This window comes from Lygodium microphyllum, chromosome 8 (assembly GCF_053477565.2).
Source record: "Lygodium microphyllum isolate KBCC chromosome 8, Lygodium_microphyllum_v1.1.10, whole genome shotgun sequence".
NCBI classification, from domain to species: Eukaryota; Viridiplantae; Streptophyta; class Polypodiopsida; order Schizaeales; family Lygodiaceae; genus Lygodium; species Lygodium microphyllum.
The window spans coordinates 128319347-128391435 of record NC_141142.1 but is presented as its reverse complement, the minus strand read 5'-3'; positions in this window follow the sequence as shown (position 1 = coordinate 128391435).

Here is a 72089-nt window from a genome sequence, read left to right as displayed (position 1 = left end):
ATGTTGGATTGGTAAGTCAGTTTATGCAGGCTCCAAGGAAACCGCATTTGGATGCGGCTAGATGCATACTCAGGTATGTGAAGTCCACATTGCAGTATGGACTATTTTATGAGACTGGGGTTGAGATACAATTGCATGGATATACTGATGCTGATTGGGCTGGTAATATTTCTGATAGACGATCTACCAGTGGATATGTGTTCTCTTTTGGGAGTGCTGCAGTCACTTGGAGTAGCAAGAAACAACCTACAATTGCCTTATCGATCACAAAGGCTGAGTACAGGGGTGCAGCAATGGCTGCATGTGAGGTAGCTTGGTTGCATAAGCTACTTTATGATATACATCAGCCTACAGATGGGCCAGTTGTCATTTATTGTGACAGCATGAGTAGTATACACTTGGAAAATAACCCAGTATATCATGCTAGAACAAAGCACATTGAGGTGCATTATCACTATGTCCGGGAGAGGGTTTTACTAGGTCTTATTGACCTAGTTTATGTCAGCACAGAGGATCAGGTAGCTGACATATTCACGAAGGCATTGGGCGCAAAGAAGCTGCGCAAGTTCAGATACCTGCTTGGTGTGCAGGAATTGGGATTGAGCTCGAGGGGGAGTATTGAGATATCGAGCTCCACTCGTGATATGCCAGGGTGACCGTTGTGCATTTATGTCACCGACTTGTTAGTTGCAAATGCAGTTGGTACACCGCCCATGAATAATAGCTAGATGACAGCTATCCTTATCTACTCTAGTTCGTGGTTCAGTTTTAGTATGCCACCTTAGTTAATTAAGTTTGGTTTGAGACCCATATATAGGGTTCTTCTATTTCTTTGTAAGAGAATTCTTTTGGCTTACACAACTAAGAAGAGGAAAACTGTTTTCAGCCTCCACCTTTGTGTGTATTCCCCCATTGTGCAAGTGAGAGAGCTACAAGTGAGACTCCTTCCTTCTCTCCCACAATCTTGACAAAAGAAAACCAATGTAACATCTTGCATGCTCTCTCAGTCCATAGCTTATGAGCCCTTTTCTGATCATTTGTTGGATTCCTTTCATGCATTTCAGGTTCATCCTCATCACCTATACATAAGTCCCAATAACTTCTGCCAACCAAAAAATTATTCATACGAAACTTCCATAAAGCAAAAATTTTGTTGTCCAACCTTTCTCCCACAATTTGAGTGATATTTTCAGTGCCTTGAGCATTTACCATAGTTGCAACTTAGGTATTTAGTGATATATACATCATGTTAGTATTTAACTCCTTTTCCTATAGCTTAAGACTGGTTTCCTGCTGTTCATGACAGTTTCCTGCAATTTAGGACAATTTTCTTGACAACCTGATTGCTAGAAACTGTATTCTAACAATGAAAAAACACAGTCAACTGAGCATAAACCAAGATCAAATCAGTTTAAAACATTCTATGGTAGTGGCCAAACATCCCAACAACAAACTATATCCATATAAGTATCAATGTTTGTATTGTACGCAAGTAGTAGTACCAAATACAACCAACCCACTGGTATAACCAGCAATATTTTCTCTGTTAAAACAAGAGTATTTGGACCTCAAAACAGTCCCAAAACATCTCATTTAGTTGCTACTCTATGAAAGAGTTGATGCATGTCCAACCGGTTAGAATACAGTGCACGCATATCAAGTGAAGATGATAGGTATCCTTCCTACAGACACTAACCAGTCAATACCCTGGTATATCCACCAGCAAATCATTCCAAACTCTGGACTTTTAGCACTCACAATATCCCAAAAATCATCTACCACTCAAGTAGTATGATCCAAGCATTTGTCAATAGCAAATAAGCATCACAGATACTTCAACCCTGTAGGTATATTGTTTCCAAATTCAGGACAACAACCAGTTCACTATTTCCAGCTTGCAAATAAGCTCCAAAACTGAGCATTTAACACTCCAATATCATGCTCAAATTCATGATAATAAGGGCATATACATTGATAGGATGAAAGCCACCAATGCCCTGGAATCACCTGTTGTTTACTGCAGTAAACAGCCAGTCTGCACAGGTCTGTGCTGAATATCTCAAAATATATGAGGAATTTGAAAAAACTTTCTTCTGCAAAGTTGTAGACCGCATCAAAACGGTCAAGAAGAATAGGCTGTTTCTCCAAAATCCATTTTTGTATAGCACGATATAGCTTTTGCAAAAAAAAAACGGGCTGCAAGCACTGTCTCTTTTGTTGACGTTTTCTTCAAATCTGATGTCTTGATGTCAAATGGCCACTGCCAAGCAGGCTTCAGGAATTCATGCTCTGATACCATGTTGGAAGAGAGGGAGAGAGACAGAGTGGAGCGGAAGATAAGCCTCAACTCATTGTTGTCTTCTTCCATTATTCTTCCATCATACTAACTGAAAGAGACTTACACACATATGTATGACTAACCATGACTAACTGTGGTTAAGTCACTGACTACACTGACTTATTGAATGTCACACATGTGTACATCTATATCCACGGTCACACACATAAAGATAGACTGACCGAAGAGTAACGAGAGCTTAATATTCTAACATAAAAGAGGTCCTGTTGCAACATGTGTTTATGCATAGAGAGCTATATTTGGAACCTAGAAGTTCAAATCTTCCAATGCATAAACAAAATTGTAAGGATTTAATTCTTAAAGTCTTTCTTTTCTTAAACTTGGTTTAAGGTTTTCCATTATAACATTTTCTCATTTGCCTTGTAGATGTCTATCCCTCTAATCTTGAGGAATGGCAACCAGTCGAGTCTATTGTTGATGTGATTGATGTGATGCATGCCTTGATTGGAGAAGAGATGTATAAAGGTAGAAAGAAGACCGTGCTTACAGAGAATGGAATATTCTTCTATGACCATTCTTATATTGTCCCCATGCAACGTAGCCAACGGGGATCAATATCCCCCCTTCCTTTGCCAGATTTTTCAAGCTTTGAGTGGCCTTTGCCAAGTCCAGCTAATACTAGTGAGGGCTATAGATGTAAAATATATTTCTGAAATACATAGAGCATTAAAACCTAGTATCTCAAGTAGGCTAAGCAAAGTTACTTTGTTCATGCCTATTAATATATTTGTTGACTTATTTTCTAATGCTAAGATAAGAAAATCAAAGGCTATGCTTTTAGTGAAGAGACTAACATATGATCATATTATACAATTTGTTGATGAGGGATGGGACACTAGAATAGAAGGGAAAATTATATGTAAGATAGATCAAGACTCTATAGCTTGTAAATATATGACTGCTACTCAAATTTTTATCCTTAGCTTTGATTATAGTAGATGGCATTATGTTGGCGGTAGTCTAGTCGCTTTAGACCAAAATCTTGATAATTTTAGCAAAGATCCTATAGTAGATCTTGATGTTTGGTACAATGAGGACATTACAATCCTAAAGGTTAGATCATCATGTACACTACATCAAGTGAGGATGGATTTATAGAATGAAGATATTGAACTACCACACTCATTTGTGTTCCAACTTAATGACAAACAATAAGTTTTTATTTCATATTATATTCATTTAGGTGTATATCTGATTTCACTTCCTGATTAATAAACATTTGTAACATATATTTTTTTATAGATATCAACGAGAAGAGAGAAGAATATACAATGTAAGGATATTGAAGAAAATATCTCTTTACTATCAATATAAAATACATGTACAATTTTTTTTCAACCATCTCCATGACTTATACACAAGGGCTTACAATCTAAGGTAAAGCTACTTTTTTTAAGAAGAAATATCATTTCTAGGAGTCCTTTTGCCTATCTTTGATGCTTTGATTGTTGAAGGCATAGCTTCACCTATTGTAGCTACATGCATCTCCTCTCCTTCAATGTCCAAGCCCCCACTTCTTGTCGGTTGTATATAATTGGTCATTATGCACTTCAAGAGCTTTGCTCTTACATACCAAATGTGCTCATTTGTATAGCAATCCCTTGTAAACTGCCATACATTTGTAAGAAAATATTTTTAGTTCATTGTTATTTTTTACAATGGACTATTTTGCAATAAAACTCTATCTTAAAGTTTAGTATGTTTCACATTACCTTTATAATTTTATCATCATTGAGATAAATAAACTGAACCAATCTTCTGGCATTTACAATTATTCTCTAGCCACAAGAGTAACTATCATCCTGATGAGGACACTGCAATCAACAAGAGTAACTTGTTTATGGTAGTTTTTAGAATAAATTTTCTTAGTATGTTCCAACCATATCAATCAAGAACTTACAACAACTTGTCTATATTTCATCGTTGCAAGTAAGTCAAAAGGCATGGGAGGCCTTTTCTCTAGCACTTAAATCAATCTTTTGCAAACTCTGTACCAAAAAGACAATAAAATTTAGAGTTATTACAAAAGAAAGATCAAAATATTTAGATTACCTGCAACAAAAAGATCAAAATATCAAGAAGACCGTAGATTATATAACTTACAACTTGGCATTTCCATGGCTTTCTTTTATAGAATTGATGAGGAAACATTGCCTCTCCACACATTCTATTCCAATTAGGCTCCAATGAGAACTAAAAACAAAAATATTTCAATAATATAGCAAAACAAGATCTCATAAAATCTTTAAAAATATCAAATTACTTACTTTTCATTGTATGGAATTAGAAGAAGATCCAAAGGTTCAAAGTCAATTGAATTGAACCAATGAGCACTTGCATCAAGCTCACTTCTCATATAGTATGAGATGGATGGATCAAGAACCACAATCTTTTGTTGTATATCAAAGGGGTGCTCATGCATTACACACCTAGCAAAGGAATGGAGATAGTAAGCAGCATCAACATGAAAGTCTATTGCTAGAAAAATATGGTGAGTTTAAACAAATTTTGGTAAATTATACCTCATCCAAACAAGAAGAATCGAGTCATTTACTTCTCTCACTTTATTCTAAAGAATTTGAACACAACCACAGTCCAAAAATACCATATCAGATCTCTTGTTAATATCAGCATGTAAAAAGCAAGAAACATTGAAGCCCTTAGGATCAGCCCTTTCAAGAAGGGTAGATAACTCCTCTTCAAAAGATGGGAGTTTTTTTGCTTCATTTTCTTCTTCCTTCTTTCTTTTAAACTCCCTCCATTTATCTCCCTGCTCTATTGTGGCCTTTTCCTCTTTCTCATGTTGTCTTGTGTCCTTTTCATGCGTAACATCTTCAACCTTCAGGTCAATATCATTTTTCCTCTTTCTATATGGAGGCACATTTAAACTATTGAAAGCCTTAACAGCAGAAAGAGGGACTGGTTCAAGGACCTTGAAAACCTATATCTCAATCTCTTGAGAATAATCATGTCTTTATCCATAAGAGTAAGCCTATGTGCATGAGCCACAGAGATATAAGAATCTTGGAAAAACTCAATCAAAAAATCCTCTATAGCCTCTTGAATACATTTGAGACCTACCCTAGTCCATCTAAAACTCTATAGACTATGCTTGTCACAAATTTCTCTAATAAGCCTCTGAAAAGACAGCTTTGGAATTGCATTATTCAGAGCCTTCATTGCACTTCTAATCTCCTTAAGGCACCTCACATGCTATGAGAACCTTCTTCTTGGCTTTGAATTCCTTGAAAGTTTGGAAGGCTTGGAGGACTTATGTATCTTTGAAGCAAGACCTCTAGGATCAACTTTCTACTTCCTTGCAGTGGACTTAGTTCTAGCTATCTGAAACATCCAAAAAAATAAATAATACTAACAAATTAGAAAAGATCTCCTAATCTCTCATATCAATATATCTACAATCACGAAGTAGCAAGTAAACACTAATCACAAAGTCCAAATCCAATTTCAATAAAACAGTACCCAAGACGTATGAAACGTGAGTAGGCCTTGAAGACTAGGGAACTCAACACCGTATCATGTTTCATGCGGCATAAGGGGAACAATGCAGGCTCAAGTCAAATGAAAAGCAATATGGCCTTAATCGGAAAAAAGAACATAACACCATTCATGTTTTATACGTCACATAACAAACATGGTAGGCCTAGTCGTATTCAACTCATCTATTCTACGAGGTATCTTCACCTTTAACCTTCTACGAGAATCAACTCAGCTTTTAGACTACTTTTTAGAAAAAATTATTTACCCTAAACATCTTTATCCTTCTTGATTGATAATTTTTTTAAATTTGTAGTATATGTTTTTCCAACAGACACACATTTAAATGACACAAGAAGAGAGATGGAGACCAAAAAGTTTTCTTGATGATTTCTTTTTCTTCTTTCTCACACTATACAATGTACACAAAGTATAGATAAGATAAAGGAAAATGGCCTTCTAAGTCAAACAGTGCATAACCGACTACACTAATCGAGTGGCGTTATACCTTTGCCAGCTATACATAGGTGTAACAAACTAAATATAATAAGTGATAAGTCAGTGGCCATGTGAGTATCATAATGACCACCAACGTACTAAGTGTAGACGTGCGGACGCATCTAGCCAGGCGGTCCATCATCAATGTCTGCACGTGTTGAACTTGCCATCTCAACACTCCCCCTCAAGCTCAACTCTATCTCTGCAACTCCAAGTAAGCTTTGGAACTTTCGAAGCTTCTTTGCATCCAATGTGTTTGTGAAAATGTCAGCTATCTAATCCTGTGTGCTAACATATACCAAGTCAATCTCTCCTACAATTACCTTCTCTCTCACAAAGTGGTAGTGCACCTCAATGTGTTTTGTCCTAGCATGGAACACTGGATTCCTAGCTAGCTGTATGCTGCTCATGTTATCACAATGAATGACAACTGGACTATCTCCCTACATATCCAAATCACCTAATAACTTTTGCAGCCATACCACCTCACATGCTACCATAGCAGCACCTCTATACTCAGTCTCTGTATTTGATAAAGCAATTGTAGGTTGCTTTTTGCTGCTCCATGTAACTGTTGCACTACCAAGGGAAAACATGAATCCACTAGTAGATGTTCTATCTGACATGCTACCAGCCCAATCTGCATTTGTGTATCCAAAGACCTGTACGTCCTTACCTACCTCATAAAAAAGTCCATAATGTAAAGTGGACTTCACATACCTCAATATACATCTAACTGCATCCAAATGAAGCTTTCTAGGCATCTGCATAAACTGACTAATAAAACCAACAGCATAGCTCAAGTCTGGCCTTGTGATAGTCATGTAAATCAAACTCCCTACTATCCTCCTAAACATAGTAGGGTCTTCTATCTCATCCCCAACATCGGCACTCAACTTCACATTTTGCTCCAATGGTACTGAAAGAGGCTTACATGCTATCATATCATACTTGGATAACATATCCAAGCCATACTCCCTTTGGGATAGCCATATACCATCATCACATCTGATCACCTCAATACCAAGAAAGTATCTCAGCTCACCCAAATCTTTCATCTCAAACTTCTTCTTCAAGAATTCCTTAACTTCAGCAATCCCATTTTCACTGTCACCTGTAATAATCAAGTCATCCACATAGATGACTATGATGACCAAACCTACATCTCCCTTTCTCACATAAAGTGAGTCATCAGCATCAGAAATACAAAATCCAATATTGATAAGATACTCTCCAATATTATCGGGCCATGCTCTAGGTGCTTGCTTCAGCCTATAGAGCGCCTTCTTTAACATGCACACATATGTGGGATGCTCTAAATCCTCATAACCTGCTGCCTGCTCCATATACACTTATTCTTGCAATTCACCATGTAAGAATGCATTCTTAACATCCATTTGCTGCAAACTCCAACCTTTGGTTGCTACCAAGGCAATCACACATCTAACAATTGCCATCCTAGCAACTGGACTAAATGTCTCTTCATAATCTATGCCATATGTTTGAGCATAGCCTTTTGCAACCAGCCTAGCTTTATACCTACTAACTGAACCATCTACATTATGCTTGACTTTGTAATCCCACTTACAGCCAATAGCTTTCTTACCCTTAGATAAGGGTACCAAATTCCAAGTCTTATTGGCTTCTAATGCAGCAATCTCCTCATCCATTGCTGCATCCCAATGAGCATGAACAACAGCATCCTCAAAACAAGTGGGCTCAACATCCTCAACTAGTTTCACCATATAAGCATAATGGTGAGTTTCATAACCTTCAAAACCAAATCTTTTAACAAGGTATCTGACCTTGCTAGATTTGTGTACCACGGGATCACTCAATGGAGCCTTTACATTACTATGAGCTCTTTGTACACCTGGTGTCCTAACTAAAGGAATACCAAGCTCATCATCGAAACTCTCTGAACCACTAGAATCTCCATTAAATTCCAAATGACTAGTAGATGCATCATTACCATCCAACACTTTCTTCTTTCTTTTGTCCTTCCCTGCAACACTTATAGATCCACCTGAAGATGTGGGGCTACTCCTTAGTCTCCCAGACCAAGGGCTCACTGTAGGTATAGTACCATATGATGTTTCTAGTCCACTAAGTCTCCATGATTCTTGTTTTTCTTTTTACACATAGCTATCCTGATCATTATCATCATCTAATACATCACCATCAAGTGCATACTAGCAGCTGCCCATCTCATCAAAGATAATATCCATGCTCACTCTGAACTCACCTGTGACAGGGTTGTAACAGCGATACCCTTTCTGGTCTAAAGAGTATCCAATAAAAATACATTTTTCTGCCTTTGGATCAAGCATCTTCCGTAGCTCATCTGGCACATGAACATATGCAACACATCCAAATACCTTCAAGTGCGATACATCGGGCTTCTTGCCAGTAAAGCATTCTTTAGGAGTCATCCCATGAATTGCAGCTATGGGGGTTCTATTCATATTATAGACAGCAGTATGGATAGCATATTCTTTTCAGTCATTAATGCCCGTGTAACTTCTACAATATGCCTATTTTTTCTTTCTACAACCCCATTTTGTTGTGGCGTATACCTGCAAGTGAATTGCCTCTTTATCCCATGAATCCTCAAGAAGCCGTAAACTCATTCGAGAGGTACTCTTCCCCTCCATCTGATCTCAAGCACTTCACTTTTAAGCAAGTTTCTGTTTCAACAGTTGTCTTAAAAGATTTGAAGTGCTCAAACACATCATTCTTTTCCTTCATGAAGTATACCCATAACTTCCTTGAATAGTCATCAATAAATGTGACAAAGTATTTGCTGCCACCAAGAGATACATTCTGTGTAGGCCCCCAAACATCTATATGCACTACATCAAGTATTTTTCTACTCACTTATCTGTCATGCAAGAAGGGTTGTCTTGCCTGCTTACCAAATTGGCATGCTTCACAGACTTTATGCAATTCTGCAACTCTAAAAGAAGGCAACCCTGTAACTAATCCTCTAGATTGCATTAATTTCAACCTTTGCTCATTTGCATGTCCAATACGTTTATGTCAAATTTCAATATCTACAACTACTCCTTTTCCTTTAGCATACATAGCAGCATCCATTGTAGGAATTCCAGCATCTAAAGTGAACATTCGGCCAACTCTACTTCCTTTTGCGACCAACCTGCACTTATCATTAAAGTCTTCTACAAAACAACCTTTTGCATTGAATCGGACCTACAACCCCTACTCTACCATTTGGCCAACAGACACTAGATTCTTTGTGATTGATGGCACATGTAATACATCTGTCAGACTCTTTGTCTGGCCATCATACAAGGACAAGGAAACCTTTCCTATGTGTGAAATTGGGTGGCATGAATCATCACCCATCTGCAATAACCTGGATTTTGTAAGTCTTGCATCTCTCCAAACCATTCAACATGACTAGTCATATGATTAGATGCACCTAAATTGACATACCATACATCATCGTGTGTGCCCTTTCCTATAACTGCATTCATCATATGTTGCATAACAAACAGATGCTCATTTTTGTCTTCATTATGTCATGAAGACGATGCATAGTTTCTTTGCTGCAATTTACCACTGTGAATATCATCCTTCTTAGCATAACAATTGGCTGCAATATAACATGTTTTTCCGCAATAATGGCAAACAATAGCAAAATTTCTAGAACTTATATTCTGCCATCCACCTCTTCCTCTAGAGCTCCCCCTACTTCTAAAGTTTCCTCGGCCTCCTGAAACCTACATTTCACCAAATTGCTAATTGAACCTGTTTTGCTGGTTATCGCCAACATGTCCTATACCACGGCCTCTCAAAGAGGACCTACCACGTCCCCTTCCTGAACTTGAGTAAAATGCTTGAACATGTTCACCATTTTTTTCGGATGAGTCACCTTGCATATTGATCTCTTCCATAATCATGAGAGAGATCAACTCATCAAATTCTTAAAATGGCTTCCATACATATACCGAAGTAACAAATGATTTCCATGCCTTCTTATTGTTAAGGCCACTCAAAGTGGATGAAACCAAATTATCATCATCAAGCATTGCATCAATCACTGCTGAAGCATCTGCAATGCTCCTCACCTTCAACACATACTCATTGACAAAAAATTTTCCTTTCTTCAAGGCATTCAACTCTTGCTTAAGTTCAATCTTTCGTGCCTTTGTATTTACTAAAAACATATTCTCAAAAATTGTCCAAGCTGCATGTGAAGTTTCTACATTCTTAATATATCCCAACATCATACTATCAATGACTACAGATAACCAGTACATCACCTTTTTGTCTTTCGCATTCCATTCTTTCCATGCTTTTAATTCATCTTCAGTCGAAGGGATACCTAGCTCTCCTGAAACAAACTCATAAAGGCCCTTTCCAATTAGGAAGTTCGTCACACGAAACTTCCATGAGAAGGGTAGTTGTTCTTGTCGAGCTTCTCAATAATGGGATTTACACTGTTCTCTGCCATTATCACAAACAAGGATACCCTTAGTCATATGAAACACGACGAGGCCTCATGAGGACAAGAGAAACCTAGCACCCATCGTGTTTCATATGTTTGGCATTTTTGGGGATAATTTAGTAGGAGTGTTCAAGTGATTCAGAACTTACTCATATTTTAGAAAAAAACTTACATTCTTGAGAGTTGAGTGTGTATGTTGTCGATGAAACCTTCTTTAGTACCCTTGCGTGGAAGAATAATTTTGTACTAGAAATTACCGTTGTGTTAGTGTGGTTAAGCATAGAGAGGGTTTTGTCTTCAAAAAACTCTTTTGTGGTTCAAAAATTGGGTTTATAATGATGTTGGTTTACATGTGTAGCAGGTGTAATACGTAGTTAATTTCACATGTGCGATTGAAGACTATTTTGCTTGGAAAGTTGTGCCATGTGTCACTTACTTTTTTGGCATGATAGCATTTTTATGGCTCTAATTTTTTTAAAAAAATTCTTTCTCTTTTTCATTTTAAGTACATGTCCTCCAAATTAGTGTAGCTTGCTTTTTTATCAAGCGTGCGGTGACCGTTGGCATATATATATGAACACTCAGGTTCAAGTTTTGGTTACTGTTTCTTTCACATATCTTGTCTTATCTTCGACCAGCTTTTTATCTTACAAGCATCACAAGTCAAACCAAGCATATGCTTACAAGAAACCATTTATTCTCAGGAGCAAGGCCTGCAAATATCAAGTATCACACTTTTCTTAATATTTTTCTCTACAATCCAGAATTTCGAGGCATTGAAGATGTTAGTTGGTTTAAAAGGAGAAAGATACATCAGGGACTTAGAAATTCTGTAATGGTTTCACTTTTTTTTTCTAGCAATATTGGTCTTGTAAACATGTATAATGATGGGGCTTTGATGTTCTTAAGGTATTGTTTTATTCAAATTTTTCGGATGTATAAAATACAAATTCATCAAGTTTTTTTATAAGTGACGTGTGAAACATGATTTTGTGAACTGTGAGGCAGTCCGAATCATTGTTTTCATGTTTCATGAGTCGTTAATGTTAAACAAAGTTTGATCAATGAGACTTGGAATATCATCATTTCTCTGCTACAGTAAGTTTTAATTCATTTCTTTCATCTTGTATTTCCTAAATTTTCTTAGCAATCTTTCTTTAATCTACTGCATATGAGCAAATGTGGATTTTTATATTATGACCCTTATTTTTATTTTCTAGATTTTCTTTTGTGAGTAATCAGGATGACTAAAAGGAAGTTTTCTTTAGAGGGAATGGAGGAGGAGGGTTTGGAGGTCACCTATGATGATAATCTGTTTGATTTTCTTCATGCAACTGGAAATTCATCTAGATTTATTTACATCAAAGATATGCTCAATGATCTCTTTGATTTGCAAGAGCTTTTGAAGGAACTTGAAGATAAACTAAAGGATTTTAAGGTGTTTTATGATAGACATGTGGAAGGCCTAGAGATTGAGGGATTTGTCCATTATAGCGATGTAATGAAAGCTTCTAATGCTACTAGAATAACTTTGCAAACAAGGTTTAGCCTTATTGATGAAGAATTCAAGAAGTGGAAAGCGGATTGCCCTTTTCACCAGAATCAGCAACAATGTCTTCTTGTACAAAAGGATGTTGTTGAATTCACTAGGTCCTCTAAGGGAATCTTTTGTTTCATCCCACTCATTGAGCCCTCTACATTTTAGGAACTCTTGTTTCCTATAGCATGGAAGGAGCTTCAAATTCTTGGCATCTCCTACATGGGAGAGAAAATAAGAGGCAAAAACTCCAAAGTATCATGCCCTAGATCTGTTGTATCTAGGCATGAAGCCAAAACTCTTTCAGCTTCTTCCTTCTCTACCAAAATTATATTGTCTGAACCTCTATTAAAATCTTGGGATCCAATCACCTTGGAGATAGCTTTCAAAGCCATTATTGGTAAGCTTAGAGAGCTTGACAACATGCTATGATAAATTACAACTGTTTGATTATTTAAGCTTCCAATATAATGACCAAGGCCTTGGACTTCAATGGCCTTGAGCCCTTGGCTCTTCCAAGAAAGTTGTATGCATATTCAATTTCTATCTACACAATAAACCACAATAGTATAAGATGTTAGTAGATAAATATCCAAAAATATTTGTGTATAATGCATAACATACTCTAATATAAATCACAATGGATATCTTAAAATTATATTTCATACCTTAGGGTTTTCATCTTCTTCAAGAAGACTATCATCATATAGATTTATTGTACTTTTTGGTTTCTCCTCTAATGGAGACTTCAGTTTCTCTTCATACCCCATGTTATCAATACCAAGTCTTTGTTGAATTTGTAAGTACTCTTCCTCTGAAGGTATCCCCCCTCTTCATATTCCATGATTTGATTAATACAAGAATGCAAGGCTACAAAACTGTCTTGAAAATTCTATCCCTCAACATCAAGAGTTGCTAGCAATTCCTCTTCATAACCCATAAAATTCTTATCATTTTGACCCCATTCAGCAAGGATTGCCAAGCAATAAGATGTTGAATATCATTTAGCAATACATATCTCTTTTTGTTGATGAGATAACTGGGAAATGTTGGGACACATTCAAGAGGACCCATTTCAATCTCTGCACTCAACTCTATCTCCTTTTCTTTCACTTTCATAATGTTGTCACTTTTAAACAAAGCAACATCAAATCCGTGCACTAATTGATTCCCAATATCCTCCTGAAACATTTCACCCTTCTCTTTAACTTCTTTGTCTTTGCATGCAATATCTTCCATCTTCTTCTCTTGAATTGTATATGAAGAAAAACTATCCATATATTGAAGATATACAAGAAATCCTCTCTTTTATTTTTTGGGTAATAGTGGATATAGTCCTTGCCAACGATGATGTATTACATGATGTGATTGTGTCTTTGAGCTTGAATTGGTTCCAAATTTGTCTATAGAACCATTGAAAGACCTCTAATTTAAAAAAAAAATTGTATCTTTCACCTCCATGTCTTGTGTGTCTAAAGTATTTTTTTATTGCTTGATAAATGTGATTTTTCCATACCTTAGGTTGACTAAATAGATAGAGATCCATATTTCTTGATAAAATATGGAGCATGGTTGTATAAAATATGTTGCATAGTTAACAAATAAAAAATTTCAATTAGAAAATCATATATGAGTTAGACAATATAGAGACATACATATGCAAACCTCTTACCATATAGTGAGTAAAGTGTTGATTACACCAAGCTTCTGTCATTGCCTTTTTAAAAAGGTCCAATTAGTTTTTGAAGTCTTTGAGACCATCATCATTCAACTCTATTTTATCACAATAAAGGAATACTTTGTCTAGTGTTTCCCAAACATTGGCTTTTCTATTCTGAGCTTGTCCATTATCAACATGATCCTTAACTGCATTATGTAGGCACTTCCATTGTTTGTATCTAATAGTTGAGCCACCATTCCTAGATTTTATCTTACCAAGTCTCCCATGAAAGTCTAGGAACCTTCTAGCTTTCACTCCACCAATGGATGGCTTTTTTGGGACACAATTTCCATCCTTAGACTTTTGAAGATCCAGTGGTTCAATAACAACATTACCACCGTGCAAACCAACCGCATATAAGAATTTTTCCATCTTTGTTATAGCATCTATTCTAGTTGATAATGACTTCATCTTCCATGCAAATCCTATATAAAGATGAACAATCTTTTCAATTATCCTACAAAGTGCATGAAGTGTGCAAATATGGGTATTCACTAAAGGAATATCTAGGACTGGCTTAAACTATGGATCCTTGTTGTGCCTAGAGGGAGCTCTATTCCACTTGCTTGATTTCAACTCTATGGCTGGGGACATGCAATATAGGCAAGGAGATCTAGAGTTGGCTCCCTTTGATACATTGTACACACATTTAAGTGTCTTTAAGTCACCAACTATGTGCCACTCAATCTTATAGTTCCCAAATCCTTCAACAAATAGCTCTTCTCCTGCTTGTTATCTCTTAATAACATCAGGTATTGGTGTTCGATAAAAACCCCAATACAATATATCAAAATCCTCTGTATCTACTTTGAATGCTCCTAGCCATCAGATGTTGTGTTTCGATTGAACACTGAATGACATTGAGTGATTGTAATGATCTGATGAAAGTTCTCTATTCATCAAGGTAATAGAGACCCTATCTAGTCTTGTACATTTTAGAATCTCACTTTCATCAAGTTTAACCACAAATCTAGCCACTCCTTGTGCCTCTTCTAGTGACAAGTCGTAGAATCTAATCATTAAGCATTGTAGGGTGGACAAGTCAAGGAAAATATTGTTAAATTCATTGAATACAACTTCCTTTTTCTTGCCCTTGAAGCTAGCCTTGATATGGAAAGGCTCACCTAGAATCTCCATTACCTTGTTATTCACTCTCTGTCTAATAGTTCTAATCATAGATGGCCTTGGAAGTATGCAATTACGTACTTGTCCTTGCTTCATATTTGACTATAAAAGTTGAAAAATGTGTATATAAGCATCTCGACTGATACCAATATTATCTAGTGCCTTCTGCACTAACTCAGTATCCAAAGAGAAATCCTTTATAAATGACTCTAAGCATTGTTTCTTTGCCTTTTTAAATTTCTTCTCTCCAAAATATATTTTGAAACTACTGAAGCAAGAAGATGATAATAAAACTGAGATGCTTTGAAAGAACCTCTTTTACTTGCATTCGGTTGAAGAATAGACCTTAAAAAAATCAACATCACAAATCAATATAATTAATTATAAACAAAGTCATATTTCATATTTTTTAAGTGGAACAAAAATGTACCTTGCTGCTTGGATTCTTTTACTACTAAGAGCCTTTTGTCGATTTCAAAGTCCTAAAATAGTTTGCTTTCATTGATAAGATTTGATGTGTTTCTCCAACAAATGAATCCTCTATTGATAGCCTTCTAGCTTCTGTAGTAACTTGTTGTTATGTTTTGATAAAAGATAGTTCTCCAATTTAAGGACATCCTTTTCTACAACCAAGTTAAGTGTATAGCCTAGAAACCCATTATAACCATCACCAATGAACCTCAACAATGAAGAGCTATTATAGAAAGGCAGAGTGCTATTTTTGCTAGGATCTTTGGGATATAGCATGCCATCTAACCAAAGATCAAGATTCTTCTTTCCTTCAAACCTGAGTATATGTTTCATAGACTCTATAACGGTAATGGATTTTGTTATCTTCCTTATTGGTTCATACTCACTATCCAACTCAATATGAAGATGATAGAGAGGCCTTTTACTAGAGCTACAAAGATCATTGGATGACTGATCCATAGCTAAGGATGTGATTAGAAGATTGGATTGAAAAAGTATGCGAATCAGAAACAAGAAGGAAAACGAATAAGAAACTAGTAAGGATGGGAAAGAAAGAAGAGAGTGAGAATGGAGGGAAGTAATCAAACGTCGAACAAAATTCAAATTGAATATTAGTTTTCACTTTAATTTGGATGAGTAAGATCTTGATTATGACAATCTTTGTCACATTTACGGCGGCCTAGATTTCTAAGTTTGATGTGACCACGAGAATATCACGATAATGGCTTATTAACAATTTTTTATATATTTACTTACTAAAATATAAAAAAAATTAAAAACAAAAAAAGATTTTATTTCCTAAAATATTTCGTCTCTCTAGGATCGCTTACAAGGCATTTTTGAGAACCTCAAAACTCCCCTAATGCCTATTGTGCAAGATCAACCTATATATGTAGATGAGCCTCTCTCTTGTGAAAATGAGGCCATTCACAGAGATGATAGTCACTCATGGGACCACGGTTATATAGTTGAAGTTTGACTTCTTACATACTAACCATATGTGAGATTTAATTCCTTTGTCTAGTGGTAAGAAGGCACTGCCATGCAAGTGGATATACAAGCTGAAAAGTATCCCTAGGCTCCCGAAGCCCACTTATAAGGCTAGATTGTTAGCTAAGGTTTCAAGCGCAAATATAGGGTTGACTTTGATAAAGTCATTTCTCTTGTGATTAAAATGATGACCCTACACTTGGTACTAGCATTGGTTGCTCAAGATGTTTATCAAATGGATGTAATGATGTCTTTTTTACATGTGGACTTCCATGATGAGACCTATGTGTAGTAGCCTAAGGACATTGAAGAAAAAGGCAAAGAATACCTAGTGTGTAAGTTGAGAAATAGCCTTTATGGGCTTAAGTAGACACCTATGGAATGGTGCCATGAGTTTTATGCTTTTGTGCATTCACATGGATATAGGCGTAGTACTATGGATCTGTGTTTATACACAAAGAAGGCTCGTGATGGTAACCTTATGATTTTGGTACTCTATGTGGATTATATGCTAATTGTTGGGAGAGCTCACGATAAGTTGGATGCCTTGAAAACTCAGCTCAAGAAGATCTTTGCGATGAATGACATGGGATGGGCCTCACACATTCTTGGGATGTGCATCACACGTGATCATTCTAAGGGGCTTCTTTATATATCATAGAAGAAGTATATCCAAAAAGTCTTTGAGCAATTTCATATGCACGATGGTAAGCCTATTGGCTGCCCTCTATCTTCTCACATGAAGGTTAGTCACAGGCTAAGTGTCTACAATTTGATGAACAAAAGGCTGAGACGGCCGATATCCCTTATGCATATGTCGTGCACAGTTTGATGTATACTATGATAGCCACTCATCCTAACATAGCATTTGTAGTGGGAGTTGTGGCATGCTATATGGCTACATCTGGCAGATAGCATTCGGATGCCATCAAGGGTGGTATCATGAGGTAACTCAAGGACACAACAACTATGTACATATATTATGGTGGTTGTGATACACTGACTCAGATTATGCAAGACATGTAGGCAATAGGAAGTCCACCTCTAGCTACGTCTTCACCTTTGTTGGAGGTATCATTACTTGGATGTCTAGGGCAGCAATGCATGGCCCTCTTTACTACCGAGATTGAGTATATTATAGCCATTAAGACTTGCAAGGAGTCTCTCTAGCCAGACTGTCTAGTATTACTGATGTGGTCTCTACACTGCATTCAAATTATCTATGAATGCTATCTAGTCAGCCAAGAAACCAATCTTCCATGGACAAAATGCATTGAGGTGTGTTACAACTTCATCAAAGAGTTCATTAAGGATAGGTCTATAAACCTTGTTAAGATCTCAACTAACCAAAATCCTATAGATTTGCTCACGAAAAGTCTCTCAACGAAGCATGTTGCCTTCCTTAGAAAGTTCATGAGCATTTGAAGAGATGACATATTTTCTCATTCTGTCCGAAACTGTGCATAATCCTTTCCTAGACCATTCAAGGTCACAGAAACTAAATCATCATCTTCCACTGGCGACCCAATGGAAGCAAGTGCATCTGCAATCTTCTTCACCTTCATGTGGTAGTCATTGATGCTCATACTTTCTCTTTGCACATTATGCAACTCTTGCTTGACCTGCATTTTCCTGGCTTGCGTATTTGTGCTATATATTTTTGACAAAGTATCCCATGCCTCCTTTGGCGTACTTGCATCCTGAATATGCACAATCATAGAGTCTGAAATACTGATAGACAGCCAGTACATAACTTTCCTGGCTCTCTCATGCCATACTTTGAATGCGCAGTTTTGCTGTTGACTGGGAACATCAGGAAGAACTGGTTCTTCTTCATTTCCTGCAACAAATTCCCAATATCCTTTTCCCATAAGGAAATTCGTCATTCTAAACTTCCATGCTTGGAAGTTGTTCTTGTCAAGCTTTTCAGTTACAATCTGTGAAAGAGAGTCAGACGCCATTACAGAACATTGCAAAAAATTATGTCATTGCAAAAAACACCGCTTCACCCTCACAAGGGCAAATCTGCAAAACTGGTGAAAGTGGTATTTGACCACACAGTCACTTCCTAGTGACGATTTTGCATAAACAGGAACCAAGGATGATTCTGTAACTCCCAATGTCTCTGCACACAAGCATACGATGCAATTTCTGTGGTAACTTTTCACCGACCTGTAGAACAGTGGTCGCACAGCATAAAACTGGGCGTTTTCCTGAGTGCGTGAAGAAAACTTTCGCCTCCAAAACAGGCCCCGAAATGGCCTCAAATCAAAAAAACAGGGTCGCCAAGGGCTAAACCCCTCTCCCGCAGCATATACTGCCCTCTTGCTTCACTGTGAAAGGCGTCTCAACCTGAGACAATGCACTCTTGCAATTTCCGGCTGTGCTGCCTGCAGAGATCTGCTCCCAAAACAGAAAATGAAAGCAACACTTCTCCTCTTACCAGAACACCGCGAGCTTGGCTTGCTTTCTTGAGCTCCTTACTACGAACAAGGCTCTGATACCATGTCAAGATTGTGGGAGAGAAGGAAGGAGTCTCACTTATAGCTTTCTTACTTGCACAATGGGGGAATACACACAAGGGTGGAGGCTGAAAACAGTTTTCCTCTTCTTAGTTGTGTAAGCCAAAAGAACTCTCATATAAAGAAATAGAAGAACCCTATATATGGGTCTCAAACCAAACTCAAATAACTAAGGTGGCATACTAACTGAGCCACGAACTAGAGTAGATAAGGATAGCTGTCATGTAGCTATTATTCATGGGCGGTGTACCAACCGCATCTGCAACTGACACGTCGGTGACATAAATGCACAACGGTCACCCTGGCATATCACGAGTGGAGCTCGATATCTCAACATGGACGGCACGCCACAAGTCCTTGACTCTTCTTTCATTATGGTTAGCCCAATCTTTTGCTCTCTTTTTCATTTCTTCAAGGCTCTCAGACCCTTGCCTTTGCACCAAGATTATGAGTTGTTGCTCTTGCTCTTCAATCTCTATCTCCAATCTCTTTTGCTCCTCCAAGGTTGCCTCCTTTTTCCAATTTTCTATCTCCTCTTAATACATAGCTCAGCCACTGCTACCTTCTTATCCTCCTTTACTTTCTCTAACTACGAGAGAGGCTCTTGGACATACTCATCATAGTTTGCAAGTGGCATCATCATTGTGGGAATGGAGGTCGTGGAGGTTTCTACCCTTTCTCTTAGGGTCCTATCCTCAACTCGGCATCTAGTGCTGCTATTGCCAGTGGCTTGGTTCCTGCTAGAGGGGTACCTTCACTTGTCCCTTAGGCCATTTCTTTATTAACTAAGAATTGCACCCAGGCCAACACATTGCTAGCACCAACTTTAGGCGTGGAGCCTTGGGTGGTTGTGGTTGTTGGGATAGTGGGCACTACGAGAGTAGGGATGGGTTCAATTAGGTCCTTGCACTTTCCTTCTTTCATCGGAGGTGGCGTGATCTCTGGAACATGGGCACTTGAGCTTGGGCCTTCATCTCGTGGTGGGCTCATAGCACCCAGCTCGTCCTGTTTGCACTAGTGTTCTATTGACATGTGCATTGCTAGCACAATGTCCTCTGCTTCCTTTCTCTTCCATTCTTCCTCTTTTTCAATTTCTTTCCTCCTTCTTTCTTCTTCGTATCTTCTTGACTCTTCTTTCAATTTGTCAAACTCTTTGTAATGGGAGCTCATGCTCAACCGTCGAGACCCATGGACTGCTTTTTCTTTCAATCATTTCAAGCGAGCACAAATGGCTATCTCTCACCTAGCTGGCGTGCCTTCGATCCTACTGGGGTGTAGTGAGCTTACCTTGATGCTCGAACAAGTAGCATCCTCCCTTAAGCAACTTGGTAGCTCCACAATTTGTGATGTGAGCTCAAGCATCCTCAAGCCTCCACCTTCAAGCTCCATCCTCCATAGTCGTGCATCCGAGACAAGAAAAGAGAAGAAGAGAGGACATGATGGAGAGCTTCTTCTCCTCGATCCCTCACCCTCACACACTCACTCCCTCAAACTCTCACACTCCCTCTCTCAAGCACACACAAGCAAGCAAGAAGGAAAGAAGAAGAGAAGAAGAAGAGATCACTTTTGCCAAACACCAAAGAATGAGCTTCTCATTCACTTTTTGAGTTTATATACAAAACCCTAATTCCTTTTGGGTGGTCATTCCCTTTTTTACATGGCCAAGGCCCTCTTTCCTATTGTCCTCCTATCTTCCTAGCTTCCTTCCTACCACCCATCTACCCTTACAATTTGCACAAGAGGGAGCATGGCACATTTTTACAAGGATTTGGGCTATGCCTTTACATTCAAAGGTGCGCCTTCTCTAATTTAGCACTTTTTGGGCTCCAATGGGGCTATGCCTTGGACTTCTTGTGGACATACCTGTGCTTTTGGGCACTTCCAAGTCTGATTTTCTTCTAGGCCGTCTCTTTTAGCTCCCGAACCTGCACTTTTCTAGTTTTTTTTGCTTTTTCTTGCGATGAGGTTAACATTACCCCCCTCCTAGCCAAGTGCCAGTCCCATGGCATGGCACTAATGGGTAGTAGTTGGAAAGTGGGGTGGGTGTAGCCAAACGGCTTTTTGAGTTTGTATACAAGCCCTTTCTAAGGATGGTGTTGGATGGATCTTCCCTTTGAAATGGAAGATGGTGTTAGGGCAGGTCCCTCCATGACGCTAATGATGGATGGATCTGTCCTTTGAAATTGAAGATGGTGTTGGACAGATCCCTCAATGGCGTATGAGCAAATTTATCCTTGAAATTGAAGATGGTATTGGACAAATCCCTCTTGGAGAATGGTCAATGGGAAAATTTGTCCTTGAACTTGAATATGGTGTTGAATGGATCCCTCCTCGTGCCCTCCAAGGTCTATGTGATGCAATCTTAACTTGCAAGACAAAGCTATGCACTTCCTAAGGGGTGTATCTACCTCTCCATGTAGTGCATGGTGTAGGTGCCAGTGGAATTGGGGGTTGGTGGGTTGAAGCCTATGGTGTTGTCCCACACTTAAGGACCCAATTTGTGCATTGTTGTGTTGAGATATTGAGCTCCACTCGTAATATGCCAGGGTAACCTTTGTGCATTTATGTCACCGACTTATCAGTTGATGCAGTTGGTACACCGCCCATGAATAATAGCTAGATTATAGCTATCCTTATCTACTCTAGTTCGTGGCTCAGTTAGTATGCCACCTTAGTTAGTTGAGTTTGGTTTGAGACCCATATATAGGGTTCTTCTATTTCTTTGTATGAGAGTTCTTTTGGCTTATACAACTAAGAAGAGGAAAACTGTTTTCAGCCTCCACCTTTGTGTGTATTCCCCCATTATGCAAGCAGAAAAGCTACAAGTGAGACTCCTTCCTTCTCTCCCACAATCTTGACATGGTATCAGAGCCTTGTTCGTGGTAAGGAGCTCAAGAAAGCAAACCAAGTTCGCGGTGTTTTGATAAGAGGACCAGTGTTGCTTTCATTTTTCTGTTTTGGGAGCAAGTCTCTGTAGTAGGTAGCACAGCTAGAAAGTGCAAGAGTGCATTGTCTCAAATTGAGATGCCCTTCGCGGTGTAGCAAGAGGGAAGTATATGCTACGGGTAAGGGCTTTAGCCCTTGGTTGCTCTATTTTTTTTATTTGAGGCCATTTCGGGGCCTGTTTTGGAGAATGAAGTTTTCCGCACGCACTCAGGAAAACGCCCTGTTTTATGCTGTGCGACCACTGTTCTACAGATCGGTGAAAAGTTACTGTAGAAATTGCATCGTATGCCTGTGCACAGAGACGTTGGGAGTTACAAAATCATCCTTGTTGCCTATTGATGCAAAATCGTCACTAGGAAGTGACTATGTGGTCAAATACCACTTTCGTCAGTTTTGCAGATTTGCCCTTGTGAGGCTGAAGCTGTGTTTTTTGCAGTGACAGATTTTTTTGCAATGTTTTGTAATGGCGTCTGATTCTCTTTCATAGATTGTCACTGAAAAGCTTGACAAGAACAACTTCCAAGCATGGAAGCTTAGAATGATGAATTTCCTTATGGGAAAAGAATATTGGAAATTTGTTGCAGGAAATGAAAAAGAAGCAGTTCTTCCTGATGTTCCCAATCAACAGCAAATGCAGGCATTTAAAGCATGGCATGAGAGAGCCAGGAAAGTTATGTATTGGCTGTCTATCAGCATTTCAGACTCTATGATTGTGCATATTCAGGATGCAAGTACACCAAAGGAGGCATGGGATACTTTGTCAAAAATGTATAGCACAAATACGCAAGCCAGGAAAATGCAGCTCAAGCAAGAGTTGCACAATGTGCAAATAGAAAGTATGAGCATCAATGACTACCACATGAAGGTGAAGAAGATTTCAGATGCACTTGCTTCCATTGGGTCGCCAGTGGAAGATGATGCTTTATTTTTTGTGGCCTTGAATGGTGTAGGAAAGGATTATGCACAATTCTGAACATCCATTTCCGTCCGTGAAAAATTTACTGATTTTGAAGAGTTGATTGCTCTTCTAATTTCTGAGGAGTAGAGAAATGGTGGTGCATCTTCTTCAGGAGGAACTTCAAAAGAAGTTGTCTTCTACTCAAATGCTGGAAGAGGTAGAGGAGGCCGATCTGGAGGCCGTGGTAGAAATCAAAATATGCAGCAAACTCAAGAAAACCAATCCTATGGAGGAGAACATGGTAACTCTAGAGGCAGGGGAGCCAAAGAGGTCGTGGTGGATGGCAAAGAGGCCAAAATGCAAATAGCAATGTTGAATGCTACTACTGTGGTAAAATGGGTCATATGGCTAAAGACTGCTATAAAAAGCAAAATGACATCATGAATGGAAAATTGCAACAAGGGAATTATGCATCTTCTAGTAGACAGGGTGATGACAGAAATGAGCATTTGTTTATGGTGCAACACATGACCAATTCTGTGACAAGTGCAGAAGAAAGCAACAATGTGTGGTATGTTGACTCAGGTGCATCAAACCACATGACAGGTCATGCAGAATGGATGCAGGATGCAAGGAAAAGGAAAAAACTAGGATTTGTGGAGACCGGTGATGATACTACACATTCTATTGTGCAGATTGGAAAAATTCATTTGTCTATGCAGGATGGGAAAAAGAAATACCTGTCGGATGTATTTCATGTCCCGAATATCACCAAGAACCTAGTTTCTGTTGGTCAAATGGTTGAGCAGGGCTTGCAGGTCAGATTTAATTCCCATGGATGCTTTGTTGAGGATATGAAAAATAAAGGTCGCTTGATAGCAAAAGGAAAGAAGAAGGGCAGAATGTTTACATTGGATGCAGACATGCCTGAATTGAGTGCAGCAATGTTTGCACATGGGACCGGTGTAGTTGCAGATATTGATATCTAGCATAAACGCATTGGTCATGTTAATGTACAGTGACTTAAATCAATGCAAGCCCAAAATATTGTTGCAGGATTGCCTAAATTCAAGGTTGCAGAAATGCATAAGGTATGTGAAGCCTGTCAGCTTGGAAAACAGGCAAGGAAACCATTTCCTAGACATGTTCAAGAGAGTAAAAAGCCATTGGAATTAATCCACTCTGATGTGTGGACTACTAAAGCTGCATCTCTTGGAGGCTATCATTATTTTGCCACTTTTATTGATGACTATAGCAGAAAAGTTTGGGTGTATTTTATGAAAAAGAAAAGTGAAGTTTTTGGGCATTTCAAAACTCTTAAAGTATGGTTGAAAAAGAAACAGGCCTGCAAATAAAATGCCTAAGGTCAGATGGAGGGGGAGAGTACCTCTCAAATGAGTTTGCAAGGTTCTTGCAGGAGCATGGAATAAAGTAGCAATATTCATGCAGTCATACCCCACAACAAAATGGAATTGCAGAAAGGAAAAACAGGCATATTGGAGAGGTATCTCGTGCCATGCTCAATGAAAAAGACATGCCAGATTTTTACTGGCCTGAAGCAGTTGCTACAGCAGTCTACATAATGAATAGGACTCTCACTGCAGCAATACATGGGATGACTCCAGAGGAGAGGTATAGTGGTAGGAAACCAGATATTTCTCCTTTGAAGATTTTTGGTTGCATTGCCTATGTTCATGTACCAGATGAGTTGAGATCCAAGTTGGATCCAAAAGCTGAGAAGTGCATCTTTATTGGTTACTCTTTGCAGAGCAGAAAGGGTATAGATGCTATAACCCTTCTACTCCTAAGTTTACAGTGAGTAGAGATGTTGTTTTTGATGAGATTAGTAGCTGGTATAAACCAGTAAATATGATTGATGATGTAGATGCACAAAATGGTAATGCTGCACAGAATTCACAGCAGTAGTCACAAAATATTAGTGGACCTGGAGCGTCCTCTAGCAGTGGTTCACATTCTTTGTCATGGACAGGAAGATTGAGATCAGGAGAATCTTCTCAAAGCAATGCAGATAGTGGTATGCAGGTATCACGAAAAGGAAAAGAGAAGGTAGATCAGGCCATGTTTGATGTGAATGCAGGTTACTCTTATGTGGATGGTGAATCCAGTGGCTCAAAACAGAACATTGATGATGAGTTGGGTATTCCTTCTATTGTTACACCTGGAGTAAGGAAGACCAGGGTTGTTTTGAGAGCACCTAGGAGTGAACCTACTTTGCGTAGGTCTACCAAAGCTAGGTATCCTGTGGATAGGCTGAAATATGATGGATTTACAGCCATTCACTATGCCTATATGGTCAAAGTGATACAAGAACCAGAACCCACTTCTTTTGAGCAAGCCATGGGAAAAGAAGAATGGGAGAAAGCCATGGATGAAGAAATGGATGCCTTGGAAGCAAATGCTACATGGGAGTTGGTACCTTTGCCTAAAGATAAGAATGCAATTGGCTGTAAGTGGGTTTATAAGGTGAAGCACAATGCAGATGGTTCAAGCATGTGCTCGGTGTACGGCAATGGGTAATTGTCTCTCTTAGTGGTGGCATTCACCTTCTTGTAATTGACACACACTCTAATCTTTTCGTTCTTCTTCATTACTATGACTATGGGTGACACCCAGTCCGTGTGCTTGATTTTGTAGATGAATCCTGCTTTCATCAACTTGTCAATCTCTTCTTTGACTGCACAAGCGTGTTTTGGACTCATCGGGTATGGTCACTGGTTGACCGGTGTTGCGTCTGGTGTCATGGGTATGTTATGGTCACTACATTCGGATCCACCCCCTTAAGCTCCTCTAGGGACCAAGCAAACATGTCTACATACTCTCGCAAGAGAGCAACAAGACTTGTCTCCTCTTTCTCAGTCAAGTCATCGGCAATTAAGACTAGTTGAGGTGCCTCCCCTTCCTGTGCTAGGTTCACCTCCTTGACCTTGGCTGGTGCCTTGATGGGTTCACTCGTATTGCCCTTGGCGTTTGGCACCCAACATGATCACTACCTTGTCACCCTTCTTGAACTTCATAAATCTCCTCGGGAGATCTTGCGGCTTCCTTTGCTCCTCCGTTTGTGTGTCCCTAGGCTGTTTTTCCCTATCTTCCTTCAACCATCTGTGCCTCAGGTGGACAAGTAGGTCCCCCTTGGTGTGTCTGGTCTTGGATGGTCGAGGTATCTCTGGGCCGCTATCTGAGCTCACTTTCGACTCGCAATCAAACTCACCATTTTCACTAGAAGAGGTGGTTTCTCCTGGCGGTCGCAGTTCATAGGGTGACTCTACTCTAAGCACTGATGTCATACATGGTCGAGTTAGGCCTGCTCATTCAAAATCTATGGCTCCTGTGTATTCCAACCACGCATGGTCACACTCCATGCGCATGACTCCTCCTTCCATCCTAAAGGCACCCTTTTTCTATGGCATGGAGTGCGCTCGTATTTGTTCTATTTCTTGTCCCTTAGTGTCATATTCCACCGTGTCTATTTCGCCCTTACTTTCATTATTGAAGGAATGACAGTCTTTGTACTCGTCCATGGAATCATCTTTGTCCGATTGCTCATCGTGTGCTAGGTTTTGGCACAACTTTTGTCTTTGGTTAGAGACAAGAGCCCAATTGTACATGAGGTTTAAGTCATGCACCTTGGTCCATTGCCACCTAGGTCCATCTAGTAGATCCTAGAGTGGCTTGAAGTTTGCTGCTAGATTGTCAGCTAGAGTGCCAGTCAAATACTCCAGAATCTCTTGGAGTTCCTTCTTGTTAATGGGAACTTGGAACGTGACAGGCTTAGGTCACCCACACAGGGTTCCTACCATCACACAGATTGGTGTGGAGGGTGTGTCTATTGTCCTACCAACTGTCTGGATGGCTTGTTCATATGCCTCATGATCTAAGAATGGCACATCAATCATAGCAAGGACATGTATCCAATCTCGCTCTTTCTCTGGGCATGGGATATACTTGGTCAAGGGCCCATAGGGCTTCTTGACATGGGCGTTACCCTTAAGCATCGCAGAGATAGCATTCAAGTCGATTGGTGAGGTTTTCCACGTGTCCATCTCTACCCTCACAGCTTCCGTCCTATTGCCCAGGAAGATTAAGCCGTTACCCCAATCCTCGATGACTTTGGCATTGCACATCCAGGGCTAGCCTAATAGGATGTTATAGTCCACTCCCTTCATGACTATAAAGTCAACTGAGAACTGGACACCTGCGATCTTCACTAGCAAGTTTTTAAGTACCCTGAATGGTTTCACTTTCATACTGTTTGCTAGTGTGACATTGAACTTGGCGGTCTCCACTGGCGGGTTTTCCCATGTCTGAAGCATTGTGTGGCTTAGTACACTAACCCCTGATCCTACGTCTACAATCCCCTTTCGAGTTGTGTCGCCCATGGCTAAGATAGGTAGGATTGCATGTGTCTCGGTGCCTTCCCAAAAAGCATTACCATGCAAGGACTTAGGCATAGAGTGCAGCGTTAGGCTTGGTATTTGTGTCTTTGCGTCATGATCGTGCAGGTCTACAACAACTTGCTCTCATGATCCTTCAACCCGCTGCTTCAGATCTTGCCATAGGGTGGAATGCGACCTAAGCAGGTCTCCCAGGCTCAGTGCACAGGGGTGGTCACTAGCATGGTAAGGAGGTAGTTGACTGCTCACCTTTCTCCTATTCTGAATTGTCCTGGCCAATGGCCGTGACTGATTTGTTGGCTTGTAGCATCGAGGCTTTGCCTAAGTGGTACCGCTTGCAGTGCAATTGCATTCTTGCTTTCGATCGAGGGGGTGAGACTGGTGTGCTTATGTTACGATCTCGTCCTCTAGGATGGTCTTCGCATCTTTTAGGTGCTCTTGGGCCTCTCTTACCCATTCCTTCACTTTCTCGATAGCCTCTAGTTAGTGCTTAGGTTGTGGGTACTCCCCTACCCTAGTACTTCCCTTTTTGGTCATCTTAGGGGATGATTTTTCTACCTCCGTGTCAGTAACCTTCTTTCCTGTGGGTAGAGTGGTTCCAGTCTCGGTTTTCAGCGTAATCTTAGCTTCGGGTTTTTTCTTTCTCCATCTCTATGGCTCTTCTTCCCGATCGAGGCTGCATTGAGGTTGCTCAGACCTGGCAATGACATGCTGGCCTACTTTGTCTGTGCTTGGGTCATGACACGCAATGGGATAGGTGTGGCCTCCCCATCAAGATTCTCGATGCCAAACAGTCCCAATGGGATAGATGGCACGTTGACTGAACTTGAGGATGGTTTTTGCTTGGGACAGTCAATGAAGAGGTGAGTGATTCCACACTCTGGGCATCTTAGGTTTGCCTTATCTCTATTTGGTTGCTCCCGTTCAGGGAAACGTGATGAGATGTGCCCTGGATGACCGCAAGTCCAACATATGATTGGATCCCGCGTCTGCCCTCCTAGGCCCCTACCTCGACCTCTTCCTAACACCATCGTCGGCACTGGCTGATAGTCCATAAGGACTGCATTGCCCTCATTGTCGTGCGAGACGTATGGGTATGCATAAGTCTCTTCCTCATTTGGCTCCTCCACATATACTGGACTAGTGCATCAGTTGGTGAATGAGTCACGTAGGGACCAGTCGGACTTGGTATACCTGTAGGATTTATTGCCATTCTAGGAACAACCGGTTTAATGTCGTTAGGCGCAAGAAGGGCCAATGGGGCCACCCTTCTGAAGAATTTTTGGGGTTTGCTCGCTAGGTATGAGTGACCGTAGGGTTGTGAGTAAGGGAGTCTTATTGGTAATCTACAGTGCGCAACGTTGTGACCAAATCTACCGCAATTAGCACAAGATCGTGACCTAGGGTCTTGACACTTGGTTGGCAAGTGGCTTCTACCACAATACAAGCATTGTACGTGTGGGTGCGTTGGTCATCTCAACATATCCTGCAGTTTGGCTATCTCCATTTTCACCTCAGTCAAGTCTTGGTTTGTCTCAGAGGCCTTTCCCATGTCCTAGGCTGTTGGTCCTAATCGTTCACTAGAGGCTGATGCTCTCTCTAAACTTTGCAAGTTGGTTTCTTTTGAATTTGAGCTCTTGGAGCTCCGCTCTTTCAGTTGGTCATCCACTCGAATGGCCTCTTCAAAAACCCTAGCATCGAGTCTCGCTGCAAGCTCGAAATACCTGCCAAGGCCTTATACAGCTCCTCACTCCATATTCCACTGATAAATATAGTGGACACCACTCTCTTGGTAGGCCATTTGCCCATGGAAATTCTCTTGAAGAGGCTCGGGTCGCAAATGTCCTCTTTCTCCTTCTGCTTGACATTCATCAGTCTCACTAGCAGATTGTCAGAGTATCCGGGCTCAGAAAACCTCTTGATGAAGAGGTCTTTGAGGTCATTAAAATCCGCTCATTCTTTGGCATCTAGACTCATGTACCAAGTCCTACCCTTGTCGCCTAAGCAAAGCCCGAATGCTTGAGAGCGTTGAGTCAAGTCGTTGGCCTCGCAGATTTGCTCGAATTGCTCTACAAAGCTATATGTGTCATCATGGGGTTGGTACTTGTCGAGTTGCTTTGCAACGATTGGGATTTTAGACTAGCCCTTAGAGCCCTGGTTTGTTCCTAATCCTGTTAGTAATGATGTCTCTAGTGCTGCAGCACTCTACTCTACCCACTGTACCTCATGCAATTCTGTGTTCTGCCTTAAGCTCCTAGCATGTTGGTCCTAGTTGTATTTCACTATGCCTTGTAGTGCCTTGTGGGCTAGCTTCCGTTCCTCCTCCAAGTCTATTATGATGGCTTCTGTTGTTCTACCACGGTGCTCATATTGAGCGTGCACATCGTAGCTGTTTACCAACTGTTGGATCGCCTCTAGAAAAACTCCTAAGTCGAGTTCCTTGTTCGGCCTACGGTCTGAGCTTTCCTCTGACATGATCACATTCTCGTGCTCCACCAAGTTGTCTATCAGGTTGCACCGGCTGGTGAGATCCACTTCTCTAGTGATGCTTGCTTGATCCTACTCTGTACCTTGGTTGCCCATCTATGTCTTGGGATCTTCTCCTAATGGTGGGTTCCTTGAGGTGTTTATTTGAGTGAGTTCCTTGACTTATTGCATCCAATCCTCAATTTACCCCTCCTCAATGTGTGTGTTCTTTCCTGTGCACTTGTGCTGAATCAGGCTTTCTGCTATCCTTAAGTGTACTTTAGGTGTGGAAATTCAGGGTGAGTGCAGAAAACAATCGTCTAAACGGCTTACGTATCCTCTCGCTTCATTTTAGGCCTAGTAGGCTTGTTGACTTGCGTATGGCCATCTTGTCCGTCTTTGGGTTATTAGTCCAAGTTGCAGGGGTCGAGTATGTCACTCGGACGGGCCGAGGGCTGAATGGGATTGTAGGCCGAGTGAATTCACTCGGATGGGCCAAGGGCCGAATGGGCCAAGGGCCGAGTCAAGAGGGCCGAGGGCCGAGGGCCGAGGGTCGAGGCTAATGGGTCGAGGGTCGAATGGTGTTGTAGGTTGAGTGGCCGAGTCAAGTGGGCCAATCGGTCGGACTGAATGTCAACTTGTCAGAGTGGGGCTGGGTTTAGTCAGCAGGGCCGAGGGCCGAATTTCAAAGTTGGTTCGAATGCTTTCACTTGGATGGGCCAACTGAAAGGCGTTCGAGTGTAGTGGGCCGATTGGCCGTGTCAAGATTGTGGGAGAGAAGGAAGGAGTCTCGCTTGAAGCTTTCTTGCTTGCACAATGGGGGAAGACACACAAGGGTGGAGGCTGAAAACAGTTTTCCTCTTCTTAGTTGTGTAAGCCAAAAGAACTCAAGTACAAAGAAATAGAAGAACCCTATATATGGGTCTCAAACCAAACTCAACTAACTAAGGTGGCATACTAACTGAGCCACGAACTAGAGTAGATAAGGATAGCTATCATGTAGCTATTATTCATGGGCGGTGTACCAACCGCGTCTGCAACTGACAAGTCGGTGACATAAATACACAACGGTCACCCTGGCGTATCACGAGTGGAGCTCGATATCTCAACACTCCCCCTCGAGCTCAATCCCAATTCCTGCACACCAAGCAGGTCTCTGAACTTGCGCAGCTTCTCTGCGCCCAATGCCTTCGTGAATATGTCAGCTACCTGATCCTCTGTGCTGACATAAACTAGATCAATAAGACCTAGTAAAACCCTCTCTCGCACATAGTGATAATGCACCTCAATGTGCTTTGTTCTAGCATGATAGACTGGGTTATTTGCCAAGTGTATACTACTCATGTTGTCACAATAAATGACAACTGGCCCATCTGTAGACTGATGCATATCATAAAGTAGCTTATGCAACCAAGCTACCTCACATGCAGCCAAGGCTGCACCCCTGTACTCAGCCTCTGTGCTCGACAAGGCAACTGTAGGCTCTTTCTTGTTGCTCCAAGTGACTGCAGCACTCCCAAAAGAGAACACATATCCACTGGTAGATCGTCTATCAAAAATACTACCAGCCCAATCAGCATCAGTGTATCCATGCAGTTGTATCTGAATCCCAGTCTCATAAAATAGTCCATACTGCAATGTGGACTTCACATACCTGAGTATGCGTCTAGCCGCATCCAAATGTGGTTTCCTTGGAGCCTGCATAAACTAACTTACCAATCCAACAGCATAGCTCAAATCTGGCCTGGTAATAGTCATATAAATCAAACTTCCTACTATGCGTCTGTACATAGTATGGTCTTCTAGAAGCTCACCTGTATCTGTGCTCAGCTTCACATTCTGCTCCAAAGGAACTGAAATAGGCTTACAGCCTGTCATCCCATATTTGGACAGCATGTCCAATCCATACTGCCTCTGCAAGAGCTGTATCCCACTTGGTGATCTAATCACCTCAATGCCCAAGAAATAACGCAGCTCTCCCAAATCCTTCATCTCAAACTTCTGCTTCAATAGCATTTTCACATGAAGGATATCTTCATCACTGTCACCTGTCATAATCAAATCATCAACATAAATGACAAGTAGAATAATACCTTTCTCTGTTTTTCTCACATAAAGTGAGAAATCTGCCTTGGAAATCTGAAAGCCAATAGTGACAAGATACTGTCCTATCTTGTCAGACCATGCTCTAGGTGCTTGCTTCAAGCCATACAAGGCTTTCTTCAACCTGCAAACAAACTCAGGATGAACAGCATGCACATAACCTGGTGGCTGTTCCATATAGACCTCTTCTTGCAAATTACCATGCAAGAAGGCATTCTTTACATCCATCTGATGTAAAGACCATCCCTTTGATGCAGCCATAGCAATGACTGCTCTTACGGTTGCCATCCTTGCAACCGGACTGAATGTTTCTTCATAGTCAATGCCATATGTTTGTGCGTACCCCTTGACCACTAATCTTGCCTTGTATCTGTTCACAGAACCATCTGCATTGTGCTTCACCTTATAAACCCACTTACAGCCAATTGCATTCTTACCTTTAGGCAAAGGTACCAATTCCCATGTAGCATTTGCTTCCAAGGCATCCATTTCTTCATCCATGGCTTTCTCCCATTTTTCTTTTCCCATGGATTGCTCAAAAGAAGTGGGTTCTGGTTCTTGTATCACCTTGACCATATATGCATAGTGAATGGCTGTAAATCCATCATATTTCAGCCTATCCACAGGATACCTAACTCTGGTAGACCTGGGCAAAGTGGGTTCACTCCCAGGTGCTCTCAAAACATCCCTGGTCTTCCTTACTCCAAGTGTAACAATAGAAGGAATACCCAACTCATCATCAATGCTCTGTTCTGAGCCACTGGATTCACCATCCACATAAGAGTGACCTGCATTCACATCAAACATGGGTTGATCTACCTTCTCTTTTCCTTTTCGTGATACCTGCATACCACTATTTGCACTGCCTTCAGAACATTCTCCTGATCTCAATCTGCCTGTCCATGGCGAAGAATGTGAACCACTGCTAGAGGACGCTCCAGGTCCACTAATATTTTGTGACTGCTGCTGTGAATTCTGTGCAGCATTACCATTTTGTGCATCTACATCATCAATCACATTTACTGGTTTATACCAGCTACTCATCTCATCAAAAACAACATCTCTGCTCACTGTAAACTTACGAGTAGAAGGGTTATAGCATCTATACCCTTTTTGCTGCAGAGAGTAACCAATAAAGATGCACTTCTCAGCTTTTGGATCCAACTTGGATCTCAACTCATCTAGCACATGTACATAGGCAATGCAACCAAAAATTTTCAAATGAGAAATATCTGGTTTCCTACCAGTATACCTCTCCTCTGGAGTCATTCCATGTATTGCTGCAGTGGGAGTCCTGTTCATTATGTAGACTGCTGTAGCAACTGTTTCAGCCCAATAAAAATCTGGCAGGTCTTTTTCATTAAGCATGGCACGAGATACCTCTCCAATATGCCTGTTTTTTCTTTCTGCAATTCCATTTTGCTGTGGGGTATGACTGCATGAATATTGCTGCTTTATGCCATGTTCCTGCAAGAACTTTGCAAACTCATTTGAGAGGTACTCTCCCCCTCCATCTGACCTTAGGCACTTTATTTGCAGACCTGTTTCTTTTTCAGCCATAGCTTTAAGGGTTTTGAAATGCCCAAAAACTTCACTTTTCTTTTTCATAAAATACACCCAAACTTTTCTGCTATAGTCATCAATAAAAGTGACAAAATAATGACAGCCTCCAAGAGATGCAGCTTTAGTAGTCCACACATCAGAGTGGATTAATTCCAATGGCTTCTCACTCTCTTGAACATGTCTAGGAAATGGTTTCCTTGGCTGTTTTCCAAATTGACAGGCTTCACATACCTTATGCATTTTTGCAACCTTGAATTTCGGCAAACCTGCAACAATATTTTGGGCCTGCATTGATTTAAGTCGCTGTACATTAACATGACCAATGCGTTTATGCCAGATATCAATATCTGCAACTACACCGGTCCCATGTGCAAACATTGCTGCACTCAATTCAGACATGTCTGCATCCAATGTAAACATTCTGCCCTTCTTCTTCCCTTTTGCTATCAAGAGACCTTTATTTTTCATATCCTCAACAAAGCATCCATGAGGATTAAATCTGACCTGCAAGCCCTGCTCAACCATTTGACCAACAGAAACCAGATTTCTTTTTCCCATCCTGCATAGACAAGGGAATTTTTCCAATCTGCACAATAGGATGTGCAGTATCATCACCAGTCTCCACAAATCCTGGTTTTTCCATTTTCCTTGCATCCTCCATCCATTCTGCATGACCTGTCATGTGGTTTGATGCACCTGAGTCAACATACCATACATCATTGCTTTCTTCTACACTTGTCACAGAATTGTTCATGTGTTGCACCATGAACAAATGCTCATTTCTGTCATCACCCTATCTGCTAGAAGATGCATAATTCCCTTGTTGCAGTTTTCCATTCATGATGTCATTCTGCTTTTTATAGCAGTCTTTAGCCATATGACCCATTTTACCACAGTAGTAGCATTCAACATTACTGTTTGCATTTTGGTCTCTTTGCCATCCACCACGACCTCTTTGGCTCCCCCTGCCTCTAGAGTTACCACGTCCTCCTCCATAGGACTGGTTTTCTTGAGTTTGCTGCATATTCTGATTTCTACCATGGCCTCCAAATCGGCCTCCTCTACCTCTGCCTCTACCTCTTCCAGCATTTGAGTAGAAGACAGCTTCTTTTGAAGTTCCTCCTGAAGAAGATGCACCACCATTTCTCTGCTCCTCAGAAATTAGAAGAGCAATCAACTCCTCAAAATCAGGAAATCTTTCACGAACTGAAATGGATGTCCGAAACTGTGCATAATCCTTTCCTAGACCATTCAAGGTCACGGAAACTAAATCATCATCTTCCACTGGCGACCCAATGGAAGCAAGTGCATCTGTAATCTTCTTCACCTTCATGTGGTAGTCATTGATGCTCATATTTTCTCTTTGCACATTATGCAACTCTTGCTTGAGCTGCATTTTCCTGGCTTGCGTATTTGTGCTATACATCTTTGACAGAGTATCCCATGCCTCCTTTGGCATACTTGCATCCTGAATATGCACAATCATAGAGTCTGAAATGCTGATAGACAGCCAGTACATAACTTTCCTAGCTCTCTCATGCCACGCTTTGAATGCCTGCATTTGCTGTTGATTGGGAACATCAGGAAGAACTGGTTCTTCTTCATTTCCTGCAACAAATTCCCAATATCCTTTTCCCATAAGGAAATTCGTCATTCTAAACTTCCATGCCTGGAAGTTGTTCTTGTCAAGCTTTTCAGTGACAATCTGTGAAAGAGAATCAGATGCCATTACAGAACACTGCGAAAAATTCTGTCACTACAAAAACTCAGCTTCACTCTCACAAGGGCAAATCTGCAAAACTGGCGAAAGTGGTATTTGACCACACAGTCACTTCCTAGTGACGATTTTGCATAAACCGGAACCAAGGATGATTCTGAAACTCCCAATGTCTCTGCGCACAAGCATACGATGCAATTTCTACAGTAACTTTTCACCGACCTGTAGAACAGTGGCTGCACAGCATAAAACTGAGCCTTTTCCTGAGTGCGTGCAGAAAACTTCCGCCTCCAAAACAGGCCCCGAAATGGCCTCAAATCAAAAAAACAGGGTCGCCACCAGCTAAAGCTCTCTCCCGTAGCATATATTGCCCTCTTGCTTCACCGCGAAGGGCGTCTCAACCTGAGACAATGCACTCCTGCACTTTCCGGCCGTGCTACCTGCAGAGATCTGCTCCCAAAATGGAAAATGAAAGCAACACTTCTCCTCTTACCAGAACACCTCGAGCTTGGCTTGCTTTCTTGAGCTCCTTACCACGAACAAGGCTCTGATACCATGTCAAGATTGTGGGAGAGAAGGAAGGAGTCTCGCTTGAAGCTTTCTTGCTTGCACAATGGGGGAAGACACACAAGGGTGAAGGCTGAAAACAGTTTTCCTCTTCTTAGTTGTGTAAGCCAAAAGAACTCAAGTACAAAGAAATAGAAGAACCCTATATATGGGTCTCAAACCAAACTCAACTAACTAAGGTGGCATACTAACTGAGCCACGAACTAGAGTAGATAAGGATAGCTATCATGTAGCTATTATTCATGGGCGGTGTACCAACCGCGTCTGCAACTGACAAGTCGGTGACATAAATACACAACGGTCACCCTGGCGTATCACGAGTGGAGCTCGATATCTCAACAGGCCGAGTGGTCCGAGGGCCAATTCTGGGACTCAGCCCAGAATCGTCATAGGATGGGCCGAGCCGTGTGCGATGTTACCTCTCACATAGCCGACACGCTACCTATCCATGGGTGTAGTGAGCTTACCTCCATGCTGATCGAGTTACCTCCTCTCCCGCACACTCCGGTAGCTCCACGATCCAAGTGCAAGCTTCAAGCAAGCTCCATCCTCAAGCTTTACACTCCAAGCTCCATTGCCATGAGCAAGAGAAGAGAAGAGAAGAGAAGAGAAGAGAAGAGAAGAAGAGAGGAGAAGATGGAGAGCTTCTCCTCCCTGGTCCCTCACCCTCACACACACACTCCCTCCCACTCTCACACTCCCTCTCTCAAGCACAAGCTCAAGTAAGCAAGAAGAAGAAGAAGAAGAAGAAGAAGAAGAAGAAGAAGAAGAAGAAGAAGAATAAGAATAAGAAGAGACCCACTTTTGGCCACACACAAGAATGAGCTTTCATTCACTTTTTGAACTTTATATATACAAACCCTAAAACACCCATGGGCACCCATCCCTTGTTACATGACCGGCCATTGTGGCAAGGTCCCTTTTCCTAATTCCCTCTTCTCGCTTCATGCCTATACCCGTCTATTCCTTTACAAGTGGCAAAGGAGGGAGCCTCACGCTCTTTTACAAGAGTTTTTAGAGTTTTTGAGGTGCCTTTCCTTTACAATTGCTCTTTTTGCCTCAGTTTAGTTTTCGAGGCCGCCTCTATGCCTTTGTTCTCTTTCTGTTCTTTTTGTACTTTTTCCTTTATTTTTCCGCCATTTTGATTTGAGGTTAACATCTAAGGAGGAGTTACACATTGCTAGTCGAATAGACTTCGGTGACTTCCTCATGGATGTTCTCACCTACATCACTCAAGTAGGCATCTGTCCTTTCGATGACATGGACCGCTATGCTAATCTAGAATACAATATGAACTTTTATGCTTCGTTCATACAAAAGTAAAACATCAAGACTATCAAGATTGTGGGAGAGAAGGAAGGAGTCTCACTTATAGCTTTCTTGCTTGTACAATGGGAAAATACACACAAGTGTGGAGGCTGAAAATAGTTTTCCTCTTCTTAGTTGTGTAAGCCAAAAGAACTCTAGTACATAGAAATAGAAGAACCCTATATATGGGTCTCAAACCAAACTCAACTAACTAAGGTGGCATACTAACTGAGCCACAAACTAGAGTAGATAAGGATAGCTGTCATCTAGCTATTATTCATGGACGGTGTACCAACCGCATCTACAACTGACAAGTCGGTGACATAAATGCACAACGGTCACCCTGGCATATCACGAGTGGAGCTCGATATCTCAACACTCCCCCTCGAGCTCAATCCCAATTCCTGCACACCAAGCAGGTCTCTGAACTTGCGCAACTTCTCTGCGCCCAATGCCTTCGTGAATATGTCAGCTACCTGATCCTCTGTGCTGACATAAACTAGATCAATAAGACCTAGTAAAACCCTCTCCCGCACATAGTGATAATGCACCTCAATGTGCTTTGTTCTAGCATGATATACTGGGTTATTTGCCAAGTGCATACTACTCATGTTGTCACAATAAATGACAACCGGCCCATCTGTAGGCTGATGCATATCATAAAGTAGCTTATGCAACCAAGCTACCTCACATGCAGCCATTATTGCACCCTTGTACTCAGCCTCTGTGCTCGACAAGGCAACTATAGGCTGTTTCTTGCTGCTCCAAGTGACTGCAGCACTCCCAAAAGAGAACACATATCCACTGGCAGATCGTCTATCAAAAATACTACCAGCCCAATCAACATCAGTGTATCCATGCAATTGTATCTAAACCCGAGTCTCATAAAATAGTCCATACTATAATGTGGACTTCACATATTTGAGTATGCGTCTAGCCGCATCCAAATGTGATTTCCTTGGAGCCTGCATAAACTAACTTACCAATCCAACAGCATAGCTCAAATCTGGCCTGGTAATAGTCATATAAATCAAACTTCCCACTATGCGTCTGTACATAGTAGGGTCTTCCAGAAGCTCACCTGCATCTACCCTCAGCTTCACATTTTGCTCCAAAAGGAACTGAAATAGGCTTACCAGCTTGTCATCCCATATTTGGACAGCATGTCCAGTCCATACTACCTCTGCAAGAGCTGTATCCCACTTGGTGATCTAATCACCTCAATGCCCAAGAAATAACGCAGCTCTCCCAAATTCTTCATCTCAAACTTCTGCTTCAATAGCATTTTCACATGAATGATATCTTCATCATTGTCACCTGTCATAATCAAATCATCAACATAAATGACAAGTAGCATAATACTTTTCTCTGTTTTTCTCACATAAATTGAGAAATCTGCCTTGGAAATCTGAAAGCCAATAGTGACAAGATACTGTTCTATCTTGTCAGACCATGCTCTAGGTGCTTGCTTCAAGCCATACAATGCTTTCTTTAACCTGCAAATAAACTCAGGATGAACAACATGCACATAACTTGGTGGCTGCTCCATATAGACCTCTTCTTGCAAATCACCATGCAAGAAGGCATTCTTTACATCCATCTGCTATAAAGACCATTCCTTTGATGCAGACATAGCAATGACTGCTCTTACGGTTGCCATCCTTGCAACCGGATTAAATGTTTCTTCATAATCAATGCCATATGTTTGTGCATACCCCTTGACTACTAATCTTGCCTTGTATCTGTTCACAAAGAGTGGCAAGTAAATAGGCCTACAGCTTCCTAGACGGCTTCTCCGGATATAATCAGGTGCAAGTGCATCCTGCCAACAGGCATAAGACTGCCTTCGCCACCGAATGGGGTGTCTTTGCTTAAATAGTCATACCCTTCGGGTTGACTAATGCCCCAGCCACCTTTCAACGCCTCATGTGCACCATATTTAAAGACATGCTTCACAAGGAATTGGAGGTCTTCGTGGACAACTTGTGTGTTCACTCAACCTGGCGATAACACTTAGGCAAACTTTGTGCAGTCTTTGAGCGGTGTCACCTATATCGTCTCTCTTTGAACCCCTTAAAGTTTCAATTTTGGGTGAAACACGGGTGCATCCTAGGGCACGTGGTGTCGAAGAACGGCATTGCCACTGACTTCTTGAAAGTCAAGGTTATTATTGATCTTCTGCTCCCAATTAACTATAAGGGAGTTCAATGCTTCCTAGGCCATACAGGGTACTATCGACGGTTTGTGCTGAACTATGCATTGATTGCCAGACCTTTGTACAAGCTATTGATCATTTTTGAATGGACTGAAGCATGTCAACAAGCGTACGAGCTAGGTGACTCATCCTCAAAATCCAACCCTATCAATTGATAGCAGGCTAACTATATAGGTTGAGGCAAGATGGGTTACTGCGTAGATGCATATGCAAGCATGATATGCACGATATGCTCATAGAAGCGCATAGCAAAATTGCTGGAGAACACTTTAGCAGAGACATGACAGCCCGCAAGGTTCTACAGTCTCAATTGTGGCAGCCCACACTTTTTCTCGACGTAGTGTGATTCATTAAGCATTGTGACGAGTGTCAACGGACAAAGTTTGGTTCACAAGGATTAAATGAAATTAACCCCAATCATTACACGACAACCCTTCAAAAAGTGGGGAATCGAATTCGTAGGACCCATTAGTCCTATGGCACAATATTCACATGCCAAATATATCATTGTGGCCACGGACTACCTAACGAAATGGATAGAAGTGAGAGCGATATGCAAAAATGATGCTAGAACGACTGCCAAGTTCTTATGGGAACAGGTGATCTCACGGTTCGACTGCCCCATCGAACTAGTCAGTGACCAGGGCACGCACTTCATCAATGAAGTGATAGCACATCTTCTATCCACCTTTCTTATCATCCATCAAAAATCCTCTCCATGCTACCCTCAGGTAAACTGACAGGCAGAATCCACAAATAAGATCCTTGTAAATATCCTGACCAAAGTAGTCTCTGCTAACTCCAAAAGCAAAAGGAGCCACCGAGCTATGCATCCTATAGTGCAAGGTTTATTCACTAGATATAGCAAGGCTTGATGGTCCACAAAAAAGGTAAAGGGTGTAGCCAATAGATAATGCCGGAACTTCTTTACAGCAAACACCATGGCCAAGCCCTCTCTTTTTGTCATTGAGTAGTTTATTTCTGTCTTAGTGAGTTGATTGCTAGCAAAGCTCACTGGATAGTCTAGGTTGTGCTCGCCAGGTTGGCACAACACTGCCCCCATAGCAAATTTAGAAGCATCGATATGCATGTGGAAGGTAATGGTCCAATCTGGGGCTCGTAGAATTGGTGTTGTGGTTGTTTGGAGTCTTCTTCAACTCTTCATATGCTCATTGGCATGCTTCAGTCTATTCAAAGACAATCAACAGCTTGTATAAAGGTCTAGCTATCAATGTGTAATTCAACACAAACCGCCGATAGTATCCCGTACGGCCTAAGAAGCATTGGACTCCCTTGTAGTTTGTTGGGGATGGAAGGTCAACAATAACCCTGACTTTCGAGAAGTCAGTGGCAATGCCATTCTTCGGCACCACGTGGCCGAGGATGCATCCATGCTTCACCCAAAACTGGCATTTCAAGGGGTTCAAGAGAGACGATATAGGCGACACCACTCAAAGACTGCTTGGAGTTTGTTTAAGTGTTCCATCCAGGTCGAGTGAACGCAGAGATCATCGACAAAGACTTCCAACTCCTTGAGAAGCATGTCTTTAAATATGGTGCACATGAGACGTTGGAAGGTGGTAGGGGCATTAGTCAACCCGAAAGGCATGACTATGTAAGCAAAGATGCCCCACTCAGTGGCGAAGGCAATCTTATGCCTGTCGGTAGGATGCACTTGCACCTGATTGTATCCTGAGAAGCCATCCAGAAAACTGTAGGCCTCCTTGTCTGCCACTCTTTCAAGCATGTACTCGATGTATGGCAATGGATAATTGTCCCTTTTAGTAGCAGCATTCACCTTCTTGTAATTGACGCCCATCATGCAAATTGGTACGGAGGGCGTGCCATCAGACGTGCCCATCATCTTGATGGCTTGCTCACCCGCCCATGCACCCACTACATGAGCCTCCAATGCTAGAGTCCCTTTTCAATGTATGAGTGGCCACTATCACAAAAATTGAAGATAAAGATGAGGAAGCTGTAGCTCTGGCTTACCTACACATGACTATCATCACTGATGTCCAGCAAACACATACATTTGATGCATTGATCAATAAGGGAGCTAACTTTAATATCTTGACTCACAATCATTGGATTCAAATTGGCAAACCACAATTGCAACCCACTAGCGCCAAACTCAACCCATTTAGGGGTCAATCATATGCACTTTTGGGAAAGTGCAAGGCTGCAATCTCTATCGAGTTTGAAAGCATACCGATGATCTTTTATGTGTTGCTAAATGCGAAGGATATGGGTGGGGAATCATTTTTAGGACATATGTTTAAAAACTAGACCCTTTGTAATGTCAATTATCAGTCATAGTGCATTCATCTAGCCATTGGCAACGTACGTATAGTCACAGCTTTAAGCAAGGTAGCATAGGTCCATCAAAGCTTGCAAAGCCACTAGTAGAGCAACACCCACCACCAAACCTAAGGAGGGGGGTCGTAACTTGTCACAACACGCCAAACCTCAAAGCTAGCAAACCGTTGAAATCAAAGCTAAGGCCCATGCACCATAGTTCAAATGGATGCCTAAACATGAAGGGCCATCACCTAAAAGCACACAATCATAACCTTGCAAGGCTAGGAACTCGTATTCGAAATCTAGGAGGCAGAGAAGGAACTATAGGCATCAATGAACGGTCAAGCAGTGATGGGTCCCCAAGATCTTATTGCAAGCGCAAGGCTATTACGAGGGTAATGCTTGGATATGGGTACCTAAAGCCAAGATGGCCAAGGTTACTCCTCAAATGTTGCTCGCAATCTTGACCACACCAAGCCATGTGACAAAAAATGCCCTGATGCCACAAACAACTCATGTTGCGAAGCCCATAGAGCCTCAAACACATAAGCCGATAGAGACTAAACAAGTCTATTGACCAAATGTAATATGCTCGTGTATTGGCTGTCTAGGCACGTTTTTAGCCATCCATCAAGAGACAAGTATAAGCGATGCCGCTCAACACTCCCATGGAATGTCAGGGGGTTTGTCACCTAGGGTTTCCCAAGTTCACCTTGTAATGGAACATTCGCGGCGAACCCACTAGGATCGACCTGAAACTTGGGTCCCTAGTGGTCAAGGTCTCCTGATAGCATTCTAGTGTCGAGTCCTGGACATGCTCCTGGACATCCTACGTTATGCAGAGATGCCCAAGCTAAAGCAGATCCATGCCACACTTGGTTCAAAGAGAATGGAAAACGAGAGGAATGCATTACCCAACCTCTCTTCCCGTAGGGCATAGTTCCATTCTGGTCCCCTAAAACAGCATGAATTGGGTTTTAACTTAATCATACCTAAAGGTCAAACGATGGTAAAACCCTATGAGAAGTCTCCTAGTTCTCAGGGACCACCCTACCATAGGACAGACCCATCGGGGGTTCTGCCCACCTCCTTCCTCTAGTAGGAGTTCTTTAGTTATCTAATTAGGTTCTATCACATTTATGTGCCACATTTAAAATAAGCTTCATTAATTAAACCTTTTAGGGAGCAAGGTTCGTTTGCGTAATTTATGGCACAGACACAAATATAGAGTAAGTAATCCTTTGACAAACAAGTTCAAACAAATTCCTTAACTTATCTTCATGTTAATCTTTGTCTCCTGCCCATATAGGAGAAATCATGTATCCCTTTTGTCCAATAGAAGTACCCGGTCCAAATCACATGGCACCATAATTTTCATCCTTTATCTAGAATAGGATCTTCCAATTCCATAGACGTTGGGCTCACGCCTGTCTTTAACTCTATTTTGACTAGGCAAGGGATGTCCAGAGCTCCACTTGACCCCAAGCGACCTAGGAGTAAACACAACTTCCATGGTTGGCCTTTTCACCACTCGACCTTCAGCATGTGAGTCGAGTAGTACCCTTCTCAGCTTGAAACGGAGCGTGACCTTGGACATGATCCATCTGTGCAAAAATATCATTTCCTTAATTAATCCATTTAGGAATCAAGCACAAACAAGGCATTCGGTCCTAATATCAACTTTCAGAAAACATTCATTTATCCCCATGGCAACTTGTCGTCACAAGCCTCTACCATGCATTTGCCATCAATCACAAGCACTTGGAATAATCATCCAAACCACAATCCAACAATTAGTTTAGTGCAAAAGAATTTAGGATGTTATTTGATCAATCAACAAAATGATGGTATCCTTTTCCAAACATTGCAGGAATAGTCGCAATAACCTTTCCATCGTATATTTGCTCTCCCCCTTGGGATTAGGAGCGGTTCTATGTAAAATTTACCTAACACACCCTTCTTTTGGCTAAGGCACGTGTTAAGGTTTCAAACACTATCCAAGACATAAGTTTTATTAATCACTTTCATTGATAGATAACCCAGTCTTCTTCCCAACAAGTACAAAAGCATCGGTCTTTCCCTTGACTTGGGCTTTCCTAAACCCTTGAGCTCTCTACTTGCCTTTGAGGCCCGGAGTTGTTGTTTGTATCTAGCCCGATCCCCGAATTTGGATTGATAAACATAGTGGTTATCGAATGGATCCCAAGGCATCTTAGTTTTTAATCCTTATGATGATTGTCTGTACTAGCTAGGTACAACATCAAGATTCCCAGTCTATCAAACGTGAGCTATTAGCGAAATCTTGGGCAAAGATCTAGAGCTTCTTCAAATGATTCTCTTCTAGGCTAAGTTGCTTGCCAAGTAATCCTTCAAGCTTGCAAGTTGCAACATATACCTTCAATATGACGAAAATGCACCTACTATTGCGAGGACGGGAAGTTGACAACATATAATGCTTGAAGCCTTATATGTTGTTTATGAAATCATCGCATAGCATCTAAATACAATTAACTTCTCTTGATACACGCATTTAGGGAATTCAATCCTTCAAATACTTGCGATACAGTTTATCCTTTTCAATGTCCTATTCTCATGCAGCATAATATGGGTCTAATGCATCTCATGCGGGAATCAAAGCAAGCATTCATCAATTTGGAAATACGTTACTTACGATCAATACCATAGTTGGATGGGTAGTGAAGTCCTCGGCTTTCATTGCGGGATTGACATCCACATGTGACCTTTTCTACATGGGGGCCATTCTCAATCTTTGTCTCCTCTGGACACAAATTGCACAAGACTTTTGCGCCTTTTCCTTGATTAGTGGGGGCCCATTGGGGAGAGAATCGAGCTTGCGAGTGGAGGATAATCTTGCGAGACAAGGTATAAGTTCATAGCCAACGGGGGAAGAAAGGATACATGTGGACACCCTCTAAGGAGGGGAAAAGAATGAGATCCTTGAGAGTCTCTCTCTCTCTCTCTCTCTCTCTCTCTCTCTCTCTCTCTCTCTCTCTCTCTCTCTCTCTCTCTCTCTCTATCTCCATCTTCTTCTCTCTCTCCCTCTCCCTCTCTCTCTCCCTCCCTCTCTCTCTCTCTCTCCCTCTCTCTCCCTCTCCTCCTCCTCTTCTTCTTCTCTCTTCTCACTTCTCTTTCTTCTTCCTCTTCTCTCTCTCTCTCTCTCTCTCTCTCTCTCTCTCTCTCTCTCTCTCTCTCTCTCTCTCTCTCTCTCTCTCTCTCTCTCTCTCTCTCTCTCTCTCTCTCTCTCTCTCTCTCTCTCTCTCTCTCTCTCTCTCTCTCTCTCTCTCTCTCTCTCTCTCTCTCTCTCTCTCTCTCTCTCTCTCTCTCTCTCTCTCTCTCTCCCTTGGCATGCCATTCCAGTCCTTCCACTATACCTTACAATATGGGGGGGTTATATAGGAAGGAGGGTGGTGTATTATTGGGGGGGGTGAAGTGGAGTGGTGGTGGTAGTGCAGGGTGGCGTTGTAGTGGACTGGTTGAGGTGGCTTGGAGGGGTGGTAGGCATGTGGCCTCCCTCCTCCATCATCGTCATCATCGCCTACCCTTAGCTCCACCATCGTCGACTGATCTTTCCTTCCTGTCATCTTCCCCTCGTCCACGTCATCTTCATCTTGCCCCCCTCCCCCCGCCACACCTGTCAACGATGACAGGGGGGTCTGGATTAAAAATTTTCAACTGACCTTTATTATTAAAAATGGGGTGTTTTTCCACAGAGGAGCACAGGGGTACCGTGGTTGACCTTTTCACCACTTGACCTTCGGCCCATGAATCGAGTCGTGCCCAGGTGCGATCTTGGAGATGATCCACCTGTGCAAAACATCCTTTCCTTAATTAATCCATTTAGGAATCAAGCACAAATAAGGCATTCAGCCTAATATCATCTTTCAAAAAACATTCATTTATCCCCATGGCAACTTGTCATCACAGATCTCTGCCATGCATTTGCCATCAATCTGTGAAAATTCATGGATCTAGAGCACAGCAATAGTTATGGAGGACAAAAGGTAAAGAGAGGACTCATGAAGACATGACTCAGACACTGACTGTCACACAAGTGAATTAGGTTTCAAGATTGAGACTTGAACTCATAAACACAATCTTGTGTGTGAACAATGACACTGACACTTTACTGGAAGGAAAAGAGTACTATCATTGCATTTAGAAAAGGAAGCAAGTACAATGCTTTATAGGAAAGTAGTAAACTACAGTAGGCACCACTGTGTATATGAGATAGGTAAGCCTTCGTATCCTTGGCCCTGAAGCTACATACAAAGAGGCTGTCAGTGGGGTGTGATTGTCTGAATCTCAACACCCCTCCTCAATCACAACTAGAAAGACACTAAGTGTGTAGAGGCTATAATGAGAACCACCTGCAAAGTGTGGGCATACCACAAACATGGTAGACACCAGAGGCTGTCGCAGAAAAGGCTAAGTGTGGGTACCAAAACATGATGGACATCCAAAGGATGTAACAGGGGCCTCACAAAGTGTACAAGGACTGTAATGCCAAGTTACATGAGGAGTTTTTCACAGCTTATGGCAAGAAGCATTAGGGCTAGGAAATACAAGGCTTTTAGAACAATTTATCAGAGTAATGAGAGTAGAAGGACTGGTGAGGCTTGTCCTTCCGATCCTGGTGGTCTTCATCTTCTTCTTTTGGTCCATGGTCTTCTTCTTCTTTCACAGCTGCAAGATAGGCCTTTTGAGACCTCTTCCTGGCATGACAAAATTTCTCCGTGTGTCCGGTTCTTTTGCAGAATTCACAGAAGAGCGGTTCCTTCTTGCCCTTGTACCTATTGCCAACATACAACATTTGTTCATCTTTAGAGGTGCTTGGTTCTCCCTTTGACTTTATCTTCTTTTCTTCTTCAAGCAGGGAAGCCTTAATGTCAACCAGTTTAGGATTAGGCATATTGATTAGAGTAGTTGATACATTATCATAATCAGGATGTAAACTTTTTAGTAGGACACCAATACAAATATCTTCATCCATCTTGAGATCAATCCCTGCAAGCTGAGTAAGGAGACTTTCCATGTAGTTTAAATGATTTGCAAGGGATATTTTAGATTTCATGTCTAGCCTAAAAAATTCAATCAGTAATCCATACTTAGATGACTTTGATTGTGCACCAAACAAAGTATCTAATCTCTTCCAAGTATCATTAGAAGTTTCACAATCATCCACATGATGGATGTAGCTGTCATCCAATTCCAGTTTGATGATGGCCTGTTTCTTTGTCATCATTCTTCTGCCAAGTAGCTGCAAGATCCGCATCTTGAGGCTTCTTCTCTTTGCCATTTTGTGATGGCCCCCCAGAGACCCTTCTTCATTAGGATGAGCTTGATGCGGGTTTGCCAGGTGTGAAACCTGACTCCTTTGAATCGAGCTATCGGTGAGTCTTTTCCCATGCTGGAGAGCTAGAGTAGTAGCAAATCAGCTCCAAAATTCTCAGATTTCAGCAGCAGAAGAGTTGACTTTGAGTGTGCTAATAAGCACAAGTGCCAAAAAGCACTAAGTGATTAGTATCAAGAGATACTTGTGGAGCCAAATGCTTGCAAATTCTTCTCAATAGGTCTTCTATTCCCCTCCTTGATTTGCTTGCTGAATTGCTTGCTGGAAATTGAAGGTGGCAGAACCTTGAGTAGGGTAAGAAGAATGAGAAGGATGAGATGCAAGAGGTTTGATTTCTTCAAGACTTCAAAGGATCTTCAAGCACTTCCCCTCCTCAATGATTTGATAGCCCAAAGTTTGCTGAGACCTCTCTTTTGAAGCAGATCAAAGTGGCAGTGGGTTGCTCTAGGTGGCAGGAGAGAGAAAATGATGAAAAATTGAGCTTAGGTGAAATTTCGCTATGACTGAAAGTTAGAGTTTCTAAGGCAGCCCTAGTTTTTTACAAATTGCAATAGTTGTAGTTGATCATTTTGAAAACTTTTTTTATAGAAATGAAGCTTAGCTAATGCTCTACAAAAGCCCTATAGCAATTGTCAAGATCTGGTTGAGCAACAGGCGCACAGAGACGAAATCTGAAACAGGCACAATTTTTGTCAGCGATCACGAATTCGTGCAATGTTGGGTAGGAAGGAGGCCAATGTTATGAACTAATGTGCCAAGAGGGAGCACCACAAGCGGAAGAAAAAATCTTTAGAAGGAAGCGGGTTCAAATATGGCTTGTGGAGTGAGATATGAAAGCTCCAAGCAAGGTAGGTAGGTGCTGGCTATGGCAGACACAAGGTCAAATGAGAATGGAGAGAAAAATTGGAGCCATGAGCTGAAGATGAATTGACCAGAGGTGGAGAGGGACTAGAGTAGCTGGAAGAGCAGAGAGAAGGGCTCTGCCATGCTCAGCCAGCTCTGATACCATGTGAAAATTCATGGATCTAGAGCATAGCAACAGTTATGGAGGATGGAAGGTAAAGAGAGGACTCATGAAGACATGACTCTGTCACACAAGTGAATTAGATTTCAAGATTGAGACTTGAACTCATAAACACAATCTTGTGTGTGGACAATGACACTGACACTTTACTGGAAGGAAAAGAGTACTATCATTGCATTTAGAAAAGGAAGCAAGTACAATGCTTTATAGGAAAGTACTAAACTCTAGTAGGCACCACTGTGCGTATGGGATAGGTAAGCCTTCATATCCTTGGCCGTGAAGCTCCATACAAAGAGGCTGTTAGTGGGTATGATTGTCTGAATCTCAACACAATCACAAGCACTTGGAATAATCATCCAAACCATAATCCAACAATTAGTTTAATGCAAAAGCATTTAGGATGTTATTTGATCAATCAACAAAACAATGGTATCCTTTTCCAAACATTGCGAGAATAGTCGCGATAACCTTTCCATCGCATATTTGCTCTCCCCCTTGGGATCAGGAGCGGTTCTATGTAAAATTTACCTAACACACACCTTCTTTCAACTAAGGCATACATTAAGGTTTCAAACACTGTAGAATTCATAAGTTTTATTAATCACTTACATTGATTGATAACCTAACCTTCTTTCCAACAAGTACAAAAGCATCGGTCTTTCCCTTGACTCAGGCTTTCCTAACCCCTTGAGCTCTCTACTTGCCTTTGAGGCCCGAAGTTGTTGTTTATGCCTAGCACGATCCCCGAATTTGGATTGATAAATATAGTGGCTATTAGATGGATCCCAAGGCATCTTAGTCTTTAATCCTTATGATGATTGTCTATACTAGCTAGCTACAACATCAAGATTCCTAATCTATCAAACGTGAGCTCTTAGTGAGTGCTTGGGCAAAGGTCTAGAGCTTCTTCGAATGATTCTCTTCTAGGCTAGGTTGCTTGCCAAGCAATCCTTCAGGCTTACAAGTTGCAACGTATACCTTCAACATGACAAAAATGAACCTACTATTGCGAGGAAGGGAAGTTGACAATGCTTAAAGCCTTATACGTTGTTTATGAAATCATCGCATAGCATCTAAATACAATTAACTTCTCTTGATACATGCATTTGGGGAATTCAATCCTTCGAATACTTGTGATGTAGTTTATCCTATTCAATGTCCTATTCTCGTGCACATAATATGGATCTAATGCATCTCATGCATGAATCAAAGCAAGCATTCATCAATTTGGAAATACATTACTTACGACCGATACTGCAGTTGGATGGGCAATGAAGTCCTCACTTGAGGCTTTCATTGCGGGATTGCCATCTACGTGTGACCTTTTTCACCTGGGGGCCATTCTCGAGCTTTGTCTCCTCTGGACGTTGACGAATGAAATTTGATATGGCAGCCTCTATACTATGCCAAACTCCCTTCTGCCACAAAGTGAATGAGGTAAGGGCACCACCTAGTCGTGGAAGAGCGGACTAGGATGCTATGCAAGAGGGAGAGGAGCTTGTGAGGGAGAAGAGAGGAAAACAAAGAGAGAGAGAGAGAGAGAGAGAGAGAGAGAGAGAGAGAGAGAGAGAGAGAGAGAGAGAGCGAGAGCGAGAGAGAGAGAGAACTACAAAAAATAGATGAATCAATAAAAATTAAGAGGGCACAAGAGATGGAGAACCCTCAAAACATAACAAATATACACAATATGGACACCAATAGCATGGGCTTATTACACTGTAGAGCATGCATAAGCTATAGTAAGAAAATGAACTACATAAGCTCATGAGAGAGAATGGAGAAGGCTCAATAGGGCTGAAGAAGGCCTCTTGGCTCTCTCTCGCAAATTACAAAGGAGAAGGCATCTTTATATAGGTCTTGAGGGTGTTTAGGGAGGAGGTTAAGATAGAATAAGAATTAACACCACCAAAGATGCATTAAGGCGGTTCCACCAATGTGGAAGCTCCATCTAGATGTTTTGTTAACCAATTTTGTACTTAATCAAGTTCCATCATAGGTGAGTTATCTCCGTTCTCTCCCCCATAGCTTGAGTCCAAGAGCTCTCCTATAAAAAAATATAGAGAATCTTCATAAAATAAGATCATATCTAGCAATAATGGAGAGAGAGTAGTGAGAATTCATACATTACTACTACAATTAAGGATGATTTGAGGGTGATTTAGGAGGAAAATTCTAATGGTTTATTAGCTTGAGAGAGAGGAGAAGAGAGGGGAAAGGGTTGGGAGTCTAATGAATGATGTTTTATGGAAGTGTTAAGTGTGGGAAAGAAAGTGTGAGTATGTATAAAATTGGGAGGTGGTCTCCACAGCAGTTGGAAAAAGTTGGTGTCCACCATTTTGGCCATATCTCTCGACTCGTAGCTCTAAAAAATTATAACACGCTACAACTTTCATGTTGAAAAGTTTTTTTTAATTGGAGTGGAAGTATTTTTTAAAAATCTCACAAAATCATGAGCCTAATTTTTCTTCCACTAATGCTTCCAAGAAGGGTCCCATTTGTTTGAATTATCATAAGGCTCCAAAGCCATGACATTATGAGCCTCACATGCCCTTTGGATGGCTCCAAATCCATTTCATGTCTTTTCTTTTCACATTACACATTTTCCCTTCACCTTCCTCCATTGATCTTTACTCTTCACCCCCCCTTGGTAAACCGGTCCATAAAATATTTCCATCCAGCGATTTCTTGGATTTCCCAAGAGTTTGTTCCCATCCTCTTCTTTATTTCAAACCTCCAAATGTACAAAAAATCAAGAAAGTGTTAGACAAATATTTTTTTGTGATTTTATTGGATCATATAGCCCTCCCCAACCTGGCTAGAGGTATTTATGCCTCTAGACACTCTTTGGTATCTTGAGCTGACCCCACACTGATATGATAGGGTTTTAAGTGCCATCCATTTACCCTGGTCTTGTGCACTTTTCCCTCAATGTCTTGAAGTTTGTAGGAGCCATTATTGAATTTTTTTGTCACCCAAAACGGTCCCTCCCACCGGTAGAGAAAATTGATCCTTTCTTTTATCAAAGCGATTGTCATATCGAAGCACTAAAGATCCTTCCTTGATGTCTTTATCTGTTAGCTTCTTGTTGAACTTTTCTCTATGCTTCTCAGCTTCCTGGGAGTAGTGGTTGATGGCTTCTTCACGATCTAATTGTAGACTCTCTAGGTCTAGTAATCTTTGATGTAACTTCTCCTTTTGAGAGCCTGATGTGCCACCTAATACCCGAAGGCTAGCTAATTTCACCTCAATAGGCAAAAGAGCCTCTTGTCCATAAACTAGATGAAAAGGTGTGAACCCTAACATGGTTTTGAAGGAGGTTCTGTAAGCCCATAGAGCTCCACTAAGGTGCTTGTCCCAATCCCGAGACCCTGAATGTACCTATTTGCTTATGATTTTACAAATCATTCCATTTACCTTTTCCACCAATCCATTGCATTGAGGGTAGTAAGGGGTAGAGTGTCATCGTCGAATATTTAGCTTTTGCATGAGTTCACCCACCACATTAGCTCTTCTAAACCTTGGTCCTCTATCTGATAGTATTTCAAGAGGGGTACCAAACCTACAACAAATGTGGTCAAAGATGAATTTACTCACTTCCATAGCAGTGATTCTTCTAGTTGGCATAGCCTTGGCCCATCTAGTCATGTAATCTATCCCCATGATAATATACTCTTTTCCTGATGGAGTGTGTGGTAGAGGCCCTATGGCATCAATTCCCAACTTCTCAAAGGGTCCATAGACCTTGATTGGGGTTTGGGGTTCTGCTAATGAGCCGTATGGTCCTGATTTCTGAGATTCTTCACATATTTGACACCAATATTTGACATCTTGGTGTAGACTGGGCCAAGTAAAGCTGCCTTGTAGAACCTTTCTACTTGTGATGTCATGTGCAAAGTGGCCTCCACACACATCATCATGGCAAGCTTTTAAGATTTTTTCAATTTTCCATTTTGAAGGCACTTTCCTAAGCACACCATCTTTACCAAGACAATACAAACTATAATTTACCATGCGATATCTTGTAGCCTTCTGAGCTTGCCACTGTCTTTCTCCCTTAGTCAGGTGTTTGGGAGCTTCTCCTTACTCTAAGAGGTGTAGAATATCTTCTAAGTCTTCCTTGCCTTGCTGAAGTGGGGGTTTGATAGCCACTGCTCCCACCATTGACTCATTTAGCTTTGATGATGCTAGATGGTCGGCACCCTTGTTCTGGTCTCTTGGCACATGATGTGCTTGTGCATCCCTAAATCTTCTCATAAGAGATTTGGCCTCTCTCATTTTACTAGAGAGGTTTGTATTTTTGCATGCCCATGTACCTTGCATTTGCCTTAACAATAGCATGGAGTCTCCAAAAGCATTCAACCTCTCGATTGAATTACTAAGACACCAACAAAGATCATCAATTAAAGCTTGATATTCTGCCTCATTGTTAGAGTGGACACCTTCCAAGATGATTCCTTCACCATATATTTTCTCTCCTAAAGGAGAGAAAACAACAATGCATGTGGCTACCTTATCCTTAGTTCTCTTGTATGCACCATCAAAGTAGAGACTATAAGCATCTACGAGAGTCTTTATGGATGGGGGTGGTGGAAGGTCCTTTCTTTTCACCCTGAGATTTTTCTCATATCACCTATTTGTCAAAATATCAGCTAGGCATGCTCGAGTTGTTTTTTCAACGTGCAATGTATAATCAAACTCTTGAAGTCGGACCACCTACTTTGCTATTTTGTTAGATATTTCCATACGTTGTAGTGCATAGGGAAACATATCCTCTATAGTGATGACCACAAACCTCTTTGGAAGCAAATATGGCCGAAATTTGGTTAATGCAAACATGAGGGCCAACACTAGTTGTTCCATGGAGGTGTAAGCCTTCTCTGAGGCTTTCATGAGGCGGTTGGCAAAATACACAGGCCTCATGAAGGATGTTTTTGGATCTTTTTGTAGGAGAGTAGCACCAATGGCCTCTTCTCCCACGCTAGGGTTTACAAAGAATGTTTCTTCCCAACAAGGCTGGAGGATTATAGAAAGTGACCCCAACATTTTCTTTATCTCCTTAAAATGTCCTTCACTTTATTCACTCCATACAAGTGTTTCTTGGCGTGTCAGTTTGCTACAGGGGATATATGGCCTGAGAGAGTAAGTGTATAAATCTACCCAAATATCTTAGCTTTTGTAAGAAGGAGACTAATCATTTGATGGAGGTTGGGGAAGGTAGAGCTAGCAATGTTTCTACCTTTTTTGGATCTACTCAATTCCTTCAATTGGCACTACATGCCCTAGTAGTGTAACCTTACTTTTTCCAATGTGACATTTATCCTTATTTAGTTGTCTACCCAACCTAGCTAAGCGAGTAAATCCTTCATCAACCTTGCGTAGATGTATGTTCCTTGAGCTGTAAATACAAAAGTCATCTATGAAAACCCTTATGGACTTACCAAAGTAAGGTTGGAAGACCATATTCATGAATCATTGAAAGGTTGCTAGGGCATTTGTGAAACCAAAGGGCATAACCCAAAAGGCAAAATAGCCCCATGGTGTGATGAAAGTGGTCTTCTTTTGATCCTCCTCTATAACGCGAATTTGGAAGTAGCTAGAGTAGCCATCACACACTATATACCGCTCATGTCCCGCTACTTCCTTCAAGATTTCATCCTGAAATGGGAGAGGGAAGTAGTCCCTCTTTGTTGTAGCATTTAGTGGCTTGTAATCTATGCATACTTGCCACTTACCTTTTTTTTTTGTCTCACTACTACTGGGGAGACCCATTCTGAATCTCCCACTGGGTATATGAATCTTGCATTCAAGAATCTCTTCACCTCCGTCAATAGTGCATCCTATTGCACAACTCCCAGTCTTCTCAATCTTTGTACCATAGGTTTGCTTCCTTCTTTGAGTTGGATGTGATGCTTCACTGCAGTGACACCTGTAATGTGAGTATAATAAAAAATAAACAATGATGCATGCTTCTTGAGAACATTCACATAACCCTCCCTTTCTTCATCCTTTATATCCTTGGATATCATTTTCTCTAGGCTAGCCTCCCACACATCTTCTCCTTGGATTCTTGGGTTGTCTTCTGATGAGGTAGGTTCCTCTAAGGTGATGCCCATAACTTCGAGAGTGCTATCACTCTCTCCACTTGAACTCTCTTCCTCTTCTACCAATGAGAAACTTCCACTTGAGCTCCACTCATCGGCAAACGTTTCTAGTTCAAGGTTCTCTTGACGCCCACTCTTCAAGTTGTAAACCACCTTTTGATCATGGCCACCCACCTTATGTGGCCTCAACTCCAAATCCCCTGTTGCCCAATCTTGCCTAGCTCCGATGCCCATAAGCCAAGGTCTCCCTAGGATGAGGGGATATCCTTCTCTCTTTACTGGCATCACATAAACATCCACTGCTGCAGTGATTCCAAAAATAGAAACTCTCAAAGCTTTCACTACACCCACACATGTGACCGCATCATTATTGGCCATCTTTGCCCTAAAGGTTGAGGATTCCATTACTTCTAAGCCTAATTAATGTATCAGCTTTTGTGTCATGACACAAATCTCTGCTTCACTATCGATGTATGTTTTTCGAATCCGTTGACCTCCATTAAAGGCACTATATCTTTGAGGCCATGTGCCTTGATTGCACTAACCATTTACCCTTGCCTTTCCCTTGTGCTTATCATTTTTTACCATTGTCGTGTAGCTTTGGAGAGGCATGAAGTAGTTGTGGCCAAGTAATTTTTGGCTCTTGAGAGCTCATATCTGCTATCAGATCATAAGGTTGTGTCCGAGAACCCAAAGGGAAGTCAAAGATATCAATTTTAGGCCTAGTTTGAGTCTTTCTCTTCTTCTCTTCATCTCTAGGTGCCCGTGATGTACTCGCCTCATTGATTTCTTCCTTGCTTGTCTCAGTTTGGACACATACCCACTTGATAGGCATGGTCTCTACTACATCTACCTTCATCTTACCTCTCGCTATTTCTTCTTGAAGCCTTCTATCCCTGACCACCTTCTCGATTTTTATGACATTCACATTTGGTTGAACAGCAGGGGTTTCATCTTGAACATAAGGTGGTTGTAAAATTGCAGGTCGTGACTACTCTTGCTCTTGAGTCCTAGCACGAGGGCTTACTTGTTGTCGAGAACCTCTGGTAGGGTGATCATATCTTCTAGGGTGAGGACAATTGTACATGCCATGTCCATTTTCTCCACAGTTGTAACACAACATCTCCCTTGCTTGTCGCCGCATTTGTGGTCAATTCCCACCATTCCCCTCGATAGGTCTTCTTGCACCTTGCACAAGATTCACTCTCAAACCCTCTAGTTGATTAGTAAGATTGTTAATTTGTTGGATCATGTCTTCTTGACCTCTAACAAGGCCTAGTGCATTAGATACATTTGGGGGAACTTGAGAGGCCTCCATAGTTGTGATGTTGTTTCCCAAAACTACTTGGCTAGCTTGGGCTTGGTGGAGAATCTTTCGATTCTTTTCCCTAGTGATTCTCAAAGAATCTTCAAAAGTATTTGAAAATTTCACATTTACCTTCTCCCTGAGCAAGGGGTATAAACCTGAAATAAATCTATCCTTTTAAAGGCAATTTGGAGCTCTCTCACCAGGATTCAGTGAGTCTGACCACTACCCCCAAAGCTTCAAAAACCCTTCCTCATAAGTTGCATAACCATGAGGATCACTTTGATGGAGGGCCAAAAGCCATTGCCATAACTCTTCAGCTAAGTTAGTTTGTTGAAATCTCTGCAAGAAAGCTGCCTTCAATCCCTCCCATTCAGCTATTTGGGCCGGATTTAGAGTTTGGAACCACATTCTAGCTTCTTCCTTGAGCACCAAAGGAAAAGCCCTCAACTTTAATGCTTCATCATCCTTCCCAGAAACAAGGAAGGCCATCTCAAGGTTGTCCATAAATTCCACTGCATTTTCCCCATTGCGCCCAAAGAAGCTTGGAAATGCCATGTTGCCTTAGTAGAGTACAAAGATGAACACGTATAGACTTAAGTTGTATTTTATGAGGGGAAGGATGAATGGGTTCACAAATGCATTGATTTTAGCAAGACGTCTAGGCCCCAGTATGCTTCTAATAATGCCTTGGAATCTAAGCTTTGTGCTGGCTACAATATGCACAGTTTGCATAGCAAGAGGTTGGATTGGTCCATACAACTCGCGGTGATTCATGAGAAACTATTATAATAAAATAAAGACATGTACATTGAAGGATGCATTGTAGTCTAGCATTGGAAAGATTATAGGTTCTGGTGATACAAGAATCTCCCTTAATCTTTCAGCCCCAAAGTACATGACAAGACGCTGTTGGAAGAAAATCTTCCTATTGATGCATACATTAGCTCGGATGTTTTGTACAAAGTGGAAGGTGTAAAAATTCGGGCCATTATTATTATTCATAAGTGGAGACTACTTAAGGGAGTAGAGGGAATACGCTTTCTTGAATTATAAAGGATTTTTCCCAGAGTGTTTCTTTCTGGAACCCACTAACTTTGCTATACAGAGAATTTGCTCACCAGTGATTGTTCTTGCCTTAGTGTGTCTATCCTCCGTGACATATATTTCATAAAGTGTAATGGCCACCTTTTCAACCACACCCAACGTTCGAGCTAGCAACAGTTGAAGGCAGTCTCATACTTTGCACCTCTACAAAACTCCACACCGATCATGCATAGTTGTCCTCCTTTGATGTGGATTAGGCCACAAAGAGAGAGGGATTTGATGATTTCGAGACGAGGACCTCGCGAAAGGGCCTTCACTTTGTTTGCAAAACACTCACCACAATTATGAGAACCTAGCAATTGATGGCAACATGATTTTTTCTATTGTGAGAGAATGGAATTCCTAAGGTGAACACCTTTTACCCACATACGTACTGTCATTCGGTAGGCATACTTCCTTTCTCAGGCTTCCTTGGGAGACCATTGTGGGAGTCGTGGACTTCGACCAGCTTCAAAAATAGTTGGTGAAGGCATTGGAGAAAAGCCACTTGGAGCAGTTGTTGTAGAGGATGTACCACTATGTGTTGTATCGTCCCGCATAAGGAGGTAGAGAATTGTGGATGAGAATGTCCTCAGCGGGGGCACCAATTTATGACGAAGGAAATTCGGTATGGCAGCCTCTATACTATACCAAACTCCCTTCTGCCACAAAGTGAATTAGGTAAGGGCACCACCTAGTCATGGAAGAGTGGACTAGGATGCTATCCAAGAGGGAGAGGAGCTTGTGAGGGAGAAGAGAGGAAAACTGAGAGAGAGAAAGAGAGAGAGAGAGAGAGAGAGAGAGAACTACAAAAAATAGATGAATCAATAAAACTTAAGAGGGCACAAGAGATGGAGAACCCTCAAGACATAACCAATATACACAATATGGACACCAATAGCATGGGCTTATTACAATATTGAGGCATCTTTCATTTAAAATTGCGCTTTTGGACCCAGCTTAGCTTTAGAGGCCACCTGTGTGTCTTTGCTCTTTTTCCATCTTCTTCCCGCTTTTTCATTCATTCTTCCGCCTTCTTGACTTGGGGTTAACATTACCCCCATCCGAGATGGGTGCCAGTCCCATGGCACTCTTGGGGTTTAAGAGGCAGTTAGCAAAGTAGTCGTGTAAGGATAGGGCCACGTGTGAACTCGGGTGCTCGTGGAAGCTTGGTAATAAGGTTGGTTGGAGAAGCCAAATGGATAGCAAGTGGTTGGATGAGGGCCTCCGAAGTCGGTGGTTGGTCATCTTTGTGATGCTTGGAAGGAAAAGGTGCGGTGCTCTACCTAGGGGGGGTGTCGATCTTATTGTGTAGTGTATTGTGCTCATACTGGTGGAATGGGGAGTTGGGTCTTACCATAGGCTATCCTGGGTCATGTCCCACACTTGAGGACCCCCTATTTGTGCAAAGGGAGGTGCGGTGTAAGGAGCTTAGGGTGACATGTCTAACCATAGGCGAGTGGTACCCCCTTAGGTATGTCCCATCCTTGATGTGCCCTAAGCATGAAGTGGGGGAGAAAAAAGGGCGAGGGGGTTAGGAGCGGGGCCAGTCGACCAAAGCCACTAAGCATGCCTAATGTGAGGACCCCTAGGTGCAGTGATTGTGCTTAAGTGGTTCTGTAAGTGAGTTGTTTTGTCCATTCCATGCGTAATGTTCCTCTTGCTCTTCCTTGGATTCTTGTTCTTTTTTTTTTTTTGGAATAGTATTACACTAGTAGAACGACAGCACATGCCTAATTTTCCTAGTCTGATTTAGGCGAAGAAGGGGGTCGGATGGATTTGCTCAAAAATTGATGGCTTTGCATGTATCCTTTGAGATTCATGAGGATGTGGAGGGAGGTGGTGGAGAGGAAAGGATGGTTGCATCTAGTGAACTGGCTATCATTCATATGCTCTAGGAGAGCTAGGAAAAAAGAGGGGAGAATGATAGCCCTCATCATTAAACGCACCATGGCACAACTGTCGATGGCGTTAGGGTCAAAAAAGAGGGGAGGCAGGCCACGTTCTTGTGGGGTCAGGTCCAGCTTGAGTAGTAACTTAAGTAACCTAAGATAATTACAGGTAGTTATAAAGGCTGGATCAGGGCATGAAGAGAAGTCCGCGAGGAAATGCGTCATGGAATCATTTAGGCTTTCCAAGTTGAAGAGGAGGGCATGTTCAAAGGAGGCAGCATTGGAGTTGTAGATGATAGGAAAATCATGACGCCCATGGAGGGTGGCAACAAAATCCGTACCTACCCTATGAGGGTACTGACGAAGGAAATTCGGTATGGCAGCCTCTATACTATGCCAAACTCCCTTCTGCCACAAAGTGAATGAGGTAAGGGCACCACCTAGTCATGGGAGAGCGGACTAGGATGCTATGCCAGAGGGAGAGGAGATTGTGAGGAAGAAGAGAGGAAAACTAAGATAGGGAGAGAGAGAGTGTGTGTGAGTGAGTGAGAGTGAGTGAGAGAGAGTGAGAGAGTGAGAGAACTACAAAAAAAAAAGATGAATCAATAAACTTAAGAGATGGAGAACCCTCATGACATAACCAATATACACAATATGGACACTAATAGCATGGGCTTATTACATTGTAGAGCATGCATAAGCTATAGTAGGGAAATGAATTACATAAGCTCATGAGGGAGAATGGGGAAGGCTCAATAGGGATGAAGAAGGCCTCTTGGCTCTGTCTCTTCTTGCAAATTACAAAGGAGAAGGCCTCTTTATATAGGCCTTGAGGGTGTTTAGGGAGGAGGTTAAGATATAATAGGAATTAACACCACCAAAGCTGCGTTAAGGCGGTTCCACTAATGTGGAAGCTCCATCTAGATGTTTTGTTGACCAATTTGTACTTAATCAAGCTCCATCATAGGTGAGTTGTCTCCATTCTCTCCCCCATAGCTTGAGTCCAAGAGCTCTCCTATAAAAAAATATAGAGAATCTTCATAAAATAAGATCATATCTAGCAATAATGGAGAGAGAGTAGTGAGAATTCATATATTACTACTACAATTAAGGATGATTTGAGGGTGATTTAGGAAGAAAATTCTAATGAGTTATTAGCTTGAGAGAGAGGAGAAGAGAGGGGAAAGGGTTGGGAGTCTAATGAATGATGTTTTATGGAAGTGTTAAGTGTGGGGAAGAAAGTGTGGGTGTGTATAAAATTGGGAGGTGGTCTCCATAGCAGTTGGAAAAAGTTACCGTCCACCATTTTGGCCATATCTCCCAACTCGTAGCTCTAAAAAATTATAAAAAAATACCAACCAAAAGTTCAGCTCATGCGCTATAACTTTCATGCTGAAAAGTTTTTTTTTATCGGAGTGGAAGTATTTTTTAAAAATCTTACAAAATCATGTGCCTGATGGGTCCCATTTGTTTGAATCATCATAAGGCTCCAAAGCCATGACATTATGAGCCTCACATGCCCTTTGGATGGCTCCAAATTCATTTCATGTCTTTTCTTTTCACATTGCACATTTTCCCTTCACCTTCCTCCATTGATCTTTACTCTTCACTCCCCTTGGTAAACCGGTCCATGAAATATTTCCATCCAGTGATTTCTTGGATTTCCCAAGAGGTTGTTCCCACCCTCTTCTTTATTTCAAACCTCCAAATATACAAAAAATCAACAAAGTGTTAGACAAATATTTTTTTGTGATTTTCTCGGATCAACACGAATCGCGCAAGACTTCTATGCCTTTTACTTGATTAGCGGGGGCCAATTGGGGAGAGAATTGAGCTTGCAAGTGGAGGATAATCTTGCAAGTCAGGGTATAAGTTTGAGGCCAACGGGGGAAGAAAGGATGCGTGTGGACACCCTCTAAGGAGAGGATAAGAATGAGATGCTTCAGAGATCTCTCTCTCTCTCTCTCTCTCTCTCTCTCTCTCTCTCTCTCTCTCTCTCTCTCTCTCTCTCACCCTTTGGCATGCCGTTCCAATCCTTCCACTACACCTTACGATGGGGGGAGGGTTATATATGAAGAAGGGTGGTGTATTATTAGGGGTGTGAAGTGGAGTGGTGGCGGTAGTGCAGGGTTGCACTGCAATGGACTGATTGATGAGGTTGCTTGGAGGGGTGGTAGGCCCTGGCCTTCCTCCTCCATCATCATCATCATCGCCTACCCTTAGCTCCACCATCATCGACTACTCCTTCTTTCCCGTCATCTTCCCGTTTTCCACGTCATCTTCATCTCCCCCCCCAAGCCACCTATAGGCGATGACAGGGGGCATGGATAAAAAAAATTCAAATGACTTTTTTTAATTAAAAAGGGGGAGTGTTTCCACGGAGGAGCGTAGGGGTATTAGACTAACATTGCAGCTTGTTATTCACACATTGCCTCAACTTAGTCATGCTAGTTGTCCCTAAAATCGCACCATTATCTAGCAGTGTGACATCTGCATCACAAGCCAATCTGAGTACCCCAATGACTCAACCGCACCATCAAAAACAACCAAATTCAACAATCAATTGTTGAATTATCTAGTTCTGTCAAACCCCAACCACCTACAGGTCTTAGACCTTCTTACGAGTGGACATTAATTCTAACCTTGGCTGCGGACTTCACTGAAAATACGGGGGATAACTTGGTTGATTGCCTAAGACGCTTAAATGCAACCTTTATTACAATACTTGCTAAAAGCTATGACAGGCTAGACTTAGGTCTTTTGGATAAGCCTTTAGTAACGGAGGTATGTGCACTACCTTACTCATGGGAGAAATCTAAACTCGTATTTGTGAAGGCTCCCTAGGTAGCATAGGAATTAATTTCCACCAAGATATCCCAAGAACACACACAAAAACAACTCCTAATTACATCTTATGACAAGACGTTGACAACAACTCCTCTTTCTCGAGGAAATGGTATGCTAACCGACTTTAATGGGAGCTAGACGGCTACCAAATCATGACTAATGTCGAGTAACGCCGTGCCATCAAAACCTTGGAGTATAACCCCACTTATGTATCTCCAACCACCTATAGGGTGTTGACCACCATTTGTAATCTACCCTCAGAAGAGCACCTCTTGACCACCTATATAGTGTGGGAGCTTTCGTTTGACCGCCAAGACCCACGGACCGCTTATTGCTTCAAGCGTTCCAAGCCAAGCACTAATGGTTACCTCTCACATAGCCGACGTGCTACCTATCCACGAGTGTAGTGAGCTTACCTCCATGCCAATCGAGTTACCTCCTCTCCCAAGCACTCCGGTAGCTCCACGATCCAAGTGCAAGCTTCAAGCAAGCTCCATCCTCAAGCTCCATTGCCGCAAGCAAGAGAAGAGAAGAGAAGAGAAGAGAAGAGAAGAGAAGAGAAGAGAAGAGAAGAGAAGAGGAGAGGAGAGGAGAAGATGGAGAGCTTTTCCTCCCCGGTCCCTCACCCTCACACACTCACTCCCTCCCACTCTCACACTCCCTCTCTCAAGCACAAGCTCAAGTAAGCAAGAGGAGGAAGAAGAAGAAGAAGAAGAAGAGACCCACTTTTGGCCATACACAAGAATGAACTTTCATTCACTTTTTGAACTTTATATGTACAAACCCTAAAACCCCCATGGGCGCCCATCCCTTGTTACATGATTGGCCATTGTGGCAAGGTCCCTTTTCCTAATTCCCTCTTCTTGTTTTATGCCTATACCCATCTATTCCTTTACAAGTGGCACAGGAGCATGGCGCTCTTTTACAAGAGTTTTTAGAGTTTTTGAGGTGCCTTTCCTTTACAATTGCTCTTTTTGCCTCAGTTTAGTTTGCGAGGCCGCCTCTACACCTTTGCTCTCTTTCTGTTCTTTTTGCACTTTTTTCTTTATTTTTTTGCCATTCCGATTTGAGGTTAACATTACTACCCTCTGAGACATGTGCCAGTCCCATGGCATGTCGAGTTGTTTATTAGGGAAGGGCAAGCGGTCTTGTTGGTCAGGTGATGGTAGGGCCATAGGCAGGTTGGGCTCCTGTGGGAGCGTGGCAATACTGTCAAGTGGGTGATGGGGCCTCCGAAGTTGATGGTTTGGCACATCTTGCAGTGGCTGCGAGGAGAAAGTGCAGTGCTCTTACATAAGGGGAGTGTCTTCTTTATTGTGTGGTGTACTATGCGCATGCTAGTGGAATAGGGAGCTGGGTCTAACCATAGGTAGGCTTGGGTGATGTCCCACACTTGAGGACTCCATTCGTGCGGTAGGGAGGTGCGGTGAGTGTAGTGTAGGGTGACAGGTCTAGCCATAGGCGAGTGTTAACTCCCTAGGTGTGTCCTACCCTTGGTGTGCCCTAGGCATTAAGTGGGGGCAAAAAAGGGCTAGGGGATTAGGAGTGGGGCCCCGACCGACCACGGTCACAGGACACACGTAACTTAAGGACCCCTAGGTGGAGGGATTGTGAGCAGTGTGCCGAGACCGGTGTGAGGATGTTTTTTTTTTTTGGTTTAGTTATAGGGACTTGTTAGTCCTTGTCCTCAGAGGGGGGTGGTGAAGGAGATTTAATGGAGTGGCTAAAAAATCTTCGACCCTGCACGAAATTCTTAAGGTTCAAACGAACTTGGAGGGGAGTGGTGGAGAGGAAATGATGGCTGCAGTGAGTGAACTAGCTGTCGCTCATGTCTTCAAGAACAGCGATGCAGAAAGAAGAGAGGAGGCTGGCCCACATCATGAGGCGGGTCATCGCATAGCTATTGATTGCATTAGGATAAAAAAAGAGCAGAGGAAGGCCACATTTGGCCAGGGTGGGGTCTTGCTTAAGTAGGATTTTTAGGAGCCTAAGATAGTTACAAGTGGTGATGAAGGCGGGATCCTGACAGGAGGAGAAATCGGCAGATAAAGCGTGTCATGGTGGCATCTAAGCTGTCGGAGGTGAAGGTGAGGGCATGGGCTAAAGTGGTGGTACATGGGTTGTATATTACAGGGAAGTCGTAATGGCTGTGGGCATTTGTATCAAAGTCTATTCATATTCGTCGAGGGTATGCCATGTAGGCAAGGTCGTTCCTCTCTGAAGGGAGAGTGTTACAGAAGGCCATCCATGCGAAGACGTTGTCATCGCAAGCAGATGCGCCTTCGCCAAAGTGGTTGGCACTCGTATCTGGGCACGGACCGAGGCACTTCAAAAACTTTATTATGCTAGTATTCCGCATCCTCGGTGCCCCAGAGGGTGGGATTCTTTTCTCTTCCTATAGCCACTGTTGGCTTAGGTGGCTTCCGACGTTGATCACCTCATCCACTATTTTGGTGGGAAGAACCTTGCGCAAGGCATTGGGGGTGAGGAAGTTGAAGGTGAAGGGTTGCTTTGCCTATTCCTGTCTCTCCCAAAGTATAAGCTTCGCATGAAAACTGGGGGGCATGTCATTTGGGCATGGCGGGAGGGGTATAGAGGATTGGGCCATAGGGTTAGCTGTTAATCTTTGTCTAGCTTCTTCCACCAGTTTCCTCCTCTTCTCCCTCAGGGTGGTTTTCCTATCCATAGATGCGTCTGTTGGCTGCCCTTGCCCTTTAGGATGAGGTGAAGGAGATTGTGGAACCACCTCTTCTTCAAATCCCCCTAGGTCAAATTGCAGTTCTGTCTCACTCCCTGAGAGCTCTGGCTGTTGCATCCCTTCTATGAACCCTAAGGCATCAATTTCCTGGGGGTTTAGGCCAACCAATAGCAGATACCTACGGTGTTCCCCTGGGCTTAGCCCCTCTAACACAGGTTAGGAGGGCATGTGTAGCCCTACGCATAGGGCTCTACATGCTATGCTTAGTTTCTTTTTCACTGCCTCCACACAGCTTCCCCTTCTTCCTCATGTGTGGCATCCATCAAGGTGTTTAGGAAGATTTGTTGTTGAGTGTGGAAGGCCACTTGGGCTGCTTCTACTCTGCCTTGTGCTAGGATTTTCTCTTTCTCCACCGCCAGAGCTAGGTGATGCGCCAAGGTCTTCACCCTTTGATCATTCTGGCCTGCCCATACTTCAGCCCTTTTCTTCATCTCTTCCATGCCTTCTCCCTGTCTTTCCACCAACACTGTGAGCCCCCGCTGTTGATCTTCCAACTCTCTGCCCATTCGCTCTTGTTCTTCTCTTTCGAGGCTCGGCCTTTCACTCATTGTTTCCATTTCTCAATGGCAGTGCTTCTCTTCTTGTTTTCTCCCTTCCTCCCCTGCGGTAAACTCCTTCATGCCCTGCTCGATCCGCCCTATTTTCGCTACTAGATCCTTGTATTGCATGATTAGCAGGTCATATTCTTTTTGCATCTTCTCGAGCTCTTGATTTTCATCTATGAGTTGTCGCTGCTAGCTTTGCTCCTTTTCTTCCTTGGTCTTCAGTTCCCTCTTCAAGTCGAGAATTTCCTTTTATTGCATAGCCATTTGCTTTGTTTTTTCGAGCTGGAAGCCCGCTACCACTTCCCTTTCTGCCTCCAGCTCAGCCATCACGATCCTCCTTTCCTCCCTTGCCCTTTCTAATTGTGAGAGCAGTTCATTGACATATTCATCATGATTTGTGTGCAACGTCGTGGTGGTCGGGATTGGGGTGGTTGAGGCTTCCATTTTTTGGCATTTTGGCTCGACTGGATTCAACATCCGTAGTTGGCCTTTTGTGCACGGTGGCTGTGGCCTCCTTGCTCCTTCGTTGTGCTAGTTCCTTATTGATAAAGTATTGCATCCATGCCACAAAGCTGTCCATGTCGGTGCTGGCCGAGATGCTGGGGATGGCAGTGGTGGCTTCACTGTTGGGTTCCAAGGGGGTCGGGATGGGATGGAGGGGGGCCTTACCCTTGCCCTCGATGACCGTGGATGGCATGGCTTCAGGTACTTGTGCGCTTAAGCCTGGTCTATCTTCCCTAGGCGGACTTAAGGTCCCTAGGCCATCAAGTCGGCTCTGTTGTTCTATCAACCAGCAAATTGCTTTGGCCATGTCTTCTTCCTCTTGTCTTCTCAACTCTGCCTCCTCTTCCCTAGCTCTTTTTTCTCTCTCTTCTTCTATTTTCATTGCCTTCTCAGCCAACCTTTCAACTTCTTCCTTCTCTTTCTTTTTCCACTCCGTCACCTCTCTCAGGAATTTCTTTTTTGCTATTTCCAGATCTTCTTCTTCCTTTTTCCTACATGCCTTCTATTTCTTCCTCTGAGTTGCCTTCCCTGTGAACTCCTTTGTTTTTCTTCGTTCGGATTGAGCCTTCCGCTCCTCCTTCTCTATTTTGGTTTCTGTCTGGTCGCTCAATTGCTCCTTTTTCTGATGGGTTAGCGACCTATCTGGGGTCTCATCTACTCTTTTGCTTCCTTGTTAGGCCTCTTTCACAGCCTCCTGGATGGTGACCATTAGTATGCTTCTATACCCGATGAAGGAGGCTTTCAAGGAGTGTTTCTTCCTCTCCGTATTCTTAGATGAAGGGGATTCTCCACCTGCCTGTTTGTTGCCCAAGGCTAGTGCTTTGGCCACTTGGTCTATTGTTTTGCGCACATAGCTATTCCAATCCACCTCGTCCAGGGTACGGGCTGCCACATTCTCAACACAGGTACATTGATCCGGTGCATAAGGGAATTGTAGTGTTGGCTAGAGAAAAGGGCATGCACCAACTTTTCCTGTAGGCAAATCTCAGCATTGGGGATGTCTTGCAAGATGATGTCGTCATTTATTAAGACTTCTTCCCTATTCATTCAATAGGGCATACACATCCCTTTTATGTTTTTTCTCCACCCTAGGTTCCAGTCCTAGTGCTTTCTCCACCAAGGCCTAGGCTAGCAATACCTGCACTTACCGGTCATTGTCCCCCCTTCCCACAATCACCATTCCACACTCTTGATTGCGATTGTACATTCTCAAGAACTCCACACACTTCGTGTGGTCAAGTTCCTGTGCAAACTTCTCTAGGTACTTGTGGAGGTGGCACTGTTCCACTATCCTCCTTGCAGCCTGCTCCTTGGCCACCATCTTCTCAAGGTTGTGAATGCTGTGGAATTTTAGCTGACTGTAAGCTCAATTTTCCAAGATGATGCCGTAATGCGCTCTCTCTTCTTCTGTGAAGGGGAGTTGGTGGGCCCAGTCTTGTTGCGACATCTCTCGTTCCTGTCATGAACCATACTTCCCATAAGTGCTATAATTATTATACATACAAGAATTTGCTGAAAAGAAAGATTTTATGTTTGTTGAAGGACAACATTAAACTCCAATACAAATTCTCCTCTTTAGACTTGGTTTGTGACATCCCTCCTATGTCACCCGTTTCTTAGGTGTTTATTGCATTTACTTGATCTTGATTGGTTTTAATTTGATTCACCTTCACCCTATTCACCTTCACGCTACCCTCGTATCCTCTCCCCTTCCAGATTGAGAAGAATTCTTCCTAGGAATGAAGGTTAGGAGATCCAAGGTATTTAGCATTCAGTTATAAGGCTTTACTTGCACAAGTGAGGACATCGGTTAGGAAATCACCGGAATCGACATGGATCGATGCGGCTAACGATGTGGAGCTCCTCCTCGGTCAAGAGGCGATCAAGATATGGGTGCCCCTTGACATGGTCGTCCATGGGTCGACCACAAAGAGTGGTTAACACTCTATATGAGGTGGGTGCCATGCAAGTTGGGTCGTACTTGGATGTCTTGATTGCACGGCCTTGCTCAGCATTGGTCATGATTTGGCATCCTTCGAGTTTCCACTACAATCGCAGAGTGTACCAGTTTCGCAAAAATGGGGAGTCAGTATCAGCTAACGCTTTTAACTCCTCGATTTCTTTGTCAGTGATAGAGGAAGTCACATGCTTATCATAAGATGTAATGAGGCGATGTTTGATGGCTTGGTCTCTTGATATCTTAGCGCGTAGCAACTCCGCAGCTGAGTGGGGTGTTTTAACAAAGGAAATTTTGAATGTTTCCTAGGAACAAGGCATCGTGCAAACTTCCATCGCTAAGGGCTCTTGCAGTAGGCCCAAGTCCAAGCAGTCATAACTTAGAGTAATGACATGAACGTGGCATCCAAGCGTCTAAGACAAGCAATAACGTCATCCCTTATGTCTTCAGCTAGGTCTGTGGCTAGAGTTAAGAATGATTTTCGCTCGTAAGATGGTTTAAGGCCCGTAGGTGGCTAGGGTTTGATGGGGCTAGTAAGCGTGGCGACAGATGGTGGTAGTTGCCCATGACGTAGTGGTAGAGTTCCCTGGATAAGCGTCGAGGCAGTGGCTACTATGGATGGGCTGCTACACTCGGATCGGGCTTGGCAAGTCTTATAGTCATTAGTAGAGGTTGAAGGGGGTAACGTGGTTCTGGGTTTAGGCCGATAGTCTTGCTCAACTCCTCAAAGCTCATGTGTGGGTGAGCTGGTAGCAGGCGGCTCGGGAAACCCTGCGGCTTTTGGTTCCAAGGTTCCACGAGGCTCAGGTTGATTAAACAAGAGGGTGGCATTTGAGTGATGCCGTGGGCCACTCTGGCCATAGGGATCCACAACCAAGGATTCCCCTCATAGTATCCTTGCGCATGTAAGAGGGCTTTAGGAACCCATCTTGGCTTGATCATGCTTTGATCTCTATAATTGCATGTCAATCTCCTGGGCTTAGAGTCTCTTGAGCTACAAAGACATGGGCGTCTACTCCTAGGCGGCGGTCGCGGTTGTTTAGGCCTCCATTGAAACTCAGGTTGTTGGGCCTTAGCTTTTGCCGCTAGAAGGCATTACTGATGAATTGCCAGACACCCACCTCTTTAACTTCTCCAACGAGAGAGATTTATTCAAGGCCGATCTAATGCCATATTGGGCAGATGACATAGTCCAAATGCTTGAGCACGGACTATGTGAGTGACCGATAGAGAAGGCAAGACTGAGGCGACTCATTCTCAAGATTCAACCCTACCAGTTGATAGCAAGCCAACTGTATTGCCTAGAGCAAGATGGATTGCTACGCAGATGTGTGTGCGAGCATGAGATGCACGACGTGCTCTCAGAGGCACATAAAGGAATTGCTAATGGACACTTTAGTAGAGACACGACGGCCTACAAAGTGCTGCAGTCTTAACTATGGTGGCCAACGCTATTCCATGATACAGCACGATTTGTTAAGCATTGTGACAAGTGTCAGCAAGACGAAGGTCTCGATTCGCAAGGACCAAATGGAGTTGACCCCAATCATTGCACGACAACCCTTTGAAAAATGGGGAATCAACTTCATAGAACCCATCAGCCCCGTTGCACAGTATTCGCAGGCCAAATACATTATTGTGGCCACAGACTACCTAACGAAGTGGGCAGAGGTGAGAGCAACACGAAAGAACAATGCTCAAACGACTGCCAAGTTATTGTGGGAGCAGGTGATCTCACGATTCGGCTACCCCATCGAACTAGTCAATGACCAGGCACACACTTCATCAATGAAGTGATACCGCATCTCCTATCCACCTTCCTAATTATCCATTGGAAATCCTCGCCATAGTACCCTCAGGCAAATGGCCAGGCAAAATCGACAAATAAGATTCTTGTCAACGTCCTAACCAAGGTGGCCTCTGCCTCACGCAGCGGACTAGGATAACAAGCTAATGGCAACCTTGTGGGCTTACCACACAGCTTATAAAACAGCTGTCGAACAGACCCCCTTTAGGTTGACCTACAAAACCAAAGCAATTCTCCCTGTAGAATTCTTCGTGCCTAGGAGCGATGGGAAGGAAAGGAGGCATGGAGGCAACACCTAGTTGAACTCGAACACCTCTCAGAGACTCGCCTTCTAGCCACTCATGCACTCATATGTGAGAAGGCACGACATAATAGTTGGTTTAACAAGCATGTCAAGCAATGTGACTTCGAATAAGGCGACTTGGTGCTCCTATACTCAGTTAGGTAGTCTTGGACCTTTCAAAGTCTGTGCAATCAACTAAACGGGCAATGTTGAGCTCGAGACTGTAGACGGTGAAGGAATAGGCTTTTTCAATGGCAGTCATGTCAAGAAGTATTATCCTCCCACGCATCCTTTGCATGAGCCACCAATGTTGGAACCGCCTGTCAAAGTATGAGTAGCCACCATCACTAAAATTGATGATGAGTATGAGGAAACCATGGAGCCCGCATACCTGCACATCACGGTCACTACCAAGTGAACATGCATCTTCAATGCCTTGATTGACAAGGGAGTGGACTTCAATGTTTTGACTCACGATCATTGGACCCAACTTGGCAAACCACCACTACAACCCACTAACGTCAAATTAAGCCCATAGGGGGGCCGCTCATACACACTTCTCGGCAAGTGCAAGGCCGTCGTTTCTATCGAGTTTGAGACTATACCAATGATCTTCTACGTGTTGCCAGATGCCAAAGACGCAGGCACGAAGACACTGCTAGGGCAAACCTTCAAAAAGAAAACTCGTTTCAATGTTGATTATGAGTTGCAGCACATTCACCTCGCCATAGGCAACATCCGCATTGTTACAACTTTTAGGGAGGGCTGCGCAACCTCACCCCAGTCCGCACAACCACCGGTAGAACTATTAGCAGTCAAATCTAAGGAGAAGGGTAGTGCTCAGCTACCATCCACCACCTCTCAAGAACCGCTACTCATGGCAACAAAAGCTAAGGCCCAATAGCCTAGGTTTCAATGGAGGCCTAGACAGCCGCAACCACCGCCTAGGAGTCGACGCACACAACCTCATCAGACCCGAAGCTCTAAACCTAGGAAACCAAAGCGCAGTTATAGAAATTGGCACATGATCAAGCAAATGTGGGTTCCTAAAGCCCTCTTGCACATGCAAGGCTACTATGAGGAAAATGCCTGGATATGGATCCCTAAAGCCCACATGGCCAAGTGCACAACTCGTATGCCGCCCCCAAGCTTGATCACCCCAAGCCCCATAGAACCTCAAAACCATAAACCGCAGTGCTCCCCAGGCCCACATCCATCAAGCTCATCCACACACATGCCCAAGAGAGTCGAACAAGCCTATCGGCCCAAACAACAGACATCGTCACATGAGCCATCACCTGCTAAAGCCCATCTGACTACAATGATCCATTCTAAAGGTATCAGTCCATTAGAAGTAGCTGCTACTTCCCTAGCCTTAAGCCAGGAAGTCCAACTGCAACCTCAAGAACACTTGCAACCATTGTCAAAGACTCTAGTGCTATCAAACCCCAACCACCAACACGTCTTAAACCCTCCTATGAGCAGAAATCATTTTTGACACTGGCCTCAGATCTAGCTGAAGATACGGGGGATGACGTGGTTGATTGCATTAGACGACTTGATGCCACTTTCAGAGAGCTAGCTTTGAGCTACGACCGCTTAAACTTAGGCTTGTTGCCCGAGCCTTTTGCAACCGAAGTTCATACAATGCCTTGTTCTTGGGAGACGTTTGAACTTGCCTTCACAAAAGCAACTAACTCCACTGATGTATTGCTCAACAGCGAGATCTCTAAAGAGCAAGCCCTCATATAGCGCCTCATCACGTCATATGATTAGCGAACCACTTCTGCCATCAACGACCAAGAAATTGTGGAATCATCCAAACTTGCTGAGATTGAATCCCCGTTCTTGAGGCATTGGTACACTCTTAGGTTGCAATGGGAAGTAGAAGGGTGCGGAATCATGACAAACACTGAGCAAGGCTGCGCAATCAAAACAGTGGAGTATGACTCCACTTATGTCACACCAACCTCGTATAGAGTGTTAACCACTCTTCGTGACCACCCCCTGGAAGAGCAAATCAAGGGACACCCTTACTTCGATTGCCTACTGACCGAGGAAGAGCTACATATGGCTAGCCGCGTCGCCTCCGGTGACTTTCTAACAAATGTTCTCACTTACATCACACACGTGGGCACTCGACCTTTTGATCTAGACTGCGAAGCTAAATTAGAGTACAACCCCAATTTCTACACTTGATTCCTACGATGGTAACTCCTAGACTCATTGAAGGCTGTCCTCAACCTCCAAAACCTTCAATCCTAGGAAGGATTCTTCTCGAACTGGGAGGGGAGGGGGGTGAGATGAATGGGGTGAGGTGAATCAAATTAAAACCAAGGAAAATCAAGCAAAATGCATAAACATGTAAACAACGAGAGAGGTAGAAAAATGGCAAGAGAACTTTGAAATAAAGGGAAAAATGTTAAAATCGGAAGGGAAGATTCTACATTGGATTAGATTTTAATGCTTTCATTCAATAAACATATTCTTTTTAACTATGACTTTTCTTGAGAATTGTTAATGTGGAAGCACTAGTGGAAACTTGGGATTATGACAGGAACAAAAGATGTCGCAGCAAGACCGCACCCACCGACTTTTGTTCACAGAGGAGGAAAGAGCGCAATACTGCATCACTCTTGAAAGCCACGCCTACATCTAACTTAAGTTCTGAACCATTCACAACGCAGAGGGTATGGTGACCAAGGAGGAAGCAGCCAAGAGAGTCATCGAACAATGCAACCTCACCAAGCACCTCGAGAAATTTGCACAAGAACCTGACCACATGAAATGTGTGGAGTTTCTCAAGACTTACGACCCTGACAATGAGTGCAGCACCGTCACGGTAGGAAGGGGAGGAAATACTAAATAGGTACAGGTTCACTTAAACCCAGCCTTGGTGGAGAAGGCGTTGGGACTGGAGC